The sequence below is a fragment of the Camelina sativa genome, chromosome 10 (assembly GCF_000633955.1).
Source record: "Camelina sativa cultivar DH55 chromosome 10, Cs, whole genome shotgun sequence".
In the NCBI taxonomy this organism is placed as follows: Eukaryota; Viridiplantae; Streptophyta; class Magnoliopsida; order Brassicales; family Brassicaceae; genus Camelina; species Camelina sativa.
Window position 1 is genome coordinate 14,988,028 of NC_025694.1, and position 70,017 is coordinate 15,058,044.

Sequence of the window (70,017 nt, forward strand, 5' to 3'; positions counted from 1 at the left end):
CCTCCTTAGGAGTAATAAGGTTTCCAACTTGTAAAGTCAGGTTTTCCGGAATAGATTGGAACATGAGAGCTTTAGCTAGGTCAATCTTATCGGCCTCTGCTTCCCCTGTTTCGATCGTTTCCCAGACTTTATTCACTCGCAGCATTATCGTCATCTTCATGGCCCACACTGTATAGTTAGTATTGGTAAGCATTGGACACTGAAGGGATGAAGTCCCGGTCTCCTTAGGTATGGATGTCATAGCAACGATTTCACCCATATCTCTTAACCCGATTTTGCTTAGTCACGAACAAGAAAAGAAAAGTTGTGTTTAGAGATTCAATATAAGCTCTGATACCAAATATTGAATCGATCACAAGAATAACGAATAACTCTCGTTTATTACTTTAGAAACTTCTCAAAACTAAAGCAATCTCAATCTCTCTAATCTCTCATAAGTTGTGCTACACCTTAGCACCTCCTTATATATAAACTTTATTTCCAAAACACTTTTTGGAAAACTAACTTTAGATATCTCCTAAAGAAAGTAAAACTAACAATTTGATATGTATATTTACATTCTCCTAAATATACTCAGCTTGGTCTCCAAGCTACTTCAAGCTACTTCAAGCTTACAACAACAATGATCACTTCAAAAGAATATGTGTGTATATATTATCAAAATGAAGACAAAAGAAGATGATGACATTTTGCTCTAATTAAACAATAAGAGAACAAAATATTTGACCGTGTAAAAATACAGATTCACAATCGATCTTTAATTTATTAATCTCAAACGGTTTGAATATGTTTATATCCAAAAGTTTGCGACGACACTTCTCTGAGATCTCTTTTTCAACTCCGATGAGCTTTTATCATAGGACGATGAAGCAGCTTCACAAGCTGAAGAGCTCGAAGCGTGACGATGAAACGATTCCCATGAGCCAATCAGTCCTTGCTCTCCTAAGAGCTTAAACCACCGCATATCTCTTCCCAGATCGCTTCACTACCTCTTCCGTGAAGAGCGTCTCCTCTTCATCCTCTTTGGATCTTGATCGGTTCCACTTTCTTCATCTGCAAGCCTTCTCTTTCCCGTTTGGGCGTCGTTGAGTCCACCTCGCTAATCATGAGATCTATTTTGTACGCCTTCAGCGATTCCCCGCCTTCCAACATGACATTTAATTCCGGCGGTGGTGGATATAAAACCGGCCGTGTTCATGTCGGTTTCAGAAGAGACTAAGGAACGTTGTCACCGGTGGAGCTGGATTCTTATGTAGTCTTCTCTAGAGGGGAGATGAAGTGATCCATTTTGAAGAGAGAGTTTGTGACTAAATATTGCAGTAAGCCGTTGTGTTTGATAATGCTAACTTGCGATTATGGGTCAAGTATTTATAGACGATTAATTAGGTTTACTTTTTTCACCTTAGCACACAACAAATTTAATTGATTACCAAGTAATTAGAGAATAAATATTCGCATAGTATCTAGTTTTTTGGGGAATATGCCAAGTTTATGTGATGATATTTTCTTAACCATTAATCTGTTTCCTGCATTCGAATTTGTTTATAAAGATTTGAGGAGAAAATATATTTTGGAATTAAATATGATGAGTAATTAGGGACATACAAAATCGAATATAGCTGATTTATAGACTTCTCATAACTTTATATATTGAAAACAATTATTGTAAAGATATTGTAGAGATTATAGGAAGAATGATTTTAGGAATTTTTAGTTTTTATTATAGAAAAAAGTTTGAAACAAAAATCATCTTTAATAATTTAATTAAAAATAATAATAAATGCTAATGCCATATGATTGTTAATAGTTCTAAACTTCAAGGTTTTTTAAAAAATTGTACTTGAAAAGTGTATATATAGATATGATAATTCTTTTTATTATTATTTTTTTGCAGAGAAAACGGACAAATATATATTGACGTAAAAATTAATTTGGGATTTGCACATACATTTTTATTGTTAGCATTCAAATATTGTAATGAATTAAGGGGATATTTTAGGAAATATTTAAAAATTTTATAAAACCGATATTTAATGAGATATTGTAATTAGTCGTTGATTGATTAAAGAAATATTTTAGGAATTTTTGTTCTGTACAAAATCTTGGTTTTAAATTTCAATTTATAACTTATAAATTTAAAATTTAATACAATGACAGTCTTATAAATATGTTTGAACTTCAATATTTATTTGCTAAATGTACTTAGAAAATGTGTATATAGAAGTTTTGAATTTTTTAATTTTTTAAGTTTATTATTAATTAAAGAAGTAAAGAAATTTTGTAATAATTATTTTATTAAAATGAGTTCTTAGTAATAATAATAACAAAAATAAGAAAAGAAAAAAAAAAAAAAAAAACGGAGCATTGGGACTAAATACGNAACTAAATACGCAATTCCCACAATCCACACATCATTCATCTGAGATTCTGAGACCTTCGTAAATCGGAAAAACCCAACTCGAGGGCTAGACAAAGGCTGCCGGAAATGTCGTTAGGGCAAAAGAGTGCGACGGATCCTGGTGCGATGCTCACTTCCCTTTTAAACAAGCGAGAGAAGCTTCGCCAAGAGTTACGGAGCATCGAGAAACAGGTTAGCGGCATTTACGTATGTTCCACAGTTTAATTAAATTCTTCAATTGGCACCACGCAATTGTTCGAATTCGAATTTCAATTTGTTTTTTGTAATCTTTAGGTTTATGAGTTGGAGACAAGCTATCTTCAAGAATCGAGCCATATAGGAAATGCTTTGAAAGGCTTTGAAGGGTTTTTGTCTTCCTCCAAGAGTAGTGCCAGGTCTCTCTCTCTCTCTCTCTCTCTCTCATTCTCTTCTTCTCTTGCCTTTGTGGGAACAAATTGGAACTTATATATGTATTGTGTTTTGCAATTGATTGCTTTTGCTTTAGAGAATGTGGTAACTCTTACTCAGTTTTTAATAAGTTTCTTGTGATTGATTCTGATATGAACCCATTTTGCAGTGCTAAGAGGTCAAGGAAGTTTCAGCCTGAAGACAGAGTCTTCTCTTTGTCCTCAGTCACATCACCTGCTGTATGTTCTATCTTCTCACCTTCTCTCATATGCATAAAATGGTTTTCTTTTGTTTTGTTTTGCTCTCTCTCTCTCTCTCTCTCTCTCTCTCGTGTTTGTGGGAAATCGAATCACTGCCAAAAGAACCATTTGTTCCCTTTATAGTACGTAGTTTGGGTTGAGGATACAGTTTCTTAAGATATCGTTGATTACTACTACATGGCTAATATCTTTAGTAGATTTCAAACAAGTGTGAAAGATGTTGAATCAATGATGTGAAAAAGCTAGAATTCTGTGAAATGCCTATGTGTCTTGTCTTGTGATTTCCATTTGTTAGTTTATTACTTTGCATTCTTTAGTGAAAAAGGTGTTTGTTTTCAAGTGGTAGCTTACAATTAACCGCAGTTTTTAGACTGGTATGTTGATCTTCCCTGGTAATGTATTCAGGCTGAAGAGCTTGGTGTTGGAAGAGAAGGTAAACCCTGCAGCCACTGATTTCACTTTTGCTGATTATGAAACGTTTTATTACACGCTTTATCTCTGTATTATATAGATGGACGAGCTGAATTGGGGCCAGGGCGATCCAAGGGTGGTTTGTCCAGTGCACAGTTAGTTTCCCAACCTTGCTTACTTTACTTTGTTCAGACCTGACCTGTCCTAATACATGATTTTTGATTTTTGTTTAACCAATATGATACAATTACAGGGGAAAGCCGAAGAAAGGGAGAGGACAATCGATAGCCAGAGAGGCGAAGAGAAGCAGACCATCTACAGAACCAGATTATGAAGATGNTTACTCAGTTTTTAATAAGTTTCTTGTGATTGATTCTGATATGAACCCATTTTGCAGTGCTAAGAGGTCAAGGAAGTTTCAGCCTGAAGACAGAGTCTTCTCTTTGTCCTCAGTCACATCACCTGCTGTATGTTCTATCTTCTCACCTTCTCTCATATGCAAAAAATGGTTTTCTTTTGTTTTGTTTTGCTCTCTCTCTCTTTTTTTCACTCTCTCGTGTTTGTGGGCAATCGAATCACTGCCAAAAGAACCATTTGTTCCCTTTATAGTACGTAGTTTGGGTTGAGGATACAGTTTCTTAAGATATCGTTGATTACTACATTGGCTAATAATATCTATAGTAGATTCAAACAAGTGTGAAAATGAATCAATGATGTGAAAGATCTAGAGTTCTGTGAAATCCCTATGTGTCTTGTCTTGTGACTGTCATTTGTTAGTTTATTTACTCTGTCTTCCTTCTTTATTCGAAAGTTGGTTTGCATTCTTTAGTGAAAAAGGTGTTTGTTTTCAAGTGGTAGCTTACAGTTAACCGCAGTTTTTAGACTGGTATGTTGATCTTCCCTGGTAATATATTCAGGCTGAAGAGCTTGGTGTTGGAAGAGAAGGTAAACCCTGCTGCTACTGAATTCAACTTTGCTGATTATGAAACGTTTCATTACACGCTTTATCTCTGTATTATTATATAGATGGACGAGCTGAGTTGGGGCCAGGGCGATCCAAGGGTGGTTTGTCCAGTGCACAGTTAGTTTCCCAACCTTGCTTACTTTACTTTGTTCAGACCTGACCTGTCCTAGTACATGATTTTTGATTTTTGATTAACCAATATGATATAATTACAGGGGAAAGCCGAAGAAAGGGAGAGGACAATCAATAGCAAGAGAGGCGAAGAGAAGCAGACCATCTACAGAACCAGATTATGAAGATGAAGATGATCCGGATTTGAATATGTATGGGCATGGTTCACTCATGTAAGTTGGCATTTTCTGTTTTGGTGCCTGACACAGTAAGAAACAAATCGGCGTGTAGCCTTTTTGTTTTGCATCCCAGAACAGAACTGAACCGATCCAAGTAAATCTAGAAACTAATATGCCAGCTTTACATTNACTAGAATGATTTTTTATCCCACGCATAAAATTTAGAACGGTGAGCCATATGTATTCACATTACAACGGAAAAACAAAATGAAGAAAAGAGTTTGTTAACACTTTCGAAAATTCACGAATTTTTTAACAAAGAAGAAAAAATGTGAAAAAAACAAAGTTCTTTTAGAAAATTTGATCAAGATAAATCAGAAGAAGAACATCATCGGACACAATCACGATGACTGTGATCGATCAAGCACTTCGTTTTAACCTTTCTTGGAATTCAAGAAAGGAACTCTTTTTTTCCATCTTCATACTTTCTCTAAACTTGTAGATGAACTCGTCGGCTCTCTCGTCAACCTGCAAATGCGGCGACGCAGCCACCACTCTCCTCCAAGCATCTTCCATCGAATCAGCAATCTCCGGCATCCCATCTTCGTCTTCTTCTTTTTTCTCCTCTTTTCTCCCCACAACTCTCTCTTTGCTACCACTCGTCCCCTCGCCACGTGTTTGGCTTTGGCTTTGGTATTGATAGATTTGAGAGTAATAGTCATCCTCGTATCCATAGTGACGACGTTTTGGTTTTGTGAGAGATCGAGAGGAGAAGTTGAGAAACTGCCGAGAGCTTTCGTTGCGGCTGTAGTAGTTATTGTTTTTGTCCGTATAGCTATTGTTTTGGAGGTACCTTGTTCTAAAAGCGATGAGACGGCGAGAGATGAACCGGAAGACACGAGCCGTTGATTCTCTGACCGATGAAGCGATCTCCATGTCTCTAAATTTGGACTTGACCTTGTTCGTGAAGTTTTTCCATGCCCTCTTCGCCGGATGTTGCTTCTTCTTTTGCCGCAACGAAGCCATTCAGAGACAAACCTTTTTTTTTTCTTGAAATATGTTTGGCCAAATGTGTATTATTGTCAAGAAATGGTTTATATTTTGGTTCTTGGCCCTTCATTTTCCGAATAAAATACTAAAACGCCATTGCTTTTGGGTAAAAAGTAGGGAACAAAAAGTGGGTTCTCTTAGCTTACTCCGGATGGCAAAAAACTCAGATTCTGGCTAAAAAATAGCATATTGTTTTGCACATCTTCAGGTCTTAAAGCGTTTTTATGAGGGTGTTCAATATTTTTCATAATATCTGAAAATAAATGTTTATATTTTTAACTATTGTTCAGTGTCTTGAAAGATGTATGAACCTGAGATGTTTGGAAGCTCTGTAAAGAAACATTGAAAATGAAAGTTGAAAGTAATGCTTCATGAAGCTAAGACCATGTGAGATCCGACCAAGGGAAGGCCCATAATTTTTATTGGATAATGACTAGTACTAATAATAAGTTGTAATTATTGGAATGAGACTGTTGAGCTAATAATTATTATTTTAACCAACAACCAATCAATCAATCATACATTTATCTGCACATTTCGATTTTTCTAATTAACCATAGGGCATAGGCCCATAGCTTTATATTCCTCACTCATACCAACCAGTTTTTTTAAGACATGTCTTTGACATTATCTGCTTAATTCTGTATACGTATTTTTTTAGGAGTTAGGATATTTCCAGTAAGCTTAGTTATACAATCATTTAAAAAAAAACTGAAACTATCATCATTTCAAAACATGCATCTGGCCATCTTTAAAACTACTAATCTTTAACATCACGAAATCTACTAATCTGGTTTAGGATTTTAAGAATTAGCATATATAGATTGGCTTTTTGGTTTGTCGCATATTATAAGCTGAGCTTTAAGAGTTGGTGCAGCTTAAAAGTGAGTCAAAGTATTTTGTAACTAGTCCAAGCTTGGTTCGTGTGGATCCATGTGCATTGGTGATAGTTTCTATAGTTTTTCTTAATGCACATAAATTTTATGAAACATAAAATATGTGTAATCTTATAATTGTAATGTTATTTTTGCGAGTTACAGGAAGCTCTAAAAGACTAAAACAGTCAGTGACCCCTATCCTACTCCTAAAATTAGACATTTGCAAACACCAAAACACTCACGTAGTATGTTTTTTTTTTTTTTTTTTTTTTTNCTTGTGATAACACAGTATGTTAAATAAATAAGAAAACGAATTAGGCTGAGAGTGAAATGTGGATGGAGAAGGGCAAATGCGCTAAAGTGTGAGGTTATTTGCATGGGAGCTTCAAACATTCCTAAAATTGGCGGTCCTCCTTTAGAAACTATCTTCTTATTTTTTCTTTTTATGTTTATTATAAACCATTCTCCCGATTTCTAGGATCATTATTGACACTCAAAACTAATCTTTTTTTCAGAGTAATCTTTCTTATTGGTTTCAAAGTTTGTAAACTCAGCCATTCATTGAATAGAATTAAGATTTAGGCCATGAATGGTTGAGACTTTTTAAATAGATTTATAGTTTTGGGTTCTTAGTTTTTGGCTTTGATTTTTCAGTTTTTAGTTTTTGTAATTGATTTTAGTTTGGGTTTAGGTCGTTTTCTTTTTATATTTTCTTATGAAATGTGTGATTAATTGTCAATTGGTAAAGTTGTGCACAATGACTTTTGCAGATGCTTTTACATTAAATTAAAAGAGAAACCATAGGCCCTTCGAACAATAGAGCATTTTGAATTTTATTTTTTATTCACCAAACTACAACTGGACAAAAACTGACTTGGTTAGCTTCGGAATACACCAAAAATGCTGAGGTGAAAAACACTTTATTTTTTTTATTGTATTATTCGACGCTAATAGAACCGAACGTACGGTGCTGGTAATAAAGTAAGACATGGTTGTGTTGTTCTACCGAGGGCCTGACGGGTTTAAACACTGCGGTTGCGGGAGATTGCGGAAGCGGACGATTACGGTTTTAAGCGTTATCAAGTGGTTTGAATGACTGGTTTAACGATTTAAAATTGGTGCGTTTGCGGTAGGTTTACGACTGGTTGACCAGCGGGTGCAATAGCGGTTGAAACATAATAAATGTGATATATAATATATAAATGTTTAAAAACACCAAAATTTTTATTAAACTTGATTTATAATTAAAATTTATTAAAAAAATACTAAAATAATTATCCAAAAAACAAATAAATTTTATATTGAAATACTTATTCCTTTGTGTATTTGGCTTTTCACCAAAAATTTAATCAATTAATTTGATAAATAACAGAACATATGCTTTAGATCGTAGATCTTTTATCTTTTCTCTTAGATCGTGGGTAAGTAGTTGCTTCGGTAGGAATGGTCAAGTGAGAGTTGAGAAGAGTCATTGGTGATTTGTTTTAATATTTTTCACAAATAATCTTATTTTCTTAAATTTCTGATGAATTATTATATTTATTTAGATTTTTTTGAACTTATGTGCAATGTGCCATTAAATTTAAATCAAGTTTTCCGGGTTATTGTTAATTGGAATATTATTTTCTTCTAATTGTTTATTTTATAATCGCTGCAATCGTATGCGTACTTCATTTTCTCCCATCCTTAATGAGTAAAATGGTTAGATAGAAGAAATAACAAAAAAAATTTCATTATCATTGATTTCTTTTAAGTTTTTTTACAAAAAAAAAAAAAAAAAAAAAAAAAAAAAAAAAAAAAAAAAAAAAAAAAATTTTTNTTGGAATTCAGTGGTTTGAAGCGATTGAGAGTGGTTTGTGTGATTGGTTCCAATCGCTAGCAACTGCTACCACCCACAAACGACCTGATAAGGAAATTTATAAGAGCTAACGCATTTGTAATATGTAAACTAACAAAATAACATTACTAACTATTTTCTTTTCTTTTGGACCAAAGAATCTCTCATTACTTAGTTCTCTCTAGCAAAATCTAGTTTTAAGTTGATCCGTTACAATGTATTAAAATTTAACTTTCTCTCGTTATTTTTTTTTTTTTTGATAAAATGTGAATTTAATTACCAAAATGGAACAAAATGCTCTAGGGCAGAGAGCTTCTAAGGCCAAAAAAAATAAAAAGCCTTAGTTACTATTAGGTCTGTAAAGAAGATCAAGTCAAACTTTAAACGAGCTAGGCATGGGAGAACCGCAACCTTTACGGTAAATGTGAGCAAGGAGAGTATCCCTTATACTACGATCGATTTGACGGAAAACAGAGGTGGGCGAAGCAGAGATATTGTCATGGATTCTGGTGTTTCTTTCCTTCCAAAGTAAAAATATTGTTGCATGCACAGCTAAACGCTTCAGAGTGGTGGAGATATTTGGATACTTGGAAAGCAACCAAGAAATGAGCGTAGACCAATCTGCAAAGATACAAAGGCGTTGACCAAGACGAGTCATGATAATGTGCCATACCTCTTCAGAGTAGGGGCAATGGAGGAAAAGATGATCTCTGGTTTCGATATCAGAGTTGCATAGAGGGCATTCTGGAGATATTTGCATACCCCATCCAAGGAGTCTTAAACCAAACTACTTTTTTACCAGAGCTTTCGAGGGTATGAAGGTCTTAGTTGGTTCCATGTCAGCTTAGTTGAAAAAGAAGTTGCTGAGCGACTACCTGCCTCCCAAGAGTAAGAGTCACTTCCTCTTGATACTTAAGGAGGGTCCGTAGATTGCATATAGTTTCTGATCAAGATGACATTAGGATTCCGAGATCTGCTTGAAGGGAGACGCCAACCTTGAGAGTGGCAGGCGTCTGCAACAAAGGCTTGAATAGGGATACCAAGCGTAGAGGGTCCGTTCCTTCCTAAGAGATCGATAAGAACTCCAAGAGGTGACTAGTGATCATGCCAGAAACTTGTTGTTAAACCGTCTCCGATAGTGCACCTAATTAGATCTTTTGCCAAATGCTTCAGGGATAGGAGAGATTTCCAGATCCAGCTCGAGGCATTATTAGGTTCTACACTCCGGTAGCTAGCACCTTTTAGATACTAGGATCAGTGTTCTTTCGTTTAGCCAATTAGAACATCCACATTGGTAAGGTTCTTAAATTGGGCGTTTAAACTAATATGAACAGTTTAATATAACTCAATCATCTATTTAAATTTAAATATTTATATAAAACTAAATCATTGAAAAGTTGACATGAGTAATGAAAGTTTCTTATGAAGAGTATAGATTCTTCTTTAAAAACCCCTCTCACCTCTTCTCTTAAACTTTTTTCTTAGTTATTATTTAGTGACAGTATCTAATTTAGATAGGCTCAATGAAAATGCTCTAACAATCTCATAATTAAATAGTTAATTTATTGTGTTTGAGATCCCTTTGTTGCAATATACAGAGTTTGAATTTAGCGTAAGTTTTTATCATCCAGTGAGCTAGTTAAGGTAATGTGTTGGATTCTCCATTAAAGTATATTAGGGTTTAGCATTCTATCGGTTAAGCCTTTTTCACCTCGATAGATAAACAAAGACATTTTGTTTGGATTTCTCTATTACAATAGCGTTTTTTTTCATTTAGACTATTACGTCGTTAAAATGGCGGTTTACATTTAGAATTTAATGCAAATGGTTTAGGTTTAGAGTTCAATTTTTTTAGTTAGAGTGAGCTCCAACGAGGCTTGTGTTTTGATTTGTTATTAAGAGAGCTTATGAGCTTCAAAGAAGCTTGAGAGTTTAGATTTTGCGATTAAAGGTTTGTTCCATAATGAGTCCTAGCCAACCGAGTTAACAGAAGATTTCAAACTTTTCATTATATTCAAATCTCGAAAAATAAATATATCAAAGCTTCCAAGCATAATGAAATGATAGTTTATAAATATATATAAAATGGTGCAATTTAATACTGTTTTTAAGCTTACAATAATTAATGCACAACGTGAGTGCAAACATTTTAAAAGTAAACTGGATCAGTGGATCCTTAGACATTTTTATATATATATAAAAAAAAAGACAAAATATTGTATAATTTGACAAATAATAATTCGTCAAAGTGGTCGATCGATGTATATCCATCACCAAATTAACTCTCACCTCATTTGTTTACCTGTGACATCATTTCGTAAGTTATTACAATTGATTATGTCACAGTTAAAAATCAAAATTAACTCTCTATCTTAAAAATGTTTGATTTTCAACCATTGTTTTATCCTTATAATTCCAAAGTATTTATTTTACCAACATCATGGAACTATATATCCTCTTCTTCGAATAAAACGCACGTTCAGACCATACAAATGATCACTGCTAGCTTGAGAGTTGAGACATTCAAAACAAAACGTGTTTTCATTCCTTGGCTCGAAATGCCCTTAATTTATAATTTGACTTCAAAAGTCTTCTCTCTTTCGGTATTAGCACCATAAAATTAACTTCATCTCTCTCTTTCTTAGAAGTCGTCAAAAGTCAGTATAATGGATACGCGTTTTTCAGTTGCTTCTTCATATACGGCTCATCCAGAATCATTTGTGTATACGTGATCTTGAACTTTTCTCGCCATTTTATCCCATGGCTTCTTCTTCGCCCCGCACCTGGAGATACCGCGTCTCTGCAAGCTTCCACGGAGCTGACGTCCGTAAAACATTTCTGAGTCATTTACGTAAAGAGTTTAACTACAATGGAATCACGATGTTCGATGATCAAGGGATCGAGAGAAGCCAAACCATCGCACCTGCTCTCACACAAGCGATTAGGGAATCAAGAATCTCAATCGTCTTGCTATCGAAGAACTATGCTTCTTCGAGATGGTGCTTGGACGAGCTGTTGGAGATTATCGAGTGTAAGGAATCTATGGGACAAATAGTGATGACGGTCTTCTATGGAGTAGATCCATCTGATGTGCGGAAACAGACGGGAGAGTTTGGGATGGCTTTCACTGAAACGTGTTCCCGAAGTACGAAAGAGAAGAGGCAAAGATGGAGTCAAGCTTTGAACCATATGGGAAACATAGCTTTGAACCATGTGGGAAGCTCTATTGGACAGGCTAGAAACTAGCATTGATCGAAATATCGAGGGAGCACTTAGAGTTGGGTATGATTGTTTACATGAGGAAGAACAAGCTCTATTTCTCTATGTTGCGGTCTTTTTCAACTACCACAAAGATGATCATGTGATTGCAATGCTCGCTGACAGTAACTTGGATGTCAAAAACGGGTTGAAAATCCTAACCAATAAATCACTTATTCATACATCTACTAGTGGGATTATAGTAATGCACAAATTACTACAACTAGTGGGTAGACAAGCAATTCATAGACAAGAGCCTTGGAAACGCAACATCTTAATTGATGCAGATGAGATTTGTTATGTCCTCGAGAATGATAAAGTAAGTTTTTACTTCGATTTGAATTATTCTTTGGTATAGGTAAGCATTTTTTCCGTTGGACTAACAAATTCTTCCTTTGGAGTATATATTTTAGGATAGTAGAGCTGCTTTAGGCATATCCCTTGATACATCTCGAATCAAGAAAGTGTTCATAAATAAGGGAGTTTTCAAAAGAATGCGTAATCTTCAATTCCTAAGTATCTACAATACAAGAAATGTCAAAAATGATCGAGTGGACATACATGAGGACTTTGAGTTTCCACCTCATCTAAGGTTATTTCGTTGGGAAGCATACCCAAGAAATGCTCTTCCTACTACATTTCATCCAGAATATCTTGTAGGGCTTGATTTGCAGGAGAGCCATCTTGAGAAGCTTTGGCAAGGAACACAGGTTAAACTATTTACTTGGAATATAATTATGTTTTTTCTTTGCTTGTGTTTTAAAACAGCCACTTCCAAATCTCAAGAAAATGGATTTGACACGATCCTCTCATTTAAAGGAACTTCCAGATCTTTCAAATGCTACAAATCTCCAGAGATTGGAACTGAGTCATTGCAAGAGTTTGGTAGAGATTCCTTCCTCCTTTTCGGAACTTAGAAAACTACATACGTTGGTAATACACAACTGCACAAAGCTAGAAGTTGTTCCAACTCTCATCAACTTGGCGTCTCTTGATTTCGTCAACATGTATGGATGCTCACAACTGAAAAGTTTTCCAAGTATTTCTACGCACATCTCATGGCTCTTTATGGATGACACACTGGTAGAAGAACTACCTAAATCAATAATGCTTTGCACTCGTCTTACGACTCTCCTTATAAGAGGTAGTGGAAACTTAAAGACATTAAAACATCTCCATGAAAGTCTAACGTATCTAGACCTAAGGTGTACGAGTATTGAGGAGATTCCAGATTGGATCGAAGATCTTCTTGAGCTAAACTTTCTTCATATAGGGGGCTGTAGAAAACTCAAATCTTTGCCACAGCTTCCTATTACGCTCAAGTGGTTAAATGCATGTGACTGCGAATCACTAGAGAGTGTAACTTTCGCGTTAAGCTTAAATTCGTATGTGGACTACAATTTCACCAATTGCTTCAAACTGAACGAAGAAGCACGAAAAGATATTATCCAACAATCCTTCTTTCAAAGATTGAGAGTTTTACCAGGAAGTGAAGTGCCCGCGACGTTCGAGCACCAAGCTAACGGGAATTTCTTGACCATTCGTCCAGAGAGTGATACTCATTTTACTGCATCCACAAGATTTAAAGCATGCATCGTGATTTCCCCTACAGGGGTGATCACTGAGGGGAAGCTTATCAGTTTATTTTGTCATCTCAAAAGCAAAAACGGTGACTCCATCAACGAAGTTTATCATTCTTTTCACTTATCTGAACAGTCTCCTGGCATACAATCGGAACATCTTTGTTTATTTCACGATGACTTGCTCGAAACAGATATAAAGAATCGTAAACAATGGAAAGTGATTTTCTGTATATTCTTCAATGACGCTTTACATGGTGTTTATATAACACAATGAGATCTTGTAAAATCTAATTACAATCAATGCACTATACGATCACAATTGTATCATATCACAAGAGCAATCATATCAATTACTGTGATCGGATCTTCATTAACTTGCTACGGAAGTTACGGAGATGATGTCGTAATACCCTCCCTCAAGTTGGAGCATGCAAATCTTGTATGCCCAACTTGTAACAGAATTGCTTATATTCTTGTGTCCCCAACGGTTTCGTGAAAATATCAGCGAGCTGTATGTGGCTGTCAACATGAGTAAGACCAATGTTCTTGGATAGAACTTCATCGCGAACAAAGTGACAATCCACTTCCACATGCTTCGTGCGTTCATGGAAGACCGGATTCGTGGCAATGTGAATAGCTGCTTCACTGTCACAATAAACTTGCATAGACGTATCGTGCTTAACTCCAAGTGACAACAAAATACGCTTGTGCCAAATGAGTTCTTGAGTTAAGTGAGCCATTGCACGATATTCAGCTTCGGCAGAGGATCGACTAACCGTTTTCTGTTTCTTAGTCTTCCATGAAACTGGAGATCCTCCCAGTTGGATGAAATATCCCGTCACAGAGCGTCGTGATAGCGGACAACTGGCGTAATCACTATCGCACCACCCAGGCAGCTGAAACGGACCCTCGGCTCTTAAGAAAATACCTTGACCTGGGTTGTTTTTCAGGTAACGAACAACACGTAGAGCTGCTTCCCAATGATTCTCTCGTGGGTTCTGCATAAATTGTGCTAAAAAATGAACACAATAAGCCAAATCTGGGCGAGTCACAGCTAAGTAAATCAACCGACCAAAAAGACGACGATACTGTTCCGGGTGTTGCAAAAACGGAGATTCTGATAATGCCAACTTATGGGAGGATTCAAGGGGAAACGCGACAGGTTTGGCACCAAGTAACCCGGTATCGGAGATGATGTCCAAAGCATATTTGCGTTGACTGAGATACATACCAGATGAGTTTCGAGCGACTTCGATGCCGAGGAAGTACTTCAAGGAACCTAGATCTTTCATATGAAAACAAGAAGAGAGATAGGCCTTGAAGTCTTCCATTGATGTCCCAGTGCTGCCAGTGATGATCAGATCATCGATGAAAATTAGAACATGAATCTGAACACCATTGTTATCCATTGTGAACAGAGAGTAGTTAGACAAACTCTGTTCAAATCCATAGGTCTTCAATGCCGTAGTTAACTTAGCAAACCAACATTGTGGACTTTGCTTTAAACCATAGATAGATTTGTGGAGACGACATACCTTGTTAGGACCCGAAGCTTTAAATCCTGGAGGCAATTTCATATAAATCTCTTCTTTTAAATCACCGTGGAGAAACGTGTGATGCACATCTATCTGATGGATGTCCCATTTTCTTTCAACCGTTGTATCCAAAAACAATCTGACAGTGCCCATTTTTGCAACTGGTGCGAAGGTCTCACCGTAATCAACCCCTTTGATTTGTTTGTTGCCGAGAGCAACTAAACGTGCTTTGTGTCGTTCTAGCGTACCATCGGACCGATATTTGAGTCGATAAACCCATTTGCAATCTATGGCCTTTTTCCCTTTTGGTAAATCTTCAATCGTTAAAGATCTGTTCCGTTCATGGCCGTCAATCTCGGTGGACATAGCATTAGTCCATCGTTCATCTTCCATAGCTTCTTTGAACGTCTTAGGCTCCACACCCGAAGTAAGCGCAGCCAGGAATGCTTGATGTTGGGGTGAGAACCGTTCGCAGTTGACATAATTGGCCACCGGATATTGAGACGTTGAAGCATCACTCTGCTTTGTCGTTTTCAAACCCGTATTCACGATAAATTTTTTGAGTTTGACCGATTGGGTTTTCTGGCGTTGACCTCGACCAAGCCGTGCTTCTGCTGCTTCTGGTATCGACGCCGCCACTGGTTGCGACGCGACCGTCGGTATCGATCGTGGTTGCGGTGATGAATCTGAATTATCATCATCGTTGGAGTCTCGCGGCGCAGACGGCTGTCGAGTGTCGGGAAGGAAAGGAGATGAATTAGTAGTTGGGCTTGGTGAAGGCCCAATAGGAACTGGCCCTAGAGGATTGTGATCAACAGAATTTGGGCTTGATAAGGGCCCAATAACAATTGATGGACGAACCAACTCTTGTGTGTCTCCTTCGTCGTCGTGAAACAATGCCGATAATGGAGCTGCCATGTTTTCGACTTCTTCTTTGTCTGCATCTAATACAGAAGCATATGGAAATTCATGTTCAGAGAAAACAACATCTCTTGAGACAAAAAAACTGCTCTTTTTCCAGATCATACAACCGCCAACCCTTTTTGCCGTAAGGATAACCCATGAAAACGCATCGACGACTCCGAGATGCGAATTTGTCGTGTTTGTGTGACTGATCGTGAGCAAAACATAGACTGCAAAAAACGCGGAGGTGGTCGTAAGAGGGCTTAACATTGTACAGACGTTCGTACGGAGTACCACCGTGAAGAATAGAACTAGGCGTTTTGTTAATGAGATAACCAGCTGTTAAGATACACTCCCCCCAAAATTCAATTGGCAAAGAAGCTTGAAACCGCAAAGCTCTAGCAATATTAAGAATGTGGTGGTGTTTCCTTTCAACTCTCTCGTTCTGTTGAGGAGTACCGACACACGACGTCTCGTGCATTATCCCTTGTTGTTTGAAATAATTGCTCAAACACACAAATTCTGAACCATTATCGCTTCGTATGATCAGAACATGAGTGTTAAACTGCCTTGTGACCATTGCTAAGAAATTTTTGAGATGATTTGGAGCTTCGGACTTTTCATTCATCAAGTAAATCCATACACCCCGAGAGTAATCATCAACGATAGTGAGAAAAAAACGAGCCCCAGAGTATGTAGGTGTCTTGTAAGGACCCCATAAGTCACAATGAACCAATTCAAAAATTCTTGTTGTTTTATTCTCACTGATCGAAAAACTCGATCTTGTTTGCTTAGCGCGGAGACATGTATCGCACGCTTTATTTGAAAATGTAGAAGAAATAACATTGGAAACAACTGGAAGTAGACCAACGACTTTAGCAGCTGGATGACCCATACGGTTGTGCCAGAGTTCAAATGATTTTTCGTCTCTAACATCAACGGCTGCGGCATGTTCCATGCTGCTAAAACGGAAATTCCCTCCCATACGTTTACCAGCTCCCGTCACCGTCCTCGTAGTACGGTCCTGAACAATAAGGAAATGATCAGCCAACTGTACCACGCAATGATTCTCATCCATCAATTAAACAAGTGAGATTAAATCGGACTGAAACCCCTCTAAATAATAAACAGACCGCAAAACCAAATTCGGCCCAAGCCTGACTGACCCTCCTTGAACTGAAAACCGTTCTCTTCCGTCGGCCAATATTACCCCAACACGAGAGATATCTTTCACATCCGTTAAGATATCTAGACGTCTTGTTAAATGGTGTGATGCACCCGTATACATGATCCAAAAAGGTATAGAACACGTACCGGTTAACTTTTCAGGTCGTTGGTCTTCCCCGCATTGAGAAGACGCTTGATAGCTTGCCACTGCGAGTCGCTCACGTGCACACCGACATGAACAGCATTGGCAAAAGCCACACCACGACCTAGTCCAACTACACCGTTGGAACTGCCACGACCACGACCCCGAAGGCCTGAGGTACGAGAACGAGGCCTATCTCCCCACCAATATGGATAACCGATAACTCCATAGCAGCTATCGGCGGTGTGACCGGTACGGTTGCAGTGTTTACATACGACACCCTTGTCTCGTTCATCTCTACTAATTTGTGGAGTAAAGTGAACTGCAAATGCACTCACTTCAGCTGGTTCTTCATGACTCTTTGCACCATTCTTGACAAGATCTTCTTCATGGCGAACAATGTTGTAGAATTCTTCCAAAGACTGAATTGGGATGCGCGAAATAAGGCTCGATCTTACCGTACGATACATCGTGTCATCAAGTCCAAACAGGAATTGATGAACCTTGTCTTCTTCACGATCTTTCTCTTGAAGAGTACCAAGATCGCATACACATTTGCACAAACGCAAAGGACAATAGCTCAACATGCTATCCCAGATTCGAGTCAACTTCCCAAAGTAAGTCTCAATTGTAAGACCCCTTTGTTTGAAACATGCCAGATCCGCCTTAATCTGCTGAATACGAGGTCCGTTGGTGACCGAGAACCTTTTCTTCAAGTGATCCCACAAGTCTTTAGCAACGTCGCGGTGGGAAATGTTGGATCGGAGAGTTGGGTCAATCGTCATCTTGATCCAAGATACTAACAGTGCTTGGATTGTCCACCAATCTTCTAGATCCGGTGAATCTTCGGCAGGTCGCTCAATGGTGCCGTTAAGAAAACCGAATTTTTTTCGTGAGCAGAGGGCTGTCTTCATGCCGCAAGCCCATTCGTCGTAGTTCGTACCGGTGAGCAACGGATGCGAGATCACCGCACCGGGGTTGTCAGCCGCCGTCAGGTCGTATGGAGATATGGTTCGCCGTACCTCCGTCGTGGTTGTTGTCGTCATGGTCGGGTTCGAGTTCGTTGGTGGAATCACACCGTCGGTCGCCATTGTTTTTCGAGGACGTGTTTGGTGTTTTGAAAGAGAAAACAATTAATGTAATTGCTCTGATACCATAAAGAATCGTAAACAATGGAAAGTGATTTTCTGTATATTCTTCAATGACGCTTTACATGGTGTTTATATAACACAATGAGATCTTGTAAAATCTAATTACAATCAATGCACTATACGATCACAATCGTATCATATCACAAGAGCAATCATATCAATTACTGTGATCGGATCTTCATTAACTTGCTACGGAAGTTACGGAGATGATGTCGTAATAAGATAGTTGTTTTGAAGTTGACGACAATGAAATATTGTTCGATTTTAGCTGCACACCCTCTGACGTCTACGAGATTGTTCAATGTGGTGTTGGAATATATGGAGAATAAATTCAAAAACAGAGCGATTGGAGCAACGCATCTGAAAATATCTCTGAAGATGGCCATTGTATAGATAGACATACATGCAACTTCAAATCAGAAAAAGTGTCTGAAGATGGCAATGTCAAAGTTCATAAACGTAAAGGTTTTTGGAGTTGGCTACGTAGAAAATAACATTTGTTTATGTTTATTTTCCCATTGTTCTACAGTAAATCCAACATTGAAAAACTTTGATTTTTTACTAGTAATTGTGTTTCAAATTAACTAGAACAGGGTGGTTCTTCATATTCTTCCTCCTCTGTTTCCTCATCTCCCTAAGCTTTAACTGTTCTTTAATGTTTCGATCTTGAGCTCTTTTGCGTTTATATATGTTCCGAAATAAGATCAGGTTTATCTCTCACGAAGTCATCATTTGCAAATTCCCGTTGCTCAGAAAGAGTCAACTTTTTTAAAGCCGTGTTGGTGAAGCAATTTGGTAATGAATAAGAAATCGCCGAGACAGTCAATATATATCGTGAAGACAGCAGATATCGTGGTGGTCAAAGCCAAAGAATCTTAATGAAACATCTCTCGAAAGTCGAAAGTTCAGGTGGATGAATTCCAAACGATTAAACTCTTGCCACTCTTGCTCCACGAGATGGTTGAATCAGACAAAGGATCATTCACCATCTCACATGTTTTATCAAACATACTACAACTTTAGAAATTAATAGATTTTTATGGTTCTAAAATTATTAATTTATAGAGGTTTTACTGTTTAATATTTTCGATTGTATTAAATCTGTCAAAAAATTTAAACTAAATTGCTGCGCTATGATTAGTATATATGCTTGTAAGAATATATACATTTTCATGTGGAATTTGTATGCACAAAACACCAAAATGGATGCACAATATAATATGCTAAAAAAATTTACAGAACTTAATATGAATTATGCTGAGAGTGAAATGTGGAAAGGAATTTGCATGAGAGCTTCAAACACTCCTAAAATGGCGATCTTCCCATAGAAATTGTCCTTTTTTTTTTTGACCATTCTCCTAATTTGAAGGATCATTATAGACTCTCAACCTAATTTTTTTTAATTGATTTCAAAAATTAATATTTTTAGTTATCATTATTGTGTGTTAAAATTCCAAGAAACATAAAATTGAATGAGCATAGTAGTGGATCAAGTAGGAGAAGGAATTGAAGACGGATGCATCTATGAAGACAGGTGAATCAAACCACCTGATGCTTGTTGAGCTTATTCTTCTCTACGGCTTTCTTCTTTCGAGTTTTCTCAGATGGAATGGCAGATCCCTCTAGCTATGTCAATCACGAGCGTGACATCGACCAAGTTTGTTTTCTCCATCTTTCTTTTTCTTTCATAAATCTTCTATTAATTTTGAATGATTTTATATCGTAAAATAGAGACACGAATCAAATTAAAATTCTCCTCTTGGAAAGAATTTTTTTTAGCTTAATCAACTCTCTCAAATCGCCTACCAGAACTTCAATGTTCTTTTTGAATTCATGTTTTTTTTTTTTTAACATGATGTTATTACAGTAATACAAACTAAACCATTAGCCTACAACCAGCCATCAATTTTAAGTTTATGCATGTTGGTACTGAAACATCATTCATTTTTAAGTCACTTTTTCTCAAGAGAACAAAATTAAAGGAAAAAAAGGATTACAAACTACAGAGTTTGTGATTTGGGTAACAAAGAACATGGATTAAACTCTATTTAAGGGAAATTTCTTGTTTTGAATTTTAGATGCAAAAGCTTCATATGTCCATTTATATACATTAATTTCTTGTAGGCACTCATTGCTTTGAAAAAAGGAAGTCAATTACTCAAGTATAGCCGCAAAGGAAGGCCAAAGTTTCGCTCATTCAGGCTTGCGCCGGTAGAAATCTACTCCCCTTCTTTCGCATATATAAGTGTTTCGACAATATGACATTCGTATGCTTAATGCTCTACTACAAAAACAAAAACATTTTGACTTGTCACCGCGCTTTTACAGGATGAATCAACATTGTTTTGGCTCTCACACGGAGAAGAAAAAGGTTTGAAGTTATCTACAGTTTCGCGAATTCTCCCTGGACAAAGAACTGTGAGCATAGCCCAAATATTTACGTAGTTGACTCTCTTATTTAATAAAAACTTATTTTTTTTTTTTCCATCAATAAAAACTTATTTTCATCATGGAACTCACTATTTTTAGGCTGTTTTTCGGAGATATCTACGCCCAGAAAAGGATTACTTGTCATTTTCTCTCATATATCACAACGGAGATAGATCTCTTGATCTGGTTAGTTAACAACATAACATATTAAAAAAATATATACATGATTGTTTCTAATACTCTTGAATTTATCTTATGTGTTCATGTTTACACTTCACAGATTTGCAAAGACAAAGCTGAAACAGAGGTTTGGTTTGCAGGACTTAAGTCTTTAATAAGACAAAACCGTAATAAGCACGCTAGAAGTGAGATCCCTGAGGTACGTATATATCTCTGTTTGTGACTTTGTTTTTGTATATTATATGTATCCATAATTTGCTAACCTATAATATTTGTAACTAATGTAACTCATTTTCAGATACATGACAGTGATTGTTTCTCCACTGGTCGTCCTTCTACTGCATCATCAGATTTTACCCCAAACAATACTCGACGAGGAAGAACATCCATTGATTTAGGAATCCAGAATTCTCCAACAAAGTTAGGTAGCTCAGATGTGGGATATGAACGTGGAAACATGCTAAGACCAAGTATTGATGGTTTTCGAATTAGTGTCTCAAGCGCACCAAGTTGTTCAAGTGGAACGTCTGGTCCTGATGACATAGAATCCTTAGGAGATGTTTATGTTTGGGGAGAAGTTTGGAGCGACGAGATATTACATGATGGGATCGTAAACTCTACGAGAACCGTAAAAACAGATGTACTGATTCCAAGACCCTTGGAATCAAACGTTGTTCTTGATGTTCATCAGATAGCTTGCGGCGTAAGACACATTGCTCTTGTGACAAGACAAGGTGAAGTATTTACATGGGGAGAAGAAGCTGGAGGAAGGCTTGGACATGGTATTCAAATTGATGTTAGTCGTCCAAAACTTGTAGAGTTTCTTGCACTTACCAACATAGATTTTGTTGCTTGTGGAGAATATCACACTTGTGCTGTGTCCACCGCTGGAGATTTTTTTAGTTGGGGAGATGGTATCCACAACGTTGGGCTGTTGGGACATGGTAGTGATCTTAGTCACTGGATACCGAAAAGAGTCTCTGGTCCTGTGGAAGGACTTCAAGTCTTATCTGTCGCGTGTGGCACATGGCATTCTGCGCTTGCGACTGCTAACGGAAAACTATTCACCTTTGGTGATGGAGCTTTTGGTGTTCTTGGACATGGAGATAGAGAGAGTGTTTCATACCCTAAAGAAGTGAAAATTTTGGGTGGCCTTAAAACCTTGAAAGTAGCTTGTGGCGTGTGGCATACGGTAGCTATAGTTGAAGTTATGAGTCAGACTGGTACAAGTATGCCCTCTAAAAAGTTATTTACTTGGGGTGATGGTGATAAAAACAGGTTAGGACATGGAAACAAAGACACTTATCTGTTTCCCACTTGTGTCTCTTCACTAATTGAGTACAACTTCCACCAGATAGCTTGTGGTCATACATTGACAGTTGCACTCACAACTTCAGGACATGTTTTCACTATGGGAGGGACTTCACATGGTCAGCTCGGTAGCTCAATTTCAGATGGTAAATTGCCTTGTTTGGTTCAAGATCGACTGGTTGGTGAATTCGTTGAAGAAATCTCTTGTGGGGATCATCATGTTGCTGTGTTGACATCTAGAAGTGAAGTCTTCACTTGGGGAAAAGGTTCAAATGGAAGACTAGGACATGGAGACAAAGAAGCTCGAAAAACACCGACATTAGTTGAAGCTTTAAAAGAGAGGCATGTGAAGAGTATAGCATGTGGCTCTAACTTCACATCAAGCATTTGCATCCATAAGTGGGTCTCAGGTGCTGATCAGTCAGTTTGCTCTGGCTGTCGTCAAGCATTTGGGTTTACGAGAAAAAGACATAACTGTTATAATTGCGGTTTAGTTCATTGCCATGCATGTAGTTCAAAGAAAGCTTTGAAAGCAGCATTAGCACCAACTCCAGGGAAGCCACATCGAGTATGTGATGCTTGCTATGCAAAACTTAAAGCTGGAGAATCTAGTTATAACTTGAATGTTTCTAATAGAAATTCCACAACTCCTACGCGGTCACTAGATGGGTCAGTAAGACCAGACAGAGATATAAGAGCGTCAAAGATTTTATTGTGCCCCAAAACAGAACCTGTCAAGTATTCAGAGGTTAGGTCATCAAGATCTGAATCTTCTATTGTCAGAGCCTCACAAGTCCCAGCTCTCCAGCAACTTAGAGATGTTGTATTCCCGAGCTCGCTAAGCGCAATTCAAAATGCCTTTAAACCCGTTGCCTCAAGTTCGACGACACCTTCCTCAAGTACAAGATCATCAAGAAGATCGAGTCCTCCACGCAGTTCTGGATTTTCTAGGGGGATGATTGATACTTTGAAGAAATCAAACGGTGTTATAAACAAAGAAATGACAAAACTGCAGACCCAGGTTTGTAATATTATTTCAAACTTCTCATGTTTATGAAACAGTAAAGTACTGGATCTAACACATTGATTGATATACACTTTCAGATTAAAAATTTGAAAGAGAAATGTGATAGTCAAGGTACAGAGATCCAAAGACTAAAGAGAACAGCAAGAGAAGCTTCTGAATTAGCTGTAAAGCATTCTTCAAAGCATAAGGCAGCAACAGAGGTCATGAAATCTGTCGCTGAACATGTAAGCTCCTTACAAAACATTCTAAAAATATTGCTTACTTGAACACCAAGCAAAGAGACTTTACGAAATTAATCACTGTTTTATTTATTACAGTTGAGAGAGTTAAAAGAGAAACTACCTCCTGAAGTATCTAGATGTGAAGCTTTTGAATCCATGAACTCTCAAGCCGAAGCCTATCTAAATGCGAGCGATGCATCTGAATCATCTACACCTAGAACATCCTTGGGAATGGGTCAACAAGACCCAACCCCTTCTGCTAACACACAAAATCAAAACGTAGAAGAACAAGCATCATCCAGTGGAGGTAGCATGAGATCTCAAGAACCCTCAAACATAGCAGAGTCATCAGAAGCTACATCGCCGTCTAAAGCAGGAGGCAAAGAACTTATTGAACAATATGAACCTGGTGTTTATGTTACTTATGTATTACACAAAAACGGAGGAAAGATCTTTAGAAGAGTTAGATTCAGGTACTTTAAATTACTTCATCAAATCGTATGTCTCCCCCTCTCTACCTATGTTTGTGTAATATTGGGTTTCTTTGCAGTAAAAGGAGATTTGATGAGCATCAAGCAGAAGAATGGTGGAATAGCAAAAAAGATAAGTTGCTTAAGAGGTATAGTAATCAGGCTTCAACATCAAGTCAATCGGCTTCTGAGTCAGTTCCTACACCGACTCAACCTCAACCACCAGCTTCTCCTACACAACCAAATTCTGATCAAGCAGAGGATTCAAAAGCAGTTCTTGAAAGCTAGCCATCATGTTTGTATAATAGCAGTTAATTTGGCCATATAGATTGGGCAACAAGGCATTATTGGAATGTCATTAATGTAGATCCGAGTCATCCAAAATATACACAGATACAAAGACATTGTTTTCTTTCGACTTTAGATTCAAAATTTTATGTAACACATACATTTCAAAATATCAAGGTTTTGATTCACAATTTTTCTTAGTTGGGAAACAAATCTTGATTTATAGTTGTCTTTTTTTCTTAATTATTTATTGTTTGCTAATGGTTTAACCGAAGATAAACATTAGTTTTTGCTAGTCCTAAATAGTTTAAAACAACAATTATTTGAACGACAAGCTTATTATATGGAGTATCTCCCTTTGAAAATATATATATATATATATATATATATATATATATATATATTTTCAATCTAACATTGATCAAAATAAAACTTCTTAATTGGTTGCTCAAATTGAAGGAAAGTTGTTTACAAAGATAGTTTCTGACACTAGCGATCTAGAAGAATGAGCTAAACAATCAGTCTTCACATTGGTATTCGAGGGATCTTGTAGATAGTGAAAGGAGGTAACGAGATGCTAAGAGCCTGGAATTCATCGAGCAGCGTAGAGAAGACCGGCCACTCCTCCGGAGCAACTAGTTCTGCAGAATCCATTTCAAGCTCCAACTAACAATTCCTCATCAAACAAAAAATAACTTTTATAAGCTGATGTTTTTAATATACAAGGTTGTTTTTGTCTTTAACGATTCAATGAAAACACCATTGAAACTATGGAGAATCAGAGATGTCATACATTGACCGATACCATTGTTTTTGGAATCAAGAGAGCCACTAATCTTCTAGCTAAGAGAAGAAGAGGTATTCCTTAGCGTTCCAATCGTCAACAGGGAAGTGGCAGCAATACTGGCCAAAATTGAAGATTAACGGAGGCAGGACAAGCATAAAGGATAAAATCATATAATTTTTTTATGAAAAAAACGTAAAATTTATGCAAAAGAAAAATAAATTACAAATAAAACATAGGTAAAATTTCAATATATTTATATTATTTATATTATTTAATGGTGTATTAAACATGTAATATTTCGTGGATATTTTATATTTTTGGATTTAAAAAAAAAACAGCAAAACCTCTATCTTATTCTATAAATTATTGTATTTAGAATTAATAACTCATTTGATCTTGACACATGTCAGTTTTATTAGTTAGAGATTTTGTCATGTTAAACAAATTGTTTTTTTACAATAAAGATAATTAGAAGAAAAATCTATATTTAAACATTTTTATTAAAACATATACTGTATATACAAAAAGAATTATGTATTTTAAAATGTAAAAATATTATAATACGAAGATTATAAATTAAAAGATTTAAAAGCTGTAAAAGATCAATCTAATACGTATATAGTATAAGAAAAAAAGACTTTAAATTATACAATCAATTAATTCTTCTCAAATTAGTGGTTTTTTTTTCATAAAAAAATATTTGTTGAATTAATGTTTTGTTTTGTATAGTAAAAATATCATTGACCCCTAGATTGGATTGGAAACAGCCATTATTGGCGGGTCTGGGCAAGTCATACGGAGGGACTTGGATGGGATGCTCTAGAGAAGAGCGGGTTGCCATGCTAAACAAAAATATTTGTTTGTTTTTTGTTCTGACAATAAAGATAATTAGAAGAAAAATATTTCTTTAAATAATTTTAAAAAACATATCTACACAAAAAAAGTTATGTATTTTAAAATATAAAAAAATATTATAAGAAGAAGATTGTAAATTCAAACGATTTTCAAAAACTGGAAAAAAAAAATCAATCTAATACGTAGATATAGTATATGAAAAAGGATTTTAAATTATACAATCAATTAATTATTTTCAAATTAGTGGATGATTTTTGCATAAAAATATATTTTTATTGACTGATGTTTTGTTTTGTCTGTTAAAACTTAAAAGGACCATTGACCCCAGATTAGACTGAAAACAGCCACCTATTGCTATTGGTGAGTCTGGGAAAGCCATACAGAGGGACATGGATGAGATGCTCTAGAGAAGGACGGCTTGCCATGCTAATGAACTCAGAGTGCAAAATAATTTTTGTTTTGCTTTATTTGAGTTGCTTGATACTTAATTAAGTTACGCATAATTTACATTTAACTCTTTTTATGATCTCTAGTGACTAAAATATAATTAAATGATAAATCGGTTTAGAATATATTGGTTTAACCATGTTATCGGTTTAGAATATAATTAAATACAAATTCCGTATTTCTCAAAAGTTATCTATCTTCTACTTAGTGTTTTTAATTATACTAGGTTTTGAACCCACGCTACGCGTGGATTTATTTGATATATTTTGATGAAAATTATATATGATTGATGACGGTAATAAAATATTACCTTATAAAAAAAATTAAATTAGTATTAAGGAAAAAACATAAATTTCAGATACACAATTTTTTAAAATATAGAAATCAGTAGTGTTATAAAATCAAATCTGATAAAAAAAATTATGAATTAAACTTGACGTCGAGGCGAGGCGAATCAAACTGATGACCTCACATATTCTAAACCATTTCTTTGACCACCAGAAAAATGAAACAATTTTATCATCATGAATTTAACTCGTTTCATATTTAATTGATCGCTACCACCTATATTTTCGTGCTTTTTTTTCAATGTTTTCTTATTCTTCATATTCTTTCTTTTCATTTTCATTGTCAAATTTTGTGGTAATTGTCATCGTTATTTTTACCGAATGGTTCTTTGTTATACTCTTTTTCTTCTTCTTCCTCGTCAACTTCTTCACATTCTTCCAATGAAAAACATTTTTTTTAGACTACCACACAACTTGTTAACCCATCAAACTCCAAGAACAAAATATTTTCTTTTCTCATAAAAATAAAAAATAAGATAAAAAAATAAAAAATTAATGAAAGAATATCAACCCATCTATAAAATCATACGTAAAAATATATTTTACAGCTCATAAGAAATAAAAAGCACAAACGTAGAACAATAAGATAATTTATGTATTACGTGAATATTTATAATATTTTAAACTTTTAAAAGGTTTCAAAATAGAAAATTTGAACATTTTAAAAAGTTTCAATATTTATAATATTTTAAAATTTTAGTTTCAATATTTATAATATTTTAAACTTTTAAAATTTAAAAATTATAATATTTAAAACTTTTTAAAAGCGAAGAACTTTTAAAAGTTTCAATATTTATAATATTTAAACTTTTAAAAATTTTAAATATTATAATATATTTTTTGATACTTTTTAAAGTTTTAATTTGATCAAATAAAAAACCGGATCAAACCGAATAAAACTTTTAAACTGGAACGCTTGATAAATCAAGCTTTCCTGCTCATTCGTTGTTTGAAGCATATTAATCTTATTTATACTGGTTCTGAACCATTGTCTAAAAATTTTCTAGCCGATGTGGGATATTGTACATAGTTATTTTATTTCCATAAATTTAAAATTTTTCTTTTTTCTAAAAATTCTGGAAATTTAAAAAATGTTAATGAATGACATGTCAAATCCTGATAAGTTGTTTAAAATAATTCTTAATATATAAAATTCTGAAATTTTTTAAAAATATTAATTAGTGAGGTGTCTAATAACTATTGGTGGTTTTAAAGCTTAGGTGGACGCCTTAAGGAGCGTATAGCTTCTACTTTTTATTAGTATAGATTTATTTTTTATCTAAAACAATTATGTACGTTTTACATTTATATCTTTTTAACTCTATTTTCTTATTTTTAAATAATTTAAAATTTATTGTTAGTCTATAATTTTAAATTAATGAATCATCTTCAGTTTGACTTTTTGTAAGTTTAAATTATTTAAAGATTTTTTAAATATTTTTCTCTTCTTCTCCTTATTGCCATAGAAGACCATCTCTATTGGTAATTTTATTGGTGAATGTCCAATTATATTCTTATAATTAGTTTTAATATTATTTAACTAAAATGCTTTTAGAGTGTCCAAAAGTGAACAAAAATGTCTATAAGTAGACATTTAAGACAGTTTTGATAGATTTAAGACACTAACGATTAAATAAAATTATAATTAATTATAAAAAAAATTTAGACACCCATCAAATATAACTAATGGAGATGCTCTAACAGGTCTAGTCTAGGGATGTCAAACGGGCATGCCCGCACCCAAACAGACTGACCGTGACAGTCTCATCTTTTCAGTGATCCGCCGCGGACAGGTCTGCCACGGGCATCAGGCGACGTAACAATGCCCATGTCCGCTCCGCTTAGTTTTGCGGACAAACGGGCATGCCCGCAGGCATCTCTTCTTCTCCTCCACCAAGCTCCATATGGTCTGTACCTATGCCGTGAACAACAAATATGCAACCACGTAACAATTATGCATTTGAATATTGTAATGTCCGAGAACATTGAGACTCCTTCTACGGATTAACATCAATATAGCAAAACAAGTAGAGAAAGGAAAAAAAAACTTATTGATAATGACAAGATTGAGCTTGGCACACTGCAAGCAAACAGAAACCTGTGAGATAGAGAATCATCAAGTTCACAAATTTACAAATCTCAAAGTTTTGAAGAAGCTTTAGAGGAGACCAAACACATAAGTTACCCCAAAGTTTCAAAGCTCAATTCTTAAACTGAGGATACATGGATTCGTAATTTTCACCAAGTTCACAAACTTACAATAACGATGTAACAAAAAAAGAGTTTCTACCATTTATGGAATTGATGAAGAAATCTCTTAATTTTGAAGCTGATTCAATTGAAGTTTTAAGCCAAAAAGATTCAAAACTGTACCGAGATTGATATGCGGTGAACAATCATTATGTCGATACCATTCAAGTTTAACAGAAGCAGAGACGGAGCTCTCGCCACCACCGCTTGTGAACTGACATGGATCTCCCCTGTTCTCCGTGAATTTCCTCCTCTGTCAAAGGCTAGCCGAGAACTCTTAAAGAAGAAGGAGGTTAGAGACTAGTGACTCAAGCTTGGATTCGTTGCAAAGAACGAGTCTCATTAGCATCTGATCGAGCATCCTCCAGTTCACCGTCCGATTTGGAGAATAACGAAGATGAAGATGAAGAACCTTCCATCGCTCTTCGGGTCGCCCGCAAACCAGCAAACCCGCGACGGACATGCCCACCAAAACCGCGGACCAAACGCAGAGCCGTGCCTACATGGTGGAAAAAGAAACACTTGCCTCCGGCCTCTAATTTTGTAGAAAGTTTAAGAAGCCATATTTTTGTCAATTAGTGTTTTTCATGCATGTATCAAAGTAAGGTTATGGAAANTTCACCAAGTTCACAAACTTACAATAACGATGTAACAAAAAAAGAGTTTCTACCATTTATGGAATTGATGAAGAAATCTCTTAATTTTGAAGCTGATTCAATTGAAGTTTTAAGCCAAAAAGATTCAAAACTGTACCGAGATTGATATGCGGTGAACAATCATTATGTCGATACCATTCAAGTTTAACAGAAGCAGAGACGGAGCTCTCGCCACCACCGCTTGTGAACTGACATGGATCTCCCCTGTTCTCCGTGAATTTCCTCCTCTGTCAAAGGCTAGCCGAGAACTCTTAAAGAAGAAGGAGGTTAGAGACTAGTGACTCAAGCTTGGATTCGTTGCAAAGAACGAGTCTCATTAGCATCTGATCGAGCATCCTCCAGTTCACCGTCCGATTTGGAGAATAACGAAGATGAAGATGAAGAACCTTCCATCGCTCTTCGGGTCGCCCGCAAACCAGCAAACCCGCGACGGACATGCCCACCAAAACCGCGGACCAAACGCAGAGCCGTGCCTACATGGTGGAAAAAGAAACACTTGCCTCCGGCCTCTAATTTTGTAGAAAGTTTAAGAAGCCATATTTTTGTCAATTAGTGTTTTTCATGCATGTATCAAAGTAAGGTTATGGAAATTTATATATGTAATAAGGAAATATAGTGAATATAGAGCAATGCCAATACTGCAATATGTAGGATCTCTAAAGTCTAAATACACGGACAAGTTAGGATCTCTGCATATTAATATTTTCTTATAGTACTAATTAGATATCACATTTTTACACCATAGTTTATTTAAAATTCATATAATCACCGAAACAATTTTTTGTTGTTGATAGCGACACAATACTATGTCTACCTATTTTTTTGAACTTTTTATGAAAGATTATTGTATACCTTTGATTATAAAATTATTATGAAATATTAGAAGTGTTATATTTTTATAAATTATTTCAAATCTGATTTTTTAATTTTTTTTTTTGCCTATGGCCTCTAAACCTCTAGGCACGACTCTGACCAAACGGATTGAGTCCGCTATGTCCGCTAACTTTTGGGCTTCAAATACAAGGTCCATGTCCACTCCGCAATATTACTTAATGGACTATGCCCGCGGGCTTAATGCCCAATTGACACCTCTAGTCTAGTCCTAACTCCTGATCCTAATGACAAATACATAAATAAACTAAAAGATCACCTCTATTGATAAAGTTTAGACACTCATTCTCTTTGTAAATGTATGATGTATTCCTATAGATTCGACCAAAAAAAAAATGTATTCCTATAGATATTAGCATCTCCTCTTTTAAACACTTAAATTACACTAATAATAAAATTATTTATGAAAAACGTTTGAGACATTTAGTTTTTAAGAATTAATTTTTGATGATGTGAACACATTAAAATTAAAAATAATACTCTATGATTTTCTTGAGTCAACTCCAAAGTCCTAAACCTTTTGTTTTTCTATTAACCGGGTCAATTCCCCACTTTCTCCGACACTTCGTTGTTCTTGAACAACTCTCTCCAATTTGTTTGTTGTCTTATTGAAGCAATTATGTATATTATTCCTGGATGTTGCCGTGTGTTTTCTTGTTCGTTTCTTTGTTATTCGTTTCTCAGTTTCATGTAGTAACACTCAATGCAATAACTTTCTTCCTCTATATATATACAACAGCTTTTAAGTTGTTTCACTAAACCAATACAATAACTTTTCTTCTTCTACATACAAGAACAAGATCTTTATTTCCCTCTTCTTCTAAGTTCAATTCATTTTAATGGGGCAACAACAATCACAGTGTAAGGAAGAGCTTCTGTTTCAGCAAGTGGGTTACAACGACGTCGAAGCCATCAAATCCCTTCGCCGTGAAGGTGCAGGACTCGAGGTCTTTAATTTCTTCCTCTCTACTCCATCTTTTTTTTTTGTGTTGAAATTCTCTAGAAATGATCCTCTTAGTGTTGTTGTTTTCTGAATTTTCTTCACTTTTGGTTTTGGATGCAGTGGGTGGATAAGTTAGGGAGAACACCATTAATCTCAGCTTGTATGAATGAAGATCTATATGATGTAGCTAAAACTCTGCTTCAGTTGGGTTCTAATGTCAATGCTTATCGATCTGGTATTGTCATTATCATCAATAATCTTATTTCTCATTTGCCTCTTTCTTATTTTTTTGCAGTGTTTGTGCTTATATGAATGTGGACATTTTTTTTTCTTTTCTTGGTATCAGGTAGCAATAGTGGGACTCCTCTGCACCATGCTGCAAAAAGAGGTCTCGTAAACACTGTTAAGTTACTTCTGTCTCACGGTGGTAAGTTTTGGCATTGATACCAATTTGATGATTGAAAAGTATATCTATGATATTGTTTAATGCACTTATACTTGCATATCTGTTTTTTGTATGGGCAGCAAATCCACTGGTTTTGGATGATAATATTCAGACAGCTCTTGAGGTTGCTAGAGCTGAAGGTCATAGCAGTGTTGTACGTGCCATCGAGGTATGCTTGTAACGCTTATTTGACATTTTATGCAACATCAAATTGAGTGTCATGAGGTATATAACTTTTAAACTATTGTTTCTGTAGAATCACAGCTGCTTGTTCTCTGGTTGGATGCGTGAATTTTATGGCCCAAGCTTTCTTGAATTCTTTGCTCCTGACTTTTTTTCAAGAAGAGTGTGAGTATCCTACTTAACTACACCATTTCTTTCTTATGTTTCTTTTTGTTGAACATGAATATGAATCTTATTTAGAATATGTGTTTCCGTAGATGGGTAGTTGTCGTACCAACTGGTTCGCGAAACCCTGCAAAGCCTTTCAAGTTGGAGTTGGCTGTGTATGATAGTCTAAAGGTACTACAAATTCATCATTTCTCTTGCAAGAGTTTCTTCAATATTTGTTGAGATTTTCTATACTAATGAAACTCTGTTTTGACAATTAGGATGCACAACCGAGGATGGAGATGCCTTTGTGGAAAGCCAATTTGGATGAACCAAAACCATCATCACAGTCTGATGATCCTTCAGTGATGATTGTTAAAAACTCCACAAGTAATTTCCTGTCACTTTCCATTTTTAAAAGGAATCTGTTTTGTTCCTTCATTGATTGAACTTTGTTATCATGGATAGATCTAAGTGGCAAAAGTCAGAGACTAGAAGGCGCATTCGTTTCTCAGGCGCGGCGTTGGGCTCGAGTCAATAGGCGTAAGTGTACACAATTCTTTAAGATTCAGTAGTAACCATAAAAATGTTATGAACCTCTTTTATTGCTTGTGAATTAAGAAGGATAGGAATGCTTAGCTCCCTCTTAACCCTAATTCTCTCTTAGAGATTAAAACCATGAATTTCCTTTGTTTGATCTCATTTTTTTCTTTTCAGAAATGCGTCTGGCAGCTGAGAGAAAAGGCGACAAGAAACAACTGAAGTGGTTTTGTGAGGCATGTAGAGGAACTCCACAGGTACATAAGACATATATACATACAGCTTTAGAGTGAAAGAGATATGCTGTTTGTGTGTCTCTCTGACTCATTTAAACTTTTGAATACTGATTTGAAATTTATACAGCCAATGAATCCACCAATGTTTCTGCAAACATTTGAAACAACCTCTGCTCCACCTCAGTCTGCAATGAATGAGATGCCAAAGCTCAACCATCCTGCTATGACTCCTGTCGACATCTCACTCCCTTCTGCAAACAGTGAGGGTACTAAAGAAGATGGATTGTGTGTGATTTGTGTGGATGCATCATATGAAGCAGCGTGTGTGCCGTGTGGACATGTTGCTGGATGCGTTTCTTGCTTGAAAGAGATTAAAAACAAGAAATTGGGATGTCCTGTTTGTCGTGCCAACATTGATCAGGTCATTAAGCTGTACCGTCTTTGAATAAAATGGGCAATATGTCTATATGTCATCGGCTTAAAGATATTGAAACTATCTTTTTTTTTTTTTTTATGATCGCCATTTTTTTTTTTAAGTTTGTAATGAAGTCAAACAAGTCGGAATATAGTGGACACGACTTATGTTTGTTTCTTTCTGTGTTAACAAAGTTTGGTCAGAGTTTTTTTTTCTTCAGTGTTACATTTTTCTAAATAATGTGTTTTCTTATTCCAAATTTGTAGGGAAATAGAAAGAAATTTCTTATTTAGAATAATTCGTATACAAGTGTAGATGGCGTTTAGAAGAATCTAATCAGGTTTCGAACATGGATCATTTAGGTTAAAGATATAGGATCAATACTGCAATACGCTTATCTTCATTTATCATACTGTGTAATAATTTCTAAATTAGGTTGCATTTCAAGTAAAACATTAAAATAGAAACCGGTAAAGTGGATTCCCTTGCTTTTTAAGAGAGTTTTCAAATTAAAACCTTGAGTAGTTGAGTTAGAAGAACCTAATCAGTAATCACTAACTGTGGAAACAAAACGCAAAAGAGAGATTACCTGGAGATGAATGAATGGTGTTCCGATTCATCGGAAAAGATGACAGTCCGAAGAAGACGATGAGACTAGTCGGTAGAGAAGAAAGAACGTGTGGTTGCAGGAGGTAGCCGTCGGAGAACGTGCGGCAGTGGTCGAAACAGATGATGTCGTTGGTTGTGGGATATACTGGCCGAAAGGTGGAGTTTGTTGTTGGGTTTGGCATTGGGCTTTAAAGGGCCGAAACGACAGCTGACATTGAGTTCTAGAGCCCAAGTGCATACTTACACAGAGGAGTGTTATTTCTAGAGAAAGTTTTCTTTTTTGTTTGTTGATCTTTGAGTCTGTTTAACAAAATAAAATATCACAAGACTAGTGGTGAACTCGGTTAACAATTTGTTGTGTGTTGTCCATCATTTTTTTTTTGTTCTCTTAGAGATTGCGAAATTGTGAAATCATTCACTGCTTTCCTTTTTGTTTTACACCAACATCAAAGGAGCTTTGGGGTTCTGATCTGACTTTTAGATTACGTAAAATGTTGAGGGTTAATTCTCTTGTCTATTAAGAATATTATTATTGTTACAGTGGAACTCGAGTTTGAAATTGAAAGCTACTGTGATCTCAAAGTTGCCAATAAAACTGAGCACTATGTTGCTTATATAATTCTCCATCTAATTAACCACCAACCAACCTTCAATCACATGACCAACCTTCAATCACATGCTTTCTTCCTGTGGTACAATGACATCATCCTTTGCTTCACCGAAACAGGTCAAAACAACAGCTCCACGAGTACTGTGTAAGTCAACCGGTAGATTAGGGTTTGTTATGGGCTTCCAACTCAAAACCAATTGGCAATGAGTTGAGAGACCTTAACCCTATATATATATATATATATATTACTCAAGTCCCTTCACATCTATCAGATGTGGGATCTTTTCTCCACACGCCCCCTCGAGATGATGGCTCTTCTAGCCATTAATCTCGACAAAATCTATCACGCCCCCTCGAGATAATGCTCTTTTTTTTAGCTATCTCGATGGAATTAGGTCTTCCTTTGGGCCATCAATTAATGGGGTGATCGAGCCTCTATCCGGTCCGGACTAATTAACGGGCCAGCGTGTGTAGGCTCTCATACCATGTTAGATTAGGGTTTGTTATGGGCTTCCAACTCAAAACCAATTGGCAATGAGTGGAGAGATCCTAACCCTATATATATATATATATATATTACTCAAGTCCCTTCACATCTATCAGATATGGGATCTTTTCTCCACACGCTCCTTCGAGATGATGGCTCTTCTAGCCATTAATCTCGACAGAATCCATCACGTCCCCTCGAGATAATGCTCCTTTTTTTAGCTATCTCGATGGAATTGGGTCTTCCTTTGGGCCATCAATTAATGGGGTGATCGAGCCTCTATCCGGGCCGGACTAATTAACGGGCCAGCGTGTGTAGGTTCTAATACCATGTTAGATTAGGGTTTGTTATGGGCTTCTAACTCAAAACCAATTGGCAATGAGTGGAGAGACTCTAACCCTATATATATTACTCAAGTCCCTTCACATCTATCAAATATGAGATCTTTTCTCCACAAACTGACTATTGCATCATTAGTGGTACAATGACTCTTCATTACTCTCTTCTCTTCATTCATTGGCAGTTAAAAAACTTGAACATTGCGATTATTAACATCTTCAAAAAAATTTAGTTACTCAACAACCGCAACTAGAGTATCCTCCAGACATGCAGTGAAAGACAAATATCTCCTGCAAAGTACCATTGCACCTCCACATACTGATGTGGATGAACTACCACAAGACACAGTAAGAAATCCCCCATTTGGTTCAGCATTTTTGAGGAAACAAATTGACATTAAATGGTGCCATCCTTTTGTCTAGTTCACCAAGGGAAGTGGAAAGATTTTAACAAAGTCTAAGCTCAAAGTCTCTTATATCACCCCATCAACAACCCAAAGATCCTCTGAATCCGGAGCAATAAATGGTGATAGACATGCTCCGAAACCATCTCTGTGAGTAACAACTACACCCTATATAATTTAATCTGCCTGTAGGTGGTAATGTTTATACAACCAATGTTTATGCAAACAACCTCTGCTTCACCTCAGACTGCAATGAGTGAGATGCCGCCAATGCTCATTCATCCTGCTATGAATCCTGTCCACATCTCACTCCTTCTATAAACAGTGAGGGTACTAAAGAAGATAGATTGTGTGTGATTTCTGTGGAATGCATCATCTGAAGCAGTGTGTGTGCCGTGTGGACATGTTGCTGGATGCGTTTCTTCTTGCTTGAAAGAGATTAAAAGCAAGAAAATGGGTTGTCCTGTTTGCCGTGCCAACATTGATCAGGTCATTAAGCTATACCGTGTTTGAATAAGAAGGACCATCATATTATATATCTCCTCTATGACAAGTTCATATATGTTTGTCTCTTTGTGTGTCACAAGTTTGATCAGAGTTTATTTTCTTCAATGTTTACAAGCTTTTTTTTTCCTTAGTTCAAATTTGTAGGGAAATAGAAAAAAAAAATCTTATTTTAGAAAAATTCGTACAAAAGTGTGTTGATGGCATTTAGAACAATCTATAAAACCAGGTCTCGAACATGGATTATATTTAGGTTAAAAGAAAAAGGTATAGAGATAGGACCACTACACTTATCTTTGAACATATAGACTGTATAATTTAGTAGAATAAAATTAGATTGCATTTCAAGTAAGACACTAAAATAGAAAAGGGTTTAGTGGATTCTTTTGCTCTTAGAGCTTAACAAGAGTTGTTAACAACAAAAAAAAGAGCTTAACATGATAGATAATAAGAGGAAATAAGCTAGTTAGGGATTTCTTTAGTGCAAGAACAAAAAAAAAAGGTTGTTTCCAAGAAAGAGAATACCTTGAAGTGGCAACTCCATAGGTTACCTTGGCTTCATTATTCTCATAACAATCATATTTATACTTTATCTACTACATTGGGTTAGTTGGCTTGAATTTGCAAATATGAAAGAAAAAAAGGGTGCAATACAAACAAATAAATAATTTTCCCACACATGAGAAAGAGTTTAGAGAACGCCGACAAAATAATATTTTACATATTTATTATAAACCGATGAAGAAAATAACGACCTCCACCGATCGTCCTCTCTCTCTCTCGTTCACTTGCAGTGTCGCTTGCTGCCTTCATTCTTTATTTGACACGAAGACACAAGTTGGTCTCTTTCTTTCCTAATTTAGAAGATAGAGAGAACCCAAATCTCTTTCAGATCCGAGTCTCTCTCAATCTGACAATCTCCTTCTTTATCGATTTTAATACACTGCCTCGATCTGTGATTTGTCTCTTTCGAACCTTCTTGGGTAAATTGTGTAAGTCACTCTTTTGTCACTTTTGATCATCTGGGTCATTTTTATTATGGTTTGAATTTTGAATTGATACCAGTGGATAACGTGTTTATGAATCGATCCGTTTCTGTTTCATAGCACTTCTGTGTTTCTCACACCAGATCTGTTCTTATTCTAGGAAATATTTGTAGTATATTCCTCCTAGTGGAACAGATTCGGACCAAATAGTTTGTAATAAAAAGCACACCAACAGGACACTGAGGATCAACTGTTTTGTCTATTGAGTGCTTGCTTCCTTATTTATTCTTTGGTAGTGTTGATGGTTGGAGACTTGAGTTTCTCTAAGTGATCTATCATTCTAAGTGAGTTGTAGAATACATTTCTTTGTTTTTTTGTTGCTTTGGTATTTGAATGGTTAAAATTTGGTATATGTATGTGTTTTATGTTTTATGATCATTTTTTTGTTTTTGACATGTCTGTCCCCTTAGTTTCTAGAATTTTAATCATGGTTACGTATACTGATCATTGTCTATTTTTTTTACATGGAACAGATTCGAAACTTTTGCAACTGGTGAAATATTATCAATTCCTTTGCAGTACTGGAGTCTTCAATTACTAGTAGTAGTCTGCATCCTTTGAGTCGGAACATTGGATCTCCGTTTGGCTTTATCTCAAAGAAAAAGGCGATGAGGGGAAGATCTGATGGAGGGCAAAAGAAGAAGGTGATTGCTTTGGTCTGCATTGCAGCTGTAGTCCTTGTTTTCGTTTATCTCTTCTATGGCTCCTCTGATCATAGAGCATCAGCTATTGAATATGGGAGAAAACTAGGCTTGGGTGGTGATGATGATGAGATCAAACAGGACGACACTTCAAGCTCGTTTAGTCTTGAAGATGGTTTCACTCCGAGAAGCTTTCCTGTGAGTCTTTTTACCAATTTTCTCATTTCTTTTTCTTCTGTATTGATGGTTCTAGGTTCAAGTTGTTAATATTATTGTTGTGCTTTGTTTTTTTCTCTCTTCCAAGGTGTGCGATGATCGGCACTCAGAGCTTATTCCTTGCTTAGACAGGAATCTCATATACCAAATGAGACTGAAGCTTGATTTGTCTTTGATGGAGCATTATGAACGTCATTGTCCTCCTGCTGAAAGACGATTCAATTGCTTGATTCCTCCTCCTAATGGATATAAGGTGGGGTATATTGTTTCAGTTCTATTTGATATGAATGATCAGAGTCTTGACATAACTGTTTTCTCTTCCAATATGTTTTAGGTTCCTATTAAGTGGCCAAAAAGCAGAGACGAAGTGTGGAAAGTGAACATACCCCATACTCATCTTGCACATGAGAAGTCTGACCAAAATTGGATGGTTGTCAAAGGAGACAAGATTAACTTCCCAGGTGGAGGCACACATTTTCACTATGGGGCTGATAAGTATATTGCATCAATGGCTAATGTAAGGCAGTTACTTGGGTTTTGTACAAATGATCTATATGTTATTCTTCATTCACTGATTTTATCCTCGAAATTTCAGATGCTTAACTATCCGAACAACGTTTTGAACAACGGTGGAAAGCTAAGGACAGTTTTTGATGTTGGTTGTGGTGTTGCGAGCTTTGGTGGTTATCTTCTATCATTGGATATCCTCACAATGTCATTGGCTCCAAATGATGTTCATCAGAACCAAATCCAATTTGCTCTTGAGAGAGGGATTCCAGCCTCCCTTGGTGTGTTAGGGACAAAGAGGCTCCCATACCCAAGCAGATCTTTTGAACTTTCTCACTGTTCACGTTGCAGAATCGATTGGCTTCAAAGGGATGGGATTCTTCTCTTGGAGCTAGACAGAGTACTCAGGCCTGGTGGTTATTTTGCATATTCATCTCCAGAAGCATATGCACAAGATGAAGAGGACCTCAAAATCTGGAGAGAAATGAGTGCTCTTGTAGAGCGTATGTGTTGGAAGATAGCAGCAAAAAGGAACCAAACTGTTATTTGGCAGAAACCTATGACAAATGATTGTTATCTGGAAAGAGAACCTGGAACTCAACCTCCTCTTTGCCGTTCTGATAGTGACCCTGATGCTGTGTGGGGCGTGAACATGGAAGCCTGCATCACTCCTTACAGTGACCGTAAGTTTTCAAGCTTCTGCTCACTTTTTTAATATATTTCCTAAATTAAGTTTGTGATAGCAAACTGAAAACTTCTTTGGCTTTACCTTAGATGACCACAAAGCCAAGGGAAGTGGATTAGCTCCATGGCCGGCTCGGTTAACTTCTCCTCCTCCTAGGCTTGCTGATTTTGGATATTCAACTGGCATGTTTGAGAAGGACACGGTATATAGAAACTCATAAGTTCTGTTTAAACTTGCAACTGACAAACTAAGAACATGGGCTAATTAGTCACTCACATCATTATGTTACTTATTTGTACAGGAACTTTGGAGGCAGAGAGTGGATACTTATTGGGATCTATTGAGTCCTAGAACCGAATCAGATACAGTGAGAAACATAATGGACATGAAAGCGAGCATGGGATCCTTTGCTGCTGCTCTGAAAGAAAAAGATGTCTGGGTAATGAATGTTGTTCCTGAGGACGGACCTAACACACTTAAACTGATATATGACAGAGGTTTGATGGGGGCCATTCATAGCTGGTCAGTTTAAAATCAAAATGACACATTGCGTCTACACCAAATCTGAAATCTTTAGCATGTTTTGTGGTTTTAATTATTCGGTTTCAACATTCCACAGGTGTGAAGCATTCTCGACATATCCAAGGACATATGATCTCCTCCATGCTTGGGACATTCTATCAGATATCCATAAAAAAGGGTGTAGTGAAGTGGATTTGTTACTGGAGATGGATAGAATACTGCGCCCGAGCGGGTTTGTAATCATAAGGGATAAACAAAGAGTGGTGGATTTAGTGAAGAAGTATCTAAAGGCTTTGCATTGGGAGGAAGTAGGGGCCAAGACAGATTCAGATTCAGATCAAGATTCAGACAATGTTGTATTCATTGTCCAGAAGAAGCTATGGTTGACTAGTGACAGCCTTAGAGATATGGAGTGATGAAGCCACACAACACAGTACACGGACACGGACATTACAACCAAGAAATTTTCATTATTTTAGCAAACATTTATTATTAACGTTGTTTTTTTTTTTTATAACTATTGTTCTTTCTTTACATTCTTATTAATGTTTGTATGATTTGGCAGAGAAAACTCGTTAAAGTAAAGATCGATACAAAAACTGCAAATTCTTTTTATTTGTTATGGTTTAAGGGTTTTTAATTGAAAATTAGCATGTAGTTTATCAATTTTTTTTAAAAGGACTCGGTACATTTTTTGAAGGATTACTTACAAATAGTCAAAAACAGGAGTTCAAAATTGATTTTGTGATCTCTCTCACAATATTGTACTGCCATTAGAAAAAGTGAAAAACCTTCAAAGTAATGAAGAAGGAACTATAAATATGATAATAAATGTAAATAGAATGCGTAGTGTCTAGTCTAAAACTTAGTTTGGTTTTGACACCGGAGCGACGTTGTCGTTGTTGGAAGAAATCGTAAGGTTATGTCCAAAGCAAAAAATGGAACAGTAACAAAGCTAATAACGACTAATCCATTAAACAAACTAACAATGACTTACTTAGATGAGTATATAAATTACAAACGGTTTTTAAACTCCTACAAGATCGTCGTTGTTCTCCCACAATGGCAAAGAAGACCCCAACTACCTGTGAAGTGTGAAATGAATACGCATCTGACCTAAAACTTTCATTTTTATCAACGTTATGGTTTTCTATTTATTTTAAATCTAATATGCACAATAACATTTGCTACATGACTTTAATAAACCAAAAAAAAATCATCGCTAGATGTTTGGTAAGAATCTTTAAAAGGGAAAATTAGCTACAAAAAAAAAACGAATTCTTACACAAAATGCCATTTATTGGGCCAACTCTTTTGTTTTTGCCATTTGTCTCAATAATTTATAATTTTGCCATTTTTGCCATTTTTAAATATGAAATATTTCAGATTTTTTTTATAAAACACATACTTCATAACAAAAACTATACCTTAAAAAAAACTGGAACCTAATAAATCCAAACATCATGTATAAATTTGTGTGTTTTAAATATAAAAAATGGCATTTTTTAAAGTTTTTTGGACAAATGGCAAAACTTGTAAACACCCCTCAAATAAGTCCCTATCTAGTAATTAACTTTTTAAAAAAATTATTGATTGAGTATAAACAAGGAATATTATCATATTGAACCTTCCAAAAAAATCACAAAATATTTTACAAAAGGAAAAGATAATAATAATAATAATAATACTATAATAGTATGATGTTGGACTTAAGATGTGCCAACAAAACACTAGCAAGGTCATTTTTTTTCTTTCTTTTGGGCAAAAAGTCTTGTGAGAAAATCATAATAATAACTCAGCTTTTACTTATTGTCTCATCAATTTATTTATTTTAGAAAAGAAAAAATAAATATCAATAAGTTTGACATTTATTCTTTGGCTTTTGACATTGCCATCGAACATATTTCCCGTGGTGGGGTCCACGCGGTTATAATAAAGCCTCTCTCTCTTTTAATATATTTTTTTTCCTTTTGCTATTTCAAATCATTTTATTTTGGTATAAAAGAACCAATTAACCAATAAATCCTTAATTTACGGTAAATCAACTTTAGAAACTAAAAAGAAAACTATTAATCAGTACTAGTTAATAGTTATAACCTCCCCCAAAGATTTTTTTACTATTAAATTTGCTCTCAAAGAAGAGAGAAGAGAAAACATAAAAAACAACTGAGAAGAAGAAGAAGAGTAGTTTCTGTTCCTGAATAGTCTCTTTTGCAATCGAAAGAAAGAGAGAGATTATTATAAAGATTCAAACTTTTTTTCATTCTTCTTACGATCTTCAAATTTGAAAACAAAAACAAGAGCAAGAATTGAGGAATCGAATCCCAAGAATCGAGGTCTTCTTCTTCTTAGTTCTCCTCTTTCTTTCCCTTTTTTTTTTTTTTTCTTTAATTTATTAATCTTTGTTTCTTCTTCTCTCACTACCACTAATTACGGGTCTCTGTCTTTGTGTCTGCGTTTTGTCTCACCATGTTCTTGTTCTTTTCAATTCCCTAATCTAACGCTTCTTCTTCTTCTCCTTTACAAAGCTTCTTCCTTTAGGATTGAGATCGAGCTTTTATTTTTTTCCTTTGTTGATTTTAGGAGGTGGTTTGGTGCATTCATTCTCGCTGACTCAAAACTAGGGTTTCTTGTTTGATTTCTTATTATCCCCCAATTTTGGTATGCATTTTGGCATTTCTTCTTCAGATCTATTAGAGGTTTCTCTTCTACTTTGAATTTGATCGTGAAATTGACTTACTGTCTATGGAGAATTCTGTCGTTTTAGATTCAGATATGTCTTTGATTTCTGGGTTTAAGGATTAGTGTGTGAGATAAAGTTTTCAGCTTTTAGGTTAGTTTGCGATACCAACTTCACTACCTTTGTTATGACTTTACAAAGCTGTTGGATTGGATCATTCTTATTACTTTCACACATTTTTCTGTTGGAGTCAGTGTTAACTAATATAAATGTCATCATGTTGCAGGTGTGAAAATCTAATCACTAGGTGCATGACATATGAAAACTGATAATACATAATTGGAGTGGGACTTGTGCTTTGCGCTTGTACATAACTAAATATCTAGTTTGGAAGGGGGAAGCTAAAGGGGGAGAGAAATGGAGACTGCCAAAGCTTGGCTGACTAAGTTAAAATCTAAAGACAAAGTGAAATCCTCTAAAAAGAAGGAGACCGCCACAAGTAATGTAAAGGAAGGACCCAAAACAGCTGGAGGTGATGAAGCACTTTCAAATGTAACCAAGGAGAAGGCTGCTGCTGCTAAACTGTATATTGAAAACCATTACAAAATGCAAATGCAGAGTCTGCAAGAAAGAAAGGAGCGGTATGGTTTCATTACATGCATCTTTTTGCGTAAAATAACTTCAATCCGTATCCTTAGCTCATCTCCTGGTAATTACATTTTTCATGCAGACGCAAAATGCTAGAAAAGAAATTAGCTGCTGCAGAAGTCTCTGAGGAAGAGCAGAACAACTTGCTAAAGGATTTGGAGATGAAGGAAACTGAATACATGCGCCGTCAGAGGCATAAAATGGGAGCTGATGACTTCGAGCCATTGACAATGATTGGGAAGGGTGCATTCGGAGAGGTACCATTGCTTCGTATCTTTTTATAGCTCAGATTTTCGTTTCACAGCCTTTAATTGGCATGTATCTACAGACATCATCTTGAAAGTTCTTATCGCATTTTTTGGACTGCAGCCTGTTAAGTATTTCATGCTAACTTTAATCTCTCTCTCTTTGCAGGTGAGGATATGTAGAGAGAAGGGAACAGGCAATGTTTATGCAATGAAGAAGCTCAAAAAATCTGAGATGCTTCGCAGAGGCCAGGTATCGAATCACCTCCAGCTGGCTTTCGACTGACATTAGTTTGGTTTGTTGATGTATTTTTGGAATATGGTTTTCAGGTGGAACATGTAAAAGCAGAGAGAAATCTACTTGCAGAAGTTGACAGCAATTGCATTGTCAAATTGTATTGTTCTTTTCAAGATGAAGAGTCCTTATATCTCATAATGGAGTATCTACCTGGTGGGGACATGATGACTTTACTTATGAGGAAAGACACCCTTACTGAAGATGAGGCCAGGTTTTATATTGGGGAAACTGTCCTGGCTATTGAGTCTATTCATAAGCACAACTATATCCACAGGTCAGTGAAGCAGGATAGTTGTAGCTCCTTTTGTTAATTGTCATTGGCTGTTAGGTCCATTCATGTGATTTATTTGTAGCTCACTTTGTTATTTTGTTGTTAACGTCATTTTTTTCTCCAATGTGATACAGAGATATCAAGCCTGATAATCTGCTGCTTGACAAAGACGGCCACATGAAATTGTCAGATTTTGGATTATGTAAACCATTAGACTGTAGTAATCTTCAGGAGAAAGACTTCACAGTTGCTAGAAACGTTAGTGGGGCTTTACAAAGTGATGGTCGCCCTGTGGCGACAAGACGTACCCAACAAGAGCAACTACTAAACTGGCAGAGAAATAGAAGGATGCTTGTAAGTTTCACTTATCTATCATTTTTATTTTATTTAGAGATGTCCAAACAATTCAGTGTGTTTCGCTCACTGAAAAGATGTTCGCTCCATTGATATAGACATCTCTGTCAGATATAATTTATTAGGTTATTGCTTTCAGGCTTATTCCACAGTTGGAACTCCGGACTATATTGCCCCAGAAGTTCTGCTGAAAAAAGGATATGGAATGGAATGTGATTGGTAGGTGAAGCCAACCTATTCGGATTTGTTTTCTTCGGTTGCTTTGGTGCAAATAATTAATATGGATGAATAATATTGAGAGCATTTTTATAGGTGGTCTCTTGGCGCCATCATGTATGAAATGCTTGTGGGGTTTCCGCCATTTTATTCAGATGATCCAATGACAACTTGTAGGAAGGTAAGATCCTTTGCTCTGTGTACCTTTCATTTATTGGAGGCACACTGGTGATATCAACTCTTACGTTCATTTTAGTCTTTCTGTATCTCTTTGGTAATTCTATTTCTAATGTGGAAATTTACCTTTTCTCAATATGTTCACCCTTATGCAGATAGTAAATTGGAGAAATTACTTGAAATTCCCAGATGAGGTTAGACTATCAGTAGAAGCCAAGGATCTTATTTGTAGGCTTTTATGCAATGTTGAGCTAAGGCTTGGAACAAAAGGAGCAGATGAAATTAAGGTGTTGTGTGCTTTGTTCAACTTTGAATTTCCAACCTTATCTAAGATTATTGTGAGAAATCCTAATAAAAGTTTGACTGGTTTCTTTCAGAATCACCCTTGGTTCAGAGGTACAGAATGGGGAAAATTGTACCAAATGAAAGCTGCCTTTATTCCCCAAGTCAATGATGAGTTGGACACCCAAAATTTTGAGAAATTTGAAGAGGTAATACATTGGTATAGCTATTGAAACATTGGTGCAATATTTGCCACCAATGATGTGTCATGATGTATATACTGAAATATTGGTGCCACAGATGATTTGTATGCTCCTGATAAGGAATAATGTATAATACTCTTCTTTTGATTCCTTCCGGAACAGGCTGACAAGCAAGTTCCAAAGTCAGCAAGGTCAGGTCCATGGAGAAAGGTACAGCATAACCCCTGACTTTTTGGCATCATGTACCATCAGATTTAACCAGCTTATCTAGTTTTTTTATCTAGTAGATGAGTAACAATACTTCAAAATTTGTCTATAAGTGGATTCCTCGAAATATATTGTATTGTGGTAATATTATAGACATAGCTTAAAAGATTACATGCAACAAAGAGCTCAGATAAATAATAATCTGTCATTAGAATGTGTGTCATGAACCATAAGGAAGCCTCTGAAGTTATATTTTGTGTTGTTGTCTTGGGCTTTCATAACATGAGTTTGGCTTTCTTTTTTCTTCTCCAGATGCTCTCATCCAAGGACATTAACTTCGTTGGTTATACTTACAAGAACGTAGAAATCGTAAATGATGACCAATTACCAGGGATAGGTATTCACTTAACCCCCTTCCTTTGTTGAAGAAGAATACATAACTAGATTGCCTTGTGATTAATATGGCTTGTCTGCTGCATTTGTAATCTGTTTTAATTGTGCAGCTGAGATAAAGAAGAAGAGCAACAAGCCAAAGCGGCCATCGATTAAATCCCTCTTTGGTAAATCATCTGTTTGGATGCTATATATAAAATCAAGATGATTACGATCCATTTTTGAATCTCTCTAACCAAATTATGGAATATAAATGAACAGAAGATGAAGCATCTGGTGGGACAACAACAAACCAAGGAAGCTTCTTGAATCTATTACCAACGCAGATTGAAGATCCAGAGAAAGAAGGTAGTAAATCAAGCTCATCCGGGTGATTTCATTTGACACAATTGCACAGCCTGAACCAGAAGACTCTTCTTATATAACTTGTGTGTTGTTTAATTTCGTTGAAAGCCTTTTGTTTGCTCCGAAAGACTGTTAAAAGTTTGAGTTAGCAAATGGGAATTTCAACAAAAGTACAGTCTCTCCACGGAAGCGAAGGCTCTCCCCTGGGGAGAATGATTGATTTGTTTAATTGTTTCAACATAGAAAAAAAGTGAAGTAAATATTCTTTTCGGAATTGGCTTTGTTTAATTATTTTCACGGGGAGAAGTCTTGTTGTCTCTCTTCCTACCTTCGCTCATTTTTGGATTATATTTAGTTATGTAATTTAAAGGTTATGAAAAGCATGTTTTCTTATTAATAATGTTCGAAAATACTAACCGGACGTTGAGGTGCTGCCAAACGCATTTGTCTGCATCTATGTCTTCCTTAAGTAAACTCCAACAGGGGAGTGGGTGACAATATTGTTGGCTTAATGGTGCCTCAGGGAGATGACGAAACAGATGAAGTAGAATATGAAGAACCACCCTAAAGACTTGTCACGTATGGTTAATTGAGCCTGTGACCTTCTGCATCATGTAGAGAGGGTTGTTTGTGAACCAAACTCAATTTTGCAACTTGTTTAACCTGCTGCTGCAAACCCGATGCCTTTTCATCCATCTAAAGCAGGTTCTTCTTCCTTTAAGCCTTCAAATCCATTGATCTTCAATCTCCATATCAAGATTAAATCATTGTTTCCACCTTGATTCTAGCTTGAATGACTTGGTTTGAGTTGTTCATAATCCTTGTTAGAACACCTTTAATCTCAGCTCTATACATCGCCAATGGTTTAAACATACCCAATCTTCAAGTGGGACATTATTGAATGCCCCACAATGGTTAGAAGAAGTGGGACTAATCACTTACTTGAACTTGTGTAATTTAGAAGAATAACTTGAGGCACCCTATCTTGGGTTGAGGCAACTTGTGTATGCACACACACATAAGTCCCACAATGGTTAGAATGGGTTGAGGCAAACTTGAATTCGAAACCAACCTGCATAAGTCTCACTTATACAAACCAAACACATTGGTCAATTCAACACCTTAAACTAATTGAATGTAACACCAGAAAAGAAATCTATACTAAATAAAAGTAAAAGTTATAAGATTCTAAAGCTGTCCACCTAGAATTTAAAACAACCAATAGTGATTAGACATGTCACTAATTAACATTTTTAAAAATTTCCAGAATTTTGTATATTCAGATTTTTTTAAATAACCAATCCGGATCAGACAACTCAATATTTAATATTTTTGAAATTATGTTAAATTTCTATATTAAAATACTTATAAATAAGTGTATTTACAACATCCCACATCGGTTAAAATTTTTTTAGACAATGGCTGAGAACCACCATAAATAAGACTAATATGCTTCCAACTACGAATGACCAGGAAGCTTGATTTATCAGGCGTCCAAATCTAAAAAATTTAAAAGTTTTAAATATTCTAATTATTGAAACTTTTAAAAAGTTCAAATATTATAAATATTTAAACTTTGTAATTTGCAATTTTGTAGTATTAAGGATTTTGGTTTGAAAAGTTTCAATACGTGTGGATCTAAAACCGAGTAAGTATACAGATGACAGTATCAATAACTGGGTGCATGTAGTGACTAAGCTGGTCCGTAAAATTGCACAAATTTTACGAGATAAGAGGCAATGATTTTGGTATTAGAGTTTGATAGGTTAACAAGTTGTGTGGTAGTCTAAAAAAAGGTTTTAAATGATTATTCAGTGGAAGAATGTGAGTAAGCTGATGAGAAAGAGGAAGAAGAAATAGTATAATGAAGAACCGGTCAGTAAAAGTAACGATGACATTTATCATGAAAAATTGACAATAAAAATGATGAGAAAGATATGAAGAATAAGAAAACAATGAAAAATAAATCACAAAGACATAGTGAAAAATAAATCACAAAGACATAGATGGTGGTGGTCAATTTAATATGAGAAAACAAGATTAATTCATGATTATAAAAATGTTTTGTTTGTCTGATGGTCAAAGAAACTGTTTAGGATATGCTAGGTCACCAGTTCGATCCGCCTCGCCTGAACATCCAATTAATTTCATGATTCTTTTGATCAGATTTGAATTTTTAACACAAGTGACTTTTATATTTTTTAAATGTAAAATTTTCACCAATCAATTGTAATTTAAAATTTTATATAAGCTAATATTTCATAACTGTCATCAATCATATATAACTAGATAAGGACCCGCTCGATGTGCGGATTTAAAGTTTTGTAAATAAAAGAAAATTTAATAAAAATATATTAAACTTTATTATACATTATTTAATTTTTTTTTTGCTATAATACACTGATTTATATCCATATAAAAATCTTTTATGTATTTTACCATTAAAAGTGTATTTTTACACCTACATATATTGTATGTTACAAATTTATTATTTACCACCACCTAGAAAATGTCTATATGAACAAATTAAGCCAACTATTCTATGTATCTTTGCTTTCACTTTTGCATAGTTTCTTTAATCACTAAAATTGTTGGCTTAAAAAACATTTTGAATAAAAAATAAATTACATCATAACAGTGTATGACTAACCATAGAGAGAACCTGGGAGATAACCTTGCGTCCAACCTCCTCCACCATAGAGAGAATCTCGGCTCTGCCCTCTTCCTGTGTAGAGAAAACATGTTCACGTCTTTTAGCTATCTCAAAGTGGCTTGCTCTAGCAACCAATGAAACTAAAGATCCTTAACCAACGTCACAAAGTCTTTTGATAGTAACTAATGTTAAATTTCCTAATGTATTCATGAAAGTTTATTTGACACACCATGATGTAGCCTCTATCTTCAAGCTTCTATAGATCAATCAATAACGATTTATGTTTTTCAAATCTATTTGTGTTTGTTGTACGCTTGTGTTTGATTAGCCTATTTTATCCAACCATTAGGTTGATGACCTTCTCCTCTTTATCTCCTTTTTGAGATTGAACGAATAGTAACAATTATGTTTGCACAAAATAAAAGTCTATGACCAACCAATCAAGGTTGAGAAATTAGAAGAAAATTAATTTGACATAATTAATGAAATAATAGAAAATTATAAGCACGATAATATATGAATTTCAAATAATTCAAAGATGAAAATATAAATTAAATAAAACAATCTAAAACTACTACAATAAATTTTAAAATACAGTATTAGAAAAAGAAGATGCATATATTAATCTTCCACTTTTTTGGGGTCAACATATTAATCTTACCTATTCCAAACTGAAAAAGTAGAAAGTAGGAGTATATTTTGGTTTAAAAAAACATGGAAAATTTGTCTTCCCATTAAAAAAGTTTGACCAATAGAACAAAGTTGAAAGCAATATTTTTGAATAAATTATTTTATTAGATGAACAATATGAGACGATCTATGTTTATATAGAAGTGAGTATTTACAGTTTTTAGAATTAATAATTTTCTTTATACTTTCCTTAATTCCTTTTCTATTTTATGAGAACAATGAGCTCATTGTTTTTAAATTTTTTTTTTTTTGCTTCTCACTTTCTTGCATAAGAACGCTTTCTGTTTTATTGATCTAGTGTTATATAATCTTTGTTGTTACCTTGCACTTGTGTATTCATTTTTTTATGCTACCCATCCTGCAAATTAATAGAAATAATAATAACACCGTGAGAAATTTGTTAATCTCAAAGACCTTAGTTATTATGCATAAGAAACTTTGTTAATATTTCAAAGTCAAAGATTGCGTAGTACGCATAATAAAATTGAGAAACGAAACAAAATTCAAAGAAGCGACGACGAAAACACATGGTAATATCTAGAAATCTTTTTATATAGTTGCTTCGATTAGACAACAAACAAATTGCGTTCGAGACTTTTTCAAGAACAATGATGTATCAAACAAAAGGTTAATAAAAAACAAAGAAGAAAATTTTATCAAAAAAACAATGCTAGTCAAAATTATTTTCTTTGGTGAAAAATATGTCATCATCTATTTGCTTATATAGAGGGGTGTATTTACAATCATTTTCCTTTTAGGATTAACAATTTTTTTTAATATAATAAGATTACAATTATCTTATGCATAGTTTTACCAAGCTTGAAAGATATATGATTTCTGATCGTTAAAATTGACACGTGTCACGATCTGATGAGTTACTAACTAATTTTGATCTCTGATCGTTAATACTAACACGTGTCATGATCTGATGAATTACAAACTCTGAGAATCAAGTTTTATATAATAATTTTTTTACCAAAATATATCATGTTCAAAACCTAGTAACAATAATAAAAATTACACAACAAATAAAATTGACTCTGGTTTGGTAATGAATGGGAAAGGAATATAATATCTCCCTTGGGTAATGCACAATCTAATCTCTTTCTGGTTATGGGTTACGGTTTTTTTGGGTTACACGGTTTCGGTTCAGTTTCTTTTTTTCCAATTATGGTGAAATTAGGATTTGGATAGAACTTGATTTCGGTTCGGTTTTGGACCTTATGATCCCCAAAAAAAGAAAACATTTCAACTTAGAGCTGCCTCTTATCTTTAATGGATAAAGTCACAAAGAGGTAGTCAGGTTAGATTAGTGCGTGATTCAGAACGTGAAAACGAAACATTATGTGTACTTACCACTCTCACATTTAATTATGTCTCGACGTCGTCGTCATATTTCCACATCCGATCCGACAGAGTATTTTAGTTTAAATCTTTACAAGATGAAAAATTGATATTATATATATAGATTAGGATAACTTCATATTGTTGTAATCTATATAATGTATAGGTATAGTTCATATCCCTAAAGTTTAGGATCTATCTTGTATAAATACTCTTGTACATCTATCAATAATACACGCATTCTTCCGTTCATAACATGGTATCAAGACTAATGAAACATGGTTTACTCTATGGTTCTTATGCAATGAATGTACGATAACATACAAACATAAGCAGTTATGATCAGATCGTATGAAAGTGGTTTCAGTTCTCTTATGATGATGTTGCAGTATAAGAGATGTCAATCCATAAAGGGTGATTATGCAAGCACTTAATATGTGAACAGTGATTCAAGTTAAGCCAGATATGATTATGTTTTGATTACTAACAACCTAATGACAATAATGAAAATGCAGAATGTAAACTACTTAGATCAGAGACTAATTGCAAGATAAACAAAGATAAACTAAGCAGAAACTATACTAAACAGAAGCAATAACTAGACAAATGTAATGAAACAAAACTACAAAGATGCAGAACATAAGGAGAATGTAAACTAAATGAAACAAGAATGAAACAGAAAGTAAACTAAGCAACCCAGATGGTGCTCGATCAAGCACACGACCGTGTGTGTGGTCGAGTGGCTAGGTCTAGTGGCTTAATACGAAGAACATAGTCAATTTTTAACAACTTAAACAGATTAAAAAGCAATGCAACAAGACAATATGCAATAACAGACAATCAATAAACAAAATAGGCTCCTAGAGATGGATTCATGGGCTGGTCTTCAAGCTATGGCTATCTAAACTGATCAACAAACCTCAATCAACATGAGCTATCTCTAGAAATTGATCTCAAAGAGTTACTAATCCACTTTCATGACAGAAGTAATCAAGTTTAGACACTCTTAGACCTAGTTCTCACTAGCTGAGACATGAAAAAACAGGCTTTAAAGATCTAGATCATTATTTGTCAAAAACTACCCTAGACAACTAATCTCTTAGGCTAGGCACAATAATCTCCAGTATTAGCTTTATCTAACAACCTAAACATTGGTGTGATGCAATGAAGCTTAAAATCTGTTCTTAACTTCTCAGTCTAAGAACATCTTAGAGGACACCTAATCTGGAAGAGAGCTATGAACAAACAAGCTTGATCAGCCTTAATAACCATAACTCTAAACCAGCCTAATCCATCTCTAGAAAGCTATCTCACTACTCAGATGAACAAAACATGATGCTGATGAACTCAAACCCCAAAAATGATGAAACTAACTTGACTAGAAAGATAAGAGAGAGATCTTGAATTTAATACAAAGTATCAAACTCAGATTCTCAACACACAGAAAGTTATGAAGATTACAAACTAAGAACATTCTGGAAAAAGCAAGAACAAAAGTAGACAATGATGCAGAAAAATAAATAAAACCCAAAAAGGGTAAAAACTAGGTTTGAGGTGGCACTACTTGTGGGTGGCCATAGAGTACAAGAGGTATTTATAGGATGGGAAGGAAGCTCTAAATTAGCTAACAAGTAAAACACTTAGGCGGCTGGGAGTGCTCGACCATGTGCTCGGTCGAGTGCATGGTCGAGTGCCTTCTTCTTCTGTTTCTCCACTGATCGAGTCCATCTCCTCACATGGTCGAATATCTGGTCGAGTGGCCTCTGAACCTTGGTTTCCTTCTTTTCCAGCCTTTGTCTGCTTCACTTGTTGCACTCTATTCCTCTTCAGCTCATTTCCAAGCTTCTTGGGGTCAAATCACCTGTTTATACATGAAACAATGCAAATCCTACTCTAATGCATAAACAGAACTTAAACTACATAATAATGACAAAACTTGCTAGTAAACTATGCAAAAGATGTAAATAAACTATGGGGAAACATGGTAAAATATATCCATATCAACTCCCTCAAACTTAGTCTTTGCTTGCCCTTAAGCAAATAAACAAGACATAAGTAGGTAGAGAGGTTTGAAAGTGGGATCTCAGAACCTAAAACCTTTTAATAGACTAGCTAGAATCAATGTCCAAGTTATTAATACTATGATGCAAGGTGAATGAGCTATACATAAAGATTTTAGACAAGCCTTTCACAACTTTAACTGATTCAAGCCTTAGATATCCGCATGCATTCAGATCAATCATTTCCTTTAACATTCATTAAACAAGAACATGAATCAGATTATACAATGTTTAAACTCATTTGGCTTGGTAATAAAGGTTTAGAGACAAAGATGGTCTCTCTTTAGAGTGGGGCTTTGATAACAGGATTTTCACCTAAGGTATCAATTCCCTATGTAGTTGTAGTACAAAGGGTTCAATCCAAATGGTTGTTATGCTAGCAGATAAGATGTGATCAGAAGCAAGCAAGTCAAGCCAAGCAATAGTTGGGGTTTAAACTAACTATCCTAAATTAATCAAAAGAAGATAAAATAAGCAAGAACCACACGACCTAAGCACTCAATGCAAGCATTCGAGTACAAGATCGGGTGGATAAATCGGGTCAAGAAGTCAAGTATGAACAGCTCGAAGGTGTACACGAAGCTGGTGATCGAGTACTAGTTCGAGTAAGGGATCAAGTTATAGAATAAAGTTAAACAATTAAGACAAGAAAGCTCCTAAGGATGGGGTAATCAACTCATAAGTGTTCCTGACTAGTATGGATGTCCTACATGCCTCAAGAAAATATTCCCTAGACAATGAATCTCTAAAATCTTGTTAAAACACTTTCGTGATAGAAACAATCAACCTTGGCCACTCCCCTACCCAACTCTCGTTGGAGAAACATGACCAAGCAGGCATTACAAACCGATTCATTATTGTCAATAAACTCCTTACACATCTAATCTCTTAGGCTAAGTGAGTAAATCTCTAACATTGATTGATTCAAGCATTTCAACAACATCTCTCGATGGCAAAACACCCTAGATCTAAACTCAACCTCTCGGTCTGAAAATAGCATTAAGAACACCAATCTAGAAGGGAATTTATATAGCATAAACAATCAAGCTAAGACATCCTAACCGATCAAGAACACATATTTGTCTATCCCATCCCTAGAAACCTTGTTTCACTACTCAGATCTCATTGTAGAAAACAGAAGAACACAAATAAACGAAAATTGCATTGTCTTGAAAATAAGATAAAAATAAAAGAGTAACGAGTCGATGTCTAACAGAATAGCAAAAGAAATTAAAAACAAATCCTAACAAAGTGGAAAAAGAGTTTGAATCGCTCAGTCTCTCGCTCTCTGTTCTGAGTGTCTGCGGCGTGCTTGGGCGAAAGAAAGAAGAGGGGGGGGTTATATATGGAAACCCTTTTAACCTAGCTGTCCAGTCCTGCCCGAGGGTCTGCTCGATGCGGTGCACGAGGATGTGGTCGGGTTGTTCTTCGGGTAGGTCTTCGGGTTGTTCTTCCTGCTCTTGGATCCTCTTCGATCGGGTTGAGGTTCAGACTGTTCTTCCTGCTCAATAGCTCCTTCGGGTACATGCTCAGATTTGACCTTGTTTTCCCCATTTTAGGCTCTAAAGCACTTGTTTTCATCCAAAATGCACAAATGCAAGAATGCAATACCCTAAATGGCCTAAATGCAAATTCCTACAGTTAATGACCTAAAAATACTAAAGTTAGGGTATATATAATGCAAAATATAGACAAAAAAGGGTGTCTAAAACNGAATTTATATAGCATAAACAATCAAGCTAAGACATCCTAACCGATCAAGAACACATATTTGTCTATCCCATCCCTAGAAACCTTGTTTCACTACTCAGATCTCATTGTAGAAAACAGAAGAACACAAATAAACGAAAATTGCATTGTCTTGAAAATAAGATAAAAATAAAAGAGTAACGAGTCGATGTCTAACAGAATAGCAAAAGAAATTAAAAACAAATCCTAACAAAGTGGAAAAAGAGTTTGAATCGCTCAGTCTCTCGCTCTCTGTTCTGAGTGTCTGCGGCGTGCTTGGGCGAAAGAAAGAAGAGGGGGGGGTTATATATGGAAACCCTTTTAACCTAGCTGTCCAGTCCTGCCCGAGGGTCTGCTCGATGCGGTGCACGAGGATGTGGTCGGGTTGTTCTTCGGGTAGGTCTTCGGGTTGTTCTTCCTGCTCTTGGATCCTCTTCGATCGGGTTGAGGTTCAGACTGTTCTTCCTGCTCAATAGCTCCTTCGGGTACATGCTCAGATTTGACCTTGTTTTCCCCATTTTAGGCTCTAAAGCACTTGTTTTCATCCAAAATGCACAAATGCAAGAATGCAATACCCTAAATGGCCTAAATGCAAATTCCTACAGTTAATGACCTAAAAATACTAAAGTTAGGGTATATATAATGCAAAATATAGACAAAAAAGGGTGTCTAAAACATGTAAATTAGAGAGTTATCACACCCCCAAACTTAAATCTTGCTAGTACTCTAGCAAGGAAGTAGGAGGATGAGGGTTAAAAATGGGGACTCATAAGCTTTTTGTGCTAAGCGAAGGATTCAAGCCATAGTCCTTAAAGATAGTTTAATGGTGCTAAGATCAATCAACATACTTACAAATTTTGTTTTTTTATGCTTATCACCATGCATCGATCTAGTTCAACCTCCAACTAAAAGTAAAGACTTGCAATTCCAAAGGACATCTCTTTCACATTCATTAAAGTGTTTGGCGAATTCTTGCAAATGGGAAGTGAATCAAGTTCAATCGGATTCAAGGGTAAGGCTTTTTGTTAGGTAGGTTTCAAACAATTTCTTTGGGTGACTTACTCTCAAAAGAATGAATGCTAGACAGTTGTGAAAACTATCTAAGATGGAGAACAATTAGGGCATACAAAACTTAACTCTTGATAATCTACCATTTTCTCATTCACTTTCTTTATGCCCAACACCCTAGAGTAAAACTACCCATAACCTTGATTTTAACTCTTTTTTTTTTACAATCCTTAAGGTTGAAAATTTAAACATCTAGCTCTTTTTTTTCTTTTTCTTTCTTTGCTAAACTCTTAATAATATTCCGATAATTTTTTTTTCTTCTTTTTCTAGGAGACTATAACAAGATCTTTCTCTTTTTTTTTTTACTCAGAGACTTAGAGCTAATTAAACCAAACCTTAGGGAGTTTTCTTTTTTAATTTTTTAATTTTTTAATTTATTTTTTCTCAACCCAACCCCAAATAATCATGCTAACCACCTATGTTTCAAAACCGATTCTATTAGCTAGTCCAAATGATTCTAAACTTAGCTAAAACAAGAGCCAGTTCTTTGTCGTTCTCAATAATCTCAAGGTTTCACAACCTATAGCACAATGAAGAGGCCTCACTCAACAATTCACAACATGGTTTGAAGGAAAGGTTTGGGTTCAAGCGTAGGGAAAAACAAGTCGAGTTAAATGAAAAGATTGGCAAAAATGGAGTGTTAACCCGAATTTAGAGTTACCATGAGCAAGCATTCAAATTCCATAAGCAAGATAATTTAAGTTCAGGTTAAGTCCAATAATATAGAGATGATGCAATGTTCAAGCAAGTGGAGGAAGCTTTCAAAAGACACAAGGTTTTAAACAAATATTTTTTTTTCATTTTTTTTCAAAGATTGATCTAGCAACAATGAACTGTGATTAAGGGCTATAACTTCAATCCTAAGGTTTGACTTTAAACAAGGTGGTTTTAATCATTGTCCCCTAAAATGCATATGCAACAATCCTATATGAAGCAGTCTAGACTCAATCCTAGTAATGTAAATGCAACTACATGAACACTTTTTTTAAAATAATTTTTCAAATTTTTCAATTTTTTTTTGGGTTTTTTTCTGCAAATAGATGCAGACTCAAATGAATAAAACTAGCGTGCCAAAATTTGAAATAAGAAAATAAGAAAATAAGAAAATAAAACACAATGTTATATACATTCTCAGACCCTCTCCCAAACTTAAATTACACAGTCCTCTATGTAGATAAAAGTCTGAAAAAGAAGTCTGAGAATCACACAAAATGAAACAAAATAAAATGCAATGGTATAAACAATGGTTTGGATGAAAGCGGTACCTCATGGGTTGGTGAAGAAGGAGGTTGTGGCAGCCTCCATGCTCGCCAACGTGTACCCAGGATCGTCACCAGCTTCAGTAGGCGCCGAGATTCGCTCATCAGAGAGCTCGGTTATGTGCACAGACAATTTGCTCAGACCAGCATCCGAGAGGTTGATCGGGTAAGGCATCGCGTAGCTCATCGGGTAGGGCATCGGGTAGTACGACGGGTATAGTAGGAGAGGTCCAGAATGGTCACCCGTGTAGCTGCTCGCAGGGTGCATCGAGTACGGCATCAGATATGGCATCTGATAGGTCGGAGGGAAAGGACCTGAGTGGTCACCCGAATGGGTGCTCGATGATAGGCATCTGAGAGGCTTCTACGCGATCTTTTGGGTCTTGTGACACCCTCCTCTGCTTGGGGCTCGTAGGATGACGCTCTGTAAGGCTCTGGAGGTACTAATCCTCGGATTCCTCCTAGTGGTCCGCTCCTCCCCATCCATGTGGGTGTGCTGAAGTGGGAGCTGAGGCACAGCTTGCCTTGTCTTGCAACTCCCTGATCTGTCCTCCCATCACCTTCACTGTGCCGGTAAGGTTCCTCACTCTCCTAGCTAGGAATTTGTTCATCCTCTACAACCATCCGATCCTCTTGTGAGCTTCTCTCACCCCAACTGGTTGCTTTTGAGAGCAAACATACTCCTCAAAATCATAGTCCTCTGAGTTGTCACTCTGTCCTTGCCCTGTTGGCTCTCACTCTTCAGCTTCGGACTCCCCCTCAGGGTTGTACAACTCCTCCAATGGTGGCATGAAGTCTATGTTCTCCCCTAGCTGGATTTTGGTGCACACGACGTTGGGCATAATCATTTGAGTGGCTCCGACTGCTGGATGAACGAACTTGAAGAGCAATCTATCATTTGGCCTTTCATAAGCCAAGAATCTCGCCAATGTGAGGTAGTCGATGTCCAGCCATCTCGGCTCATGTACCACTCCCTTCAGTGGCACATCGCAAGCTACCAAAATTGGTGTGATCAAACCTCCTTTGGATATCTCTCCATATCCTTCCCTTCTCTTGGTTTTCATTGCCCAAGATTTCAGATACAAGAACTGATCGAGCAAGACAAAGACCAAACTTGTATCCGCAACATCTCCTACTAGCGGTCTACCTTTCCTAGCATTATCTAATACTCCACCCAAGGCAATGTCTAGAAGTTGGAGCTCATGATCATTCACATTCCCGGTTTCCTTCATAGCATATAGAGTGCGGGCTATGGACTTGTGAAAATACCTCAAAACAAGGCTCCTTATTTGAGCATATTTGGAGCTTCTAGACTTGTAGGGAAGCTTATCTCCTATTGTCAGCCATAGGGATTTCATCTCCTCCTTGCTCACTTCCATGTCTTCTCCACTCCCAGCCTTGAAACCATAAAGCTCCTCCATCTCCTTGAAGGTAAGTCGGTATTCCTTGTTGCGCACGGAGAAAGTGATGAACCTGATCCCCCCATCGGGTAGTAGGGTCGGGTGGTCTTCAAAGTAGTGTAACCGCAGCGTGAAAAGGAAGTGAACCATCTCCTCCTCAGAGGCTTCGAGGTTGGCTCGAATCATCTGTCCCAGGTGGCACATGTTGAAGAGAAACTCGACGTCTCTAGCGATGCCCAACTGCTTCATTATTTCACGGTAGGGGTAGCGGGTACCAACGAAGCTCATCTTGCGGAGGACCTTGAAGAGCTTGGCCGGAGTCTCCACCTCTCATTGCTTCGGCCTCCTAAAATGCCAACCGGGTGCGTTCTCTCTGCTCCTCTTCGCGGTCATGACTCTCACCCCCCGTGTCTCGATCTTCCTCTTCCGCCGCCCTCTCAACTACTTCATCAACCTTTTTAGAGGCTGGTCTCTTCCCTCTTGTAACTGCGGCTCTGCTCCATCAGGGTTGATGGTTGTCCTCCATCAGCATCTGAATCAACCTCCATAGGGTCTATGACAATTCACTCGGACGTAGACAGGTCCCTACGTCGAGGAGATATGCGGACAGCACTCGCCACCGGGCTTGGTGAGCAAACTCGGGGGTCTGCACGATCGGTTCCTCGAGCACCTGCTCGGGTGACGGATCGGGTTGAGCATCGGGTTGGGGATGTGAAACGTCCAGCAAACGGTGGGGAATGCGGAACGTTTCCTCCTCCTCGGGAATCGCGAGCATCGACCCCTTCACCTCCGGTTCCAGCAGCGGCGGAGGTTGATCTTGTCTTCTTCTTCTGGTATGTCTTCATCTTGGGAGATATTGTTGAATCCTTGAAAGTAAAAACAGAGACTAAGCCGAGATTAGTAGGGTTAGTCCACCAAGATTGAAAAACTCGATTTCTAGGGAGAAAGAAGAAGTTTGGAAGACAAAGAGTTTTAGGGTTTAGAGAAAACTTATTGAATTGTGGAGTTGAGATTCCTTAAATAGAGAGGATTGGCTACTTGGGCTTCACCGAGAGTGGGCTAGGGTTTTGTGGAATTCGGACTCCACTCACCATCCGAGTGGGAACACGATCATGCGCGTCGGGTACGGATTCGGGTTGAGCCTCGGGTTCCCCAAAATTTCCTTTTTCCTTTTTTTCTCTCCTTTTTTTTTTTTAGAATATATGTAAACGTATATAGACTTATAGAAATATATTATTGTAAAAAAAATCTAAAATAAGACAAAATAAATAAAATGAAAAGAAAATAAAGGATACCTTTGGGACTTCCTCCTAAGTGAGCTTGTTTCAAGTCACTTAGCTTGACTCTTCATGCTCTTCAAGCAAGGGTTTTAGGAGGGAGAGGTTTTGGAACCCTCTCCACCGAAACAGACTGGTTCAACCGATTTTTCTGGCCTTGTCCTGGTTCCACAACAAATGTAATATTAGCTTGATGCTTGATTCCTCTTGGTTTGGCCTGGGTGGAGAAAACTTGACCATCAATGGTTGGATTTTTAATTCCCTTCTTGATGCCAAATTCCATTTTGAATTGCTCTCCATGCTCAATTATAATCTTCCCTTGCTTCACATCTATTACTGCTCCTACTGTTGCCAAGAATGGTGTTCCTAGGATCAATGGATCTTATGGTTCCTTATCCATATCAAGGATCATGAAATCAGTAGGAACTTCCACTCTTCCAATCCTGAGAGGTAAATTTTCCAGGATACCGATGGGGTGTCTGATTGTTCTATCAGCTAGAACCAAATACAAACTACTCGGTTTAGAACTGCTGAAACCCATCTTGTTGGCAACTAAAAGTGGCATGATGCTGACTGAAGCTCCCAAATCGCACAAGTAGTTGTTGAAAATCCTAAGACCTGCAGATCAATTGGTGACAGCTTGTACTGTGGGAAGTTTGTTAAAGGGTGGGGACCAGGGTTCGAGGAACTCCTGGCGCACCAATAACCTACTGGTGGATTTGGATGTCCACAGTGAGGGGTTAGGATCGATGCCCTGCAGGGACAGCTTAGGGCCTATGGGGACAAGCTAGCAGTGGGCTAGTGGGGTTTATGGGACGGGTTGTCACATGATGCATCGGTTTGCGATTCTCGAACCAGTGCTCGATCATCAGCTCGATCAGCCTCCTCAGGTGAAGGATCGGGTTCATACTCGGATATGTAGTACTGATACTCATTCATCCCATAGTGATCCATATCGTCCCCATCTTGAACATCACTTTCCTCAATGAGGTAGTCCTCAAAATCATCATCAAGAAAGATGGCCTGGGTTGTGGCATAATCTTTTGGGTTCTGAACAGCTTTACCTGGAAGCTGGTTGAGTTTTGGAGGTGGTTGGGTGTTGTCTTGGCCTTCTAGGTATTTCAACTTAGTGTTGAGAGAATCATACTTGGCATTCAGGTCATTATACCCAAAATCGATCTTGTTGCTCATCTCTGGGAACCGTTTTGCATTGTCCATTGCAGGCGATGCCTGACTTTGTATCATCTGCTGTATTAGGCTGCGTAGATCAGCTTCTTGAGATTGGTTCGGCAGGCCTTGCAGTGGTAGGAATCCAGGGGGTGCAATTGGTTGGTGGTAATTGTCAGGATATTGCTGCTTAGGAGCATAACCTTGATTGTATTGAACAAAGGGCTTTTGCTGGCTTTGGTTCCCTTTGACTGCGGATGGGTAGATTTGGTCTTGAGGATTTGCAACATTCGGGTTACGGTATGACAGATTCGGGTTTGGTTTGTAGTTGTTGTACCCTTTATTGTAACCTCCTTGGTTGTTGATGTAGTTCACATCCTCTAGCTCAGCACTCTCCCCATCTTGTTGCTAAAACTGCTCTTCCTCCGTGATGGCATGGACATGCTGCTGCTGGCTGAGGAGCTTATCCAATTTATCATTAAGGGCTTTCATGTCTCTCTTGTACTTGGCATCATCCTCTCCATAAGAGCGTATTGTGCGATCATACTCCTCATTGTAATGCCCATCAGATTGGGCTAAATTCTCCACTAGATCCCAGCCTTCATCAACATCCTTGTTGAGGAAATTACCATTACTAGCGGTGTCCAGCAACATCCTTATCTTAGGGACTACTCCTTGGTATAGTGTACTCAATAACGAAGCATTGCTGAGTATCCCTATGATGCGAGCATCTGCTTGTGTATCCCTTGAAATGTTCCCAAGCTTCACTGAACGTCTCATTGCTTTTCTGAACAAAGCTGGATATGTCATTTTGCAGCCTTGCGATTTTGGAGTTGGAGAAGAATTTGGCTAGAAATGCCTTTTTGCATGCTTCCCAAGTGGTGATGGACTCCTTGGGAAGTGATTTATCCCAAATATTTGCTTTGTTTCCCAAAGAAAATGGGAAAAGCCAAAGTTTGAATCCATCTTCACTCACTCCATTTATCTTGGTTAGGCTATAGAGCCTATCAAACTCATCCAGATGGTCCAATGGGTCCTCCATTGGCAGTCCATGAAACTTGTTGCTTTGTATCATCTGGATGAGACTACTCTTGATCTCAAAGTTGTTGTTTTGAACAGCAGGTGGCACAATGCCATGTCTTTAAGTGTGAGTAGATGGAGCATCTCCTGCTCCTATGTTGGTCATCTCTTGAGGAGCTGGTGGACCATTCTGATTATTCATGACCTCCTCAATTGTGGTTGGTTGCGGTTGCTGGACTTGTTGTTGACGGAGTAACCTTGGTCTGTCGATGTTGTCGATGAAAGGACTCAAGTGTTGGTTACCCCTGGATCGTGTTTGCATGCACAATCAATTAACCGAGTGAGTACACGAAGGTCTACCCGATCTAGGTGATCAGGTGACGGGTCGGGTGGGTGCTCGGGTTGTACCTGAACTTAATATAGCAAGTGCTGAAATCTAAAACGTAGCAAATTAAATTCAACCAAATAGAACCAACGCCAAATTGATAACATGATTTTCACCCAGGGTATCAATTCCCTATGCAGTTGTAGTACAAAGGGTTATCAATCCAAATGGTTGTTATGCTAGCAGATAAGATGTGATCAGAAGCAAGCAAGTCAAGCCAAGCAATAGTTGGGGTTTAAACTAACAATCCTAAAATAATCAAAAGAAGATAAATAAGCAAGAACCACACGACCTAAGCACTCGATGCAAGCATTCGAGTACAGGATCGGGTGGAGAGATTAGGTCAAGAAGTCAAGTATGAACAGCTCGAAGTGTACACGAAGCTGGTGATCGAGTACCAGTTTGGGTTAGGGATTGAGTTATAGAATAAAGTTAAACAATAAAGACAAGAAAGCTCCTAAGGATGGGGTAATCGACTCATAAGTGTTCCTGACCAGTATGGATGTCCTACATGCCTCAAGCAAATATTCCTTAGACAATGAATCTCTAAAATCTTGTTAAAACACTTTCGTGATAGAAACAATCAACCTTGGCCACTCCCATATCCAACTCTCGTTGGAGAAACATGACCAAGCAGACATTACAAACCGATTCATTATTGTCAATAAACTCCTTACACACCTAATCTCTTAGGTTAAGTGAGTAAATCTCTAGCATTGATTGATTCAAGCATTTCAACAACATCTCTCGATGGCAAAACACCCTAGATCTAAACTCAACCTCTCGGTCTGAAAATAACATTAAGAACACAAATCTATAAGGGAATTTATATAACATAAACAGTCAAACTAAGACATCCTAACCGATCAAGAACACATATTTGTCTATCCCATCCCTAGAAACCTTGTTTCACTACTCAGATCTCATTGCTGAAAACATAAGAACACAAATAAACAAAAATTGCATTGTATTGAGAATAAGATAAAAATAAAAGAGTACAGAGTCGAAATCTAAAAGAATAGCAAAAGAAATGAAAAACAAATCCTAACAAAATGGAAAAAGAGTTTGAATCGCTCAGTCTCTCGCTCAGAAGCTCTCGCTCTCTGTTTTGAGTGTCTGCGGCGTGCTTGGGCGAGAGGAAGAAGAGGGGGGTTTATATATGGAAACCCTTTTAACGTAGCTGCCCAGTCCTGCTTGATGCGGTGCACGAGGATGTGATCGGGTTGTTCCTCGGGTAGGTCTTCGGTTTATTCTTCTTGCTCTTGGATCCTCTTTGATCGGGTTGAGGTTCGTACTGTTCTTCCTGCTCAATAGCTCCTTTGGGTACATGCTCGGATTTGACCTTGTTTTTTCCCTATTTTTAGGCTCTAAAGCACCTGTTTTTATCCAAAATGCACAAATGCAAGAATGCAATACCCTAAATGCAAATTCCTACAGTTAATGACCTAAAAATGCTAAGGTTAGGGTATATATAATGCAAAATAAAGACAAAAAAGGGTGTCTAAAACATGTAAATTAGAGAGTTATCAGGCTTATCAAGAACAAGGTTTCTCTCACAATAAGTGGATTGAGCTTTAGAAGAAGGCTAAAGGTAAGAACACCTAGACACATACAAGAACAAAACTTTGTCTACCCAAAGGCACCCAAAGTGTTTGATCCTAACATTCTAATCCCAAATGGTCCTAGTACTACCTTTTAACTTCATCTCTTTTCTTTCACCCTTTTTCTCTTTTGTTTTTAAGTCTTAGGAGAGGTTTCTTACTTGATTTCTCTAGTGGAATGGAGGTTTCTTTCTTAAAAACTAAGGTTCTCTTTCTTACTTGCTTCCCAAGTCATTAAGCTTTTTACTAGACTCTTCTTTTCTTTGACCAGAACCTTAGTTACAACCTTTATACTACTCCATTCTTTCACTTAGAGCTTAAATTTACTTAAACACACTTCTCTCCTAAAGATTTTAACCTTTTCTTTTTCTTTTCCCTCTTTTTTTTTTTTTTTCAACCAAACCAAGTCCCAAACCCAGAAATTAAACCACCTAGTCCTATCTAGTTTGAAAAATGCAAACTAGAACTACACAAGGCTTTATTCCTGTCAACTCAAACCTGACACTTTCTACCAAGCTCAATCCCAAAAGGCCTAACACTCAAGAATAAACAAGGCTTGAAAGAAAGGTTGGTTATGGGTAGGAAAAACTGTTTTAATGATGAAACCAACTACTTGGATCAACAAGAGTGGTAAAAAGGGGAAAGATGATCCAAATATGTATATAGAATCCATGAGTTTAAAGCAATGCACAAACTGATAATTAAAAGTCAATATTAGGTTCTTATAAGTAGGAAATTATGTCAAATCACAACATGCTTCAATGTAATCCAGAATGCAATATAAGAATTCTAGACTTGGTTCAATCTTATGTTTCTAGCCACTCAACTAGCATCAAAGTACTATTAACTTGGACATTGATCCTAGTTTAGTGAATTTAAACAAGTTAGCAAGGCTAAACTCATCATTGATCCCTAATGCATATATGAAACAGTCCTACAAGAAGCATACTAACAAGATCCTGATATGCAATGCAAACTACATGAACACTCTGTTTTTTAAAGATTTTTGTGAAAAAGTTTCAGTTTTTTTTGTTTTTTTCTATGCCTTAGATGAAATGCAATGACTAACATGTTTGTGCTAAAAAATTGAAATAAGAAAATAGAAAACAATGTCAAATGTTGTCTTAAACCCTCCCCCAAACTTAAATTACACAGTCCCTTGTGTAATAAAAATTTGAAAGTGAATTTAAGAATCAAAACTAATAAAACATTAAATGCAATGGTATAAACAATGAGATAGGTGGTGTTGGTACCTCATGGGTTGTGGAAGAAATCATCTACAACATCATTCATGCTGTCATAGGAGTATCCAGTGTCTTGGGCATCCATTTGGACTTCTGGTGGAGAGGGAGGCAGCTCGACTATGCACCCGAGTGGCGCCCGGGCGAGTGGCCTGGTCGAACATGCTGCGGTGAATGTCCTTCTTCATACTCGAGCATGCACTTGATCGAGCACATGGTTAAGCAGCCGGTCGAGCATGCATCCGATCCTTCCTCTCTTTCTCTAATTAATCTCTCTTTCTTCCCTCGACATAAAAACACTAAAACAAGATCAAAATACCAAGAGGTTAGACTAGTATTTACAAGGATACCTTAGGGACGTCCTCTCTAGTGAGCTTGTTTGAAGTCACTTAGCTTGACTCTTTCAAGCTTCTTAAGCTTGAGGAGCATCTTTGAGAAACATTGTAAGCTTTTCATGTTTCTCTGCTTATCCCAAGTATTTCTTGACCCTCTGCCCATTGACTGTGAATTCACTACCATCCTTGTTAAGAAGTGTGATGGCTCCAAATGGTAAAACCTCTTTCACCTCAAAAGGACCTCCCCATCTGCTCTTTAACTTTCCTGGGAACAACTTAAGCTTTGAATTGAAGAGTAAAGCTTGATCTCCAGCCTGAAGGTCTTTAACTAGGATCTTCTTGTCATGGAAGGCTTTTGTTCTCTCTTTGTAGATCTTGGAGCTCTCATAAGCTTCTAATCTGATCTCTTCAAGTTCATGAAGGTCAAGGCTTCTCTTGGCTTGAGCTGTCTCTAAATCCAGATTCAAGAGCTTGATTGCCCATAGAGCTTTATACTCAACCTCAACAGGGAGATGGCAAGACTTCCCATAAACAAGTTGAAATGGAGTTCTTCCTATTGGAGTCTTGAAAGCTGTTCTATAAGCCCAAAGTGTCTCATCAAGCTTGCTAGACCAATCTTTTCTTGTTGCCTCTACTATTCTTGATAAAATGGCTTCGATGTGCTTGTTTGAAACTTCTACTTGCCCACTTGTTTGAGGATGATAAGCTGTAGACACTTTATGTTTAACTCCATATTTCCATAACAATCCCTCAAAGACCTTGTTGATGAAATGTATCCCTCCATCACTGATCACAACCCTTGGAACTCCATATCTTGGAAAGATTATGGTCTTGAGTAGCTTATGAACCACCTTGTGATCATTGGTGGGACTTGCAATAGCTTATACCCACTTGGAGAGATAGTCCACAGCTACCAATATGTAAACATTACCATTTGAAGGAGGATTAAAAGGACCCATGAAATCAATCCCCCAAACATCAAATATCTCAACCTACAGAGTTGGGTTTTGGGGCATTTCGTTCCTTCTTGTAATGTTTCCCATCCTTTGGCAAGCATCACAACTTGTAATAAAAAGCATCACAACTTGTAATAAACTTTTGAGTGTTCTTGAACAGAGTTGGCCACCATAGTCCAGCTTGTAGAACTTTCTGGGCAGTTTTGAAAGTTGCAAAATGGCCTCCATAAACTGAACCATGACAGTGCCATAGCACTCCTTCTACTTCACTTTCTACTATACATCTCCTAAACATGCCATATGATCCCTTCTTGTATAGATAAGGCTCATCCCAATAGTAACTATTAACATCCTTGAGCAACTTCTTCTTTTTATAGGGATCCATGCCTTCTGGAAATTCCTCATAGACCTTGTAGTTCACTATATCAGCATACCAGGGCAAATTATCACTGTCAATTGCCATCCACTCCTCCATCTGGTCCTGCTCAATCGAGTGCCCAAACACATTCGATCGAGTGCCTGCTCGAGTGGTAGGTCGAGTGGCCTCCAGCTGCATCAACTTCTCTTCTGGCATTGAATCATCAATTGGTATAGCCTCTTCTATCCTCATTCTGGACAAATGATCAGCTACTCCATTCTCTATACCCTTCTTATCTACTATCTCCATGTCAAATTCTTGTAGAAGCAGAATCCATCTCAACAACCTGGGGTTTGTGTCTTTCTTTGAGTATATGTGCCTCAAAGCAGCATGATCTATGTACACAATTACCTTGGAACCCACTAAGTAGCTTCTGAACTTCTCAAATGCAAACACTACTGCCAAAAGCTCCTTTTTGTGGTTGAATATCTTCCTTGAGTCTCATCCAAGGTTCTACTTGCATAATGTATAATATGCAGCTTCTTGTCTTTTTTTCTGTCCCAGAACTGCTCCTACAGCAAAATCAGAGGCATCACACATGATCTCAGATGGAAGATCCCAGTTTGGGGCTTGGACTATTGGAGCTGATATCAAAGCAGCCTTGATCTATATGAAAGCCTTCAAACACTCTTCATCAAAGTTGAACTCAGTCTCTTTGCATAGCAATCTTGTCAATGGCCTAGCAATCTTTTAAAAAACCTTGATAAATCTCCTGTAGAACCCAACATGACCCTGAAAGCTTCTTATGTCTTTTACTGTTTTTGGTGGCTGAAGTTGGACCATGACTTCAATTTTTGCTTTGTCAACCTCATTACCCTTCTCTGAAATCTTTTGACCAAGAACTATCCCTTCTTGAACCATGAAATGACACTTCTCCCAATCCAAAACCAGGTTTGTCTCTTCACACCTCTTCAAAACCATACATAGATTAGCAAGACAAGAAGAAAAAGAGTCTCCATAGATGGAGAAGTCATCCATAAAAACTTCAACAACATCCTCAATAAGATCAGAGAAGATAGACATCATGCATCTTTGGAAAGTAGCTGGTGCATTACATAGTCCAAATGACATTCTTCAACAAGCAAAGGTACCATATGGACATGTGAATTTTTTCTTTTCTTGATCATTAGGATGGATTGGAATTTGGAAAAATCCAGAGTATCCATCCAAGAAACAGTAATGAGTATGATTAGCTAGTCTTTCTAACATCTGATCAATAAATGGAAGAGGAAAGTGATTTTTCTAGATGCAGAATTAAGCTTTCTATAATCAATGCACATCCTATGTCCGGTTACGGTTCTAGTGGGGATTAATTCATCTTGATCATTCTTAACTACAGTAATTCCACCCTTCTTAGATACACAATGTACTGGTGAGACCCAAATACTATCAGAAATAGGGTAGATCACACCAACATGAAGCAACTTAAGAATCTCTTTCATTACTACCTCTTTAAGGTTAAGGTTAAGTCTTCTCTGAGGTTCTATGCTAGAGTAAGATTCATTTTCAAGGTGAATCCTATGCATGCAAAGACTAGGTGAAATTCCTTTTATATCATCCAAAGAGTAGCCAATACCCTTTCTAAACTTCCTAAGTTCAATTACTAGCAAGTCAAGCTCTTCATTACTCAAATTAGCATTCACTATTACTGGATAAGTGGAGTTAATTCCCAGAAACACATACCTTAGCCCAGATGGGAGAGGTTTTAGCTCTACCTTTGGTGCTTTCAGCTCAGACCAGTCATCTGTGAGTGTTGTAGGAGGGCACACGGTCGGGTGGTACTGGTGCTCGATCGAGTACTCGTTCAAGTGGGGGTCGAGCACTCTGCTTCTGCAATCCCAACTGACCAGACTTCTTCTCTTGATACTGACAACCTCTCAAATGCCTCTGGAGTGTCACACCCTCTATGGGAATCTAATATTTCCTCATAAACCTTGGTCTCTTCGTGGAGGAACCCTTCTTCTCCACTTTTGGTTAAAACAATCTTAAGGTGATCCTGTTCTGATAGCTCTTCCATCAACTCTCCTACTAGTCTGTCCATCTCTTCAATCCAGAAGACTTGTCCCCCAATTGTTGGTTTCTTCATAGCCTCCACAATGTCAAATGTCATTCTGAAGTCTTCTCCCAAGTTGAGATCAATTTTACCCTTCCTAACATCAATTATAGCTCCTTCTGTAGCTAGAAAAGGTCTGCCCAAGATCAAAGGATCTTTTGGTTCCTCATCCATTTCCAATACTACAAAATCTGTTGGGACTTCCACTGTTCCAACCCTAACTAGTAAGTCTTCCAAAAATCCATGTGGCAATCTTACTGATCTATCAGCCAAGATGAGAAATATATTACATGGCTTATATCTTGTAAACCCCAAGCGATTAGCTACTGATAGAGGCATAAGGCTGACTGAAGCTCCCAAATCACATAGGCATCTGTTGAAGGTCAAGGGACCAATGGAGAAAGATAGAGTAAAGGAACCCTGATCTCTTAATTTCTGTGGGTTCACTTGCTTCTGTATTATGGCACTACACTCATGGCTGAGAACTACCATCCCTTGAACTTCTTTGATCCTTTCCATCACATCATCTTTCAGGAACTTCTGGTAGGGAAGAATCAAAGCAAAAGCATCTATCAAAGGCATCTTAAGCTCAATCTCCCTAATTTGCTTGTCAAACTATGCTTTATACTTCTCAACCATCTGCTTCTTAAATCTTCTTGGGAAAGGCAATAGAGGCTTGTAAGGAGGAGGAATGAACCGGACTTCTTTTTCTTTGGTAACAGCTGGCTTGATCTTCTCATGGGGAGGTGCTCGATCACCTGCTCGATCAGACACTCGATCGTGTGCCTGTTAAAAATGGGTTAAAAATGGGTTAGCAGCTGGCTGGATCAGGTTAAAAATGGGTTTCTCAAGCATTTTCACCTCAGCTCTGGGAACCAACTTGCAAACATTCTTACGAAACCTCTACACCCTGGACCGTTTCACCATCTGCTTCAGCAAATGTCAATTTCAAGCCTTTCTTCCTCGAAGGAAATATCAGCTTGAGGAGGGTATATTGACTTATATATCATATAAGTTTATATTTTGTATATGAGAGTAGTTAAGTCTCCTTTAGCTTACTATTCTGATATACTAAATGTATAGTATAAATACACTTGTATCTCTACTTTGATGAATTAATGAGAAATATTTTTTACACCAAAGTTAATACCTCCAACACCCGCTAGTTTC

The 70,017-nt window shown here is 36.8% G+C and overlaps 8 protein-coding genes across 12 annotated transcripts; 6 read left to right on the plus strand and 2 right to left on the minus strand.

Moving 5' to 3' along the window:
- On the plus strand, positions 2,387–4,913 carry LOC104719001 (chromatin modification-related protein MEAF6). Of its 3 annotated transcripts, XM_019230526.1 has the most exons (7): positions 2,387–2,590; positions 2,693–2,793; positions 2,976–3,045; positions 3,472–3,499; positions 3,578–3,632; positions 3,731–3,804; positions 4,731–4,913. In XM_019230526.1, the coding sequence occupies exons 1-7, from the start codon at positions 2,486–2,488 to the stop codon at positions 4,787–4,789; spliced, it is 492 nt and encodes a 163-aa protein (XP_019086071.1). In that variant the 5' UTR covers positions 2,387–2,485; the 3' UTR covers positions 4,790–4,913. The 3 variants fall into 3 exon arrangements, with proteins under 3 accessions (XP_019086071.1, XP_010435131.1, XP_010435132.1); XM_010436829.2 differs by lacking the exon at positions 3,731–3,804 and having other exon boundaries at positions 4,657–4,913; XM_010436830.2 differs by lacking the exon at positions 4,731–4,913 and having other exon boundaries at positions 3,578–3,663; positions 3,731–3,811.
- On the minus strand, positions 4,923–6,038 carry LOC104719002. The gene has a single exon (XM_010436831.2). The coding sequence runs from the start codon at positions 5,755–5,757 to the stop codon at positions 5,152–5,154; it is 606 nt and encodes a 201-aa protein (XP_010435133.1). The 5' UTR covers positions 5,758–6,038; the 3' UTR covers positions 4,923–5,151.
- Positions 11,177–13,374, plus strand: LOC104719005 (disease resistance protein RML1A-like). The gene is made up of 2 exons (XM_010436833.2): positions 11,177–12,073; positions 12,168–13,374. Exons 1-2 carry the CDS (start codon positions 11,708–11,710, stop codon positions 12,669–12,671), a joined length of 870 nt encoding a protein of 289 aa, XP_010435135.1. The 5' UTR covers positions 11,177–11,707; the 3' UTR covers positions 12,672–13,374.
- On the plus strand, positions 19,760–24,242 carry LOC104720387. Its single transcript, XM_019230951.1, has 10 exons — positions 19,760–19,769; positions 19,840–19,892; positions 20,360–20,446; positions 20,564–20,653; positions 20,765–20,851; positions 20,946–21,044; positions 21,144–23,177; positions 23,261–23,407; positions 23,501–23,877; positions 23,955–24,242. The coding sequence occupies exons 1-10, from the start codon at positions 19,760–19,762 to the stop codon at positions 24,160–24,162; spliced, it is 3,192 nt and encodes a 1,063-aa protein (XP_019086496.1). The 3' UTR covers positions 24,163–24,242.
- On the plus strand, positions 31,019–33,603 carry LOC104719006 (putative E3 ubiquitin-protein ligase XBAT34). Its single transcript, XM_010436834.2, has 10 exons — positions 31,019–31,342; positions 31,459–31,573; positions 31,685–31,765; positions 31,864–31,952; positions 32,040–32,131; positions 32,224–32,305; positions 32,395–32,503; positions 32,582–32,656; positions 32,831–32,910; positions 33,017–33,603. Exons 1-10 carry the CDS (start codon positions 31,235–31,237, stop codon positions 33,332–33,334), a joined length of 1,149 nt encoding a protein of 382 aa, XP_010435136.1. The 5' UTR covers positions 31,019–31,234; the 3' UTR covers positions 33,335–33,603.
- LOC104719007 (probable methyltransferase PMT3) lies at positions 36,966–40,488 on the plus strand. The gene is made up of 8 exons (XM_010436835.2): positions 36,966–37,248; positions 37,776–38,141; positions 38,248–38,412; positions 38,494–38,676; positions 38,755–39,349; positions 39,441–39,553; positions 39,653–39,873; positions 39,971–40,488. Exons 2-8 carry the CDS (start codon positions 37,911–37,913, stop codon positions 40,287–40,289), a joined length of 1,827 nt encoding a protein of 608 aa, XP_010435137.1. The 5' UTR covers positions 36,966–37,248; positions 37,776–37,910; the 3' UTR covers positions 40,290–40,488.
- Positions 42,003–46,529, plus strand: LOC104719008 (serine/threonine-protein kinase tricorner). 3 transcript variants are annotated; one of them, XM_010436838.2, is made up of 15 exons: positions 42,003–42,209; positions 42,457–42,534; positions 42,840–43,194; positions 43,284–43,458; positions 43,616–43,699; positions 43,777–44,018; positions 44,150–44,369; positions 44,509–44,588; positions 44,682–44,766; positions 44,918–45,049; positions 45,140–45,253; positions 45,410–45,457; positions 45,767–45,851; positions 45,958–46,014; positions 46,109–46,529. In XM_010436838.2, the coding sequence occupies exons 3-15, from the start codon at positions 42,971–42,973 to the stop codon at positions 46,219–46,221; spliced, it is 1,659 nt and encodes a 552-aa protein (XP_010435140.1). In that variant the 5' UTR covers positions 42,003–42,209; positions 42,457–42,534; positions 42,840–42,970; the 3' UTR covers positions 46,222–46,529. The 3 variants fall into 3 exon arrangements, with proteins under 3 accessions (XP_010435140.1, XP_010435138.1, XP_010435141.1); XM_010436836.2 differs by lacking the exon at positions 42,457–42,534; XM_010436839.2 differs by lacking the exons at positions 42,457–42,534; positions 45,767–45,851; positions 45,958–46,014; positions 46,109–46,529 and having other exon boundaries at positions 42,004–42,209; positions 45,345–45,419.
- On the minus strand, positions 68,599–69,429 carry LOC104720388. Its single transcript, XM_010438297.1, has one exon. It carries the CDS (start codon positions 69,427–69,429, stop codon positions 68,599–68,601), a length of 831 nt encoding a protein of 276 aa, XP_010436599.1.

What these genes read in the sequence shown, in the direction of transcription:
- LOC104719001 (XM_019230526.1), top strand. Translation starts at nt 2,486, where the DNA reads ATGTCGTTAGGGCAAAAGAGTGCGACGGATCCTGGTGCGATGCTCACT. An exon ending in TCCTCCAAGAGTAGTGCCAG is followed by an intron (nt 2,794 to 2,975) that starts GTCTCTCTCTCT and finishes CCCATTTTGCAG; the next exon opens with TGCTAAGAGGTCAAGGAAGT. An exon ending in GCTTGGTGTTGGAAGAGAAG is followed by an intron (nt 3,500 to 3,577) that starts GTAAACCCTGCA and finishes TGTATTATATAG; the next exon opens with ATGGACGAGCTGAATTGGGG.
- LOC104719008 (XM_010436838.2), top strand. Translation starts at nt 42,971, where the DNA reads ATGGAGACTGCCAAAGCTTGGCTGACTAAGTTAAAATCTAAAGACAAA. An exon ending in TATGGAATGGAATGTGATTG is followed by an intron (nt 44,589 to 44,681) that starts GTAGGTGAAGCC and finishes GCATTTTTATAG; the next exon opens with GTGGTCTCTTGGCGCCATCA. An exon ending in AAGGAGCAGATGAAATTAAG is followed by an intron (nt 45,050 to 45,139) that starts GTGTTGTGTGCT and finishes GGTTTCTTTCAG; the next exon opens with AATCACCCTTGGTTCAGAGG.
- LOC104719005 (XM_010436833.2), top strand. Translation starts at nt 11,708, where the DNA reads ATGTGGGAAGCTCTATTGGACAGGCTAGAAACTAGCATTGATCGAAAT. An exon ending in ATGTCCTCGAGAATGATAAA is followed by an intron (nt 12,074 to 12,167) that starts GTAAGTTTTTAC and finishes TATATATTTTAG; the next exon opens with GATAGTAGAGCTGCTTTAGG.
- LOC104719006 (XM_010436834.2), top strand. Translation starts at nt 31,235, where the DNA reads ATGGGGCAACAACAATCACAGTGTAAGGAAGAGCTTCTGTTTCAGCAA. An exon ending in TGTCAATGCTTATCGATCTG is followed by an intron (nt 31,574 to 31,684) that starts GTATTGTCATTA and finishes TCTTGGTATCAG; the next exon opens with GTAGCAATAGTGGGACTCCT. An exon ending in CTGTGTATGATAGTCTAAAG is followed by an intron (nt 32,306 to 32,394) that starts GTACTACAAATT and finishes TTTGACAATTAG; the next exon opens with GATGCACAACCGAGGATGGA.
- LOC104720388 (XM_010438297.1), bottom strand. Translation starts at nt 69,429, where the DNA reads ATGCCTTTGATAGATGCTTTTGCTTTGATTCTTCCCTACCAGAAGTTC.
- LOC104719002 (XM_010436831.2), bottom strand. Translation starts at nt 5,757, where the DNA reads ATGGCTTCGTTGCGGCAAAAGAAGAAGCAACATCCGGCGAAGAGGGCA.
- LOC104720387 (XM_019230951.1), top strand. An exon ending in TTCTCCCTGGACAAAGAACT is followed by an intron (nt 20,654 to 20,764) that starts GTGAGCATAGCC and finishes CACTATTTTTAG; the next exon opens with GCTGTTTTTCGGAGATATCT. An exon ending in TTTAGAAGAGTTAGATTCAG is followed by an intron (nt 23,878 to 23,954) that starts GTACTTTAAATT and finishes GTTTCTTTGCAG; the next exon opens with TAAAAGGAGATTTGATGAGC.
- LOC104719007 (XM_010436835.2), top strand. Translation starts at nt 37,911, where the DNA reads ATGAGGGGAAGATCTGATGGAGGGCAAAAGAAGAAGGTGATTGCTTTG. An exon ending in TCACTCCGAGAAGCTTTCCT is followed by an intron (nt 38,142 to 38,247) that starts GTGAGTCTTTTT and finishes CTCTCTTCCAAG; the next exon opens with GTGTGCGATGATCGGCACTC. An exon ending in CATCACTCCTTACAGTGACC is followed by an intron (nt 39,350 to 39,440) that starts GTAAGTTTTCAA and finishes GCTTTACCTTAG; the next exon opens with ATGACCACAAAGCCAAGGGA.